Source organism: Patagioenas fasciata, chromosome 17 (genome assembly GCF_037038585.1).
Source record: "Patagioenas fasciata isolate bPatFas1 chromosome 17, bPatFas1.hap1, whole genome shotgun sequence".
NCBI lineage: Eukaryota > Metazoa > Chordata > Aves > Columbiformes > Columbidae > Patagioenas > Patagioenas fasciata.
Genome location: NC_092536.1, coordinates 4,945,767 through 4,998,202, shown reverse-complemented (window position 1 = coordinate 4,998,202; position 52,436 = coordinate 4,945,767). Strand labels below are relative to the sequence as shown.

General features: G+C 41.9%; 1 protein-coding gene across 11 annotated transcripts; it reads left to right on the top strand.

The window, feature by feature from the left end:
* Positions 1–1,685: 1,685 nt before the first annotated feature.
* ATXN2 (ataxin 2) lies at positions 1,686–51,948 on the top strand. 11 transcript variants are annotated; one of them, XM_065851722.2, is made up of 25 exons: positions 1,687–1,941; positions 8,760–8,796; positions 10,407–10,466; positions 11,157–11,228; positions 11,425–11,575; positions 18,478–18,602; positions 19,870–19,961; positions 22,665–22,862; positions 23,384–23,562; positions 25,065–25,274; positions 27,241–27,423; positions 28,717–28,905; positions 29,591–29,698; positions 30,569–30,639; positions 31,349–31,656; positions 32,157–32,220; positions 32,335–32,487; positions 33,140–33,200; positions 35,187–35,371; positions 35,978–36,110; positions 40,346–40,399; positions 45,701–45,846; positions 46,708–46,935; positions 50,243–50,411; positions 51,288–51,948. In XM_065851722.2, exons 1-25 carry the CDS (start codon positions 1,820–1,822, stop codon positions 51,314–51,316), a joined length of 3,327 nt encoding a protein of 1,108 aa, XP_065707794.1. In that variant the 5' UTR covers positions 1,687–1,819; the 3' UTR covers positions 51,317–51,948. The 11 variants fall into 11 exon arrangements, with proteins under 11 accessions (XP_065707800.1, XP_065707795.1, XP_065707793.1 ...); XM_065851720.2 differs by having other exon boundaries at positions 33,140–33,206; XM_065851728.2 differs by having other exon boundaries at positions 1,686–1,941; positions 27,241–27,300; positions 33,140–33,206; positions 50,243–51,948.
* Positions 51,949–52,436: the final 488 nt, after the last annotated feature.

The window sequence follows — 52,436 nt, the reverse complement described above, 5'->3', positions numbered from 1 at the left end:
CACTAAAGTGACTGAAAAACGTAGTTTCCTTCAAACTGCTGGCTCTGGTTAGGGCAAGTATTTTTCCATGGAAAATCTCTTTGTGCTGAGCCCATTTCAGCTAGTATATTAACCGCGAGGTTATCTGGGCCTGTAAGGTAAAACAAAACAAGCAGTTTAACAGTCAAAAGTGTAGGGAAAATGCTAATTTAAGCAAGCTGTTAAGTATCCTGTTATCTTTTTACCATTGCATGTTGCCACCCACAACTCTTCCAACCGCATGGGAAAGCTGTTGCTTTACAAGCAAGGTGTATAAATAATGCCTGCCTAAGAGCACCGCTCCTTTTTATTACATTTGAATCCTGGGGGATTTCTAGAACGTTTCTATGAATAGATTAAACACTGAGCATTTTGAGTAACCATGGCTATAAATCAATTTAGCTCTTGGTTTTCAAGTTACATCTGCTCTTACTAATCCTATATGTACATTGATTTTTTTTTCAACAGTAGAGTCCAGCTTTTATGTTTATGTGTCGCTGTGAGTTGGCGAAACCACCGCTCTGGGGAAAGCAGGTACCACGAACACGGCAGAACCAAAGAGTCGCTGCGCCTTTGCTGCAGGAAGCCTGGTGATGGTGGATAGGTAACACTGATGGGAAAACTGGCATCTCGGGCTTCAAATGCTCTGTTTCTACCAGTGTAATGCAAATTTTAATTAGTTTGGTCTGCAGCAATTTATAGGGGAAAAAAAAAAAACGCAGCCCCTGCGTATCCCAGGTTTCTGTTGTTGCGAGCAGGGGCCGTGGTGATGCCCTGGGCCCCATCTTGCCTCGCCGCGGGCTCCCGGAGGAGGAGGAGGGCGATGGGCTGCGCTTCCCGGCGGCGGTTTGGGCTCTGCGGCTGGCAGCAGGGGCCGGGGTTCTCCATTGCGTCTCTCACAGCTGCTCAGCGCCTCGGCCATTTTTTTTTTCCCCCTGAATTTTGACGTCTCTCCGTGTCTGTGTTTTTTTTCAAACGATGCGCTGCCGGGCCCAGCCCGCTCGCCGGGGGCAGCGGGGCCTCTGCGGGGCCGGGCGGGCAGCAGCAGGCCCGGCCTGAGTGGCCCCGTCAGCCTCTGCCCCGATCAGGCCTCAGCCCGCGGGCCGGCCCGCAGCGGAGGCCGCAACCCAGGACCCTGCGCTGCCGGGAGGGGGAACGCTCCCCTCAGGGGCCGCCCGCACCGGGGCTGGCCGCCCGGCTGACACGGGTTCGGGTTTGCGTTTGTCCTTGCAACTACCGCGGGCGACGGGGGAAGGCGAGGGGAGGTTTGAGGAGAGTGGGGGCTCCACCCGCGGGTGCCTCACAGCCCCGCGGGGACCATCCCCTCCCCTCCGCGGGGCCGCGGCTGCGGCGGGAGCTGCCGCCGTCCCGCGCCACCGCCTCACGTGTCCCCCTCCCCTCTCCGCCTCCGCCCCTTCACCTGCCGCAGCACCGCCGCGGCGCCCTCCGACTTCCCGTAAAGAGTCCGCGCCTGCCGCCCGCTCCGCGTCTCCGCCTCGCCGCCCCCCGCTCCCTCGCTACCCCGCAGCCGCCGCGGGGGTACCCGAGAGGCGGCGGGGGAGACTGCCGTGTCCCTCAGCCCCGCCGTTCCCCTCAGCCGCCGGCCCGGTCCGGCCTTCCTCCTCCCCCCCTCCTTCCTCCGTGGATCCTTCCGCGCCGCGCTCGCTCCCTCCGCCCCGCTCGCACTGTTTGGGAGCAACCGGCCGAGCTCAGCGGCGCCCCGGCCCCGCCAGCGCAGCGAGGCCCCGCGGACCGGCCCTCGCCCAGCCCCGGCGCGCAGCCCCGGCCCTCTCCCCTCGTCATGTCCCTCAAGCAAGCGGCGGCGGCGGCGCAGGCCGCTGGCAACAACCGCAAGCCCCCCGGCGGCGGCGGCGGCCCCGGCCTCCCGTCAGCCGCGAGCGGCGGGAGGCAGAACATGGGCAGGTGGGTGCGCGGCGGCGGCTGGGCCGATCCCGGCCTTGGCCTTGGCCCCGCCGTGGGGAGCCGGGCGCGGGCGCCGCTCCCCCTCCCCCTTCGCCCCCCTCCCCCCCCCCCCGCACCGGCCTCCATGGGCGGCGGCGCGGCCGGGAGGGGGAGCGGGGCCTGCTGCATGGCGGGGAGCGCGGCCCGGCCCGGCGCGGGGGGCTCCGCCCGGCGGGGCGGGAGCCGGCATGGCGGCGGGCGGGGCACACGCAGGCCCGCCGAGGGGCCCGCCGGTTCCGCAGTGCCGCCGGGGAGAGGCCGCGAGGCCAGGCCGCGGCCGGTGCCCTTCAGGCGGCCGGGGACGGCGGAGGGCACGGCGGGAACTGGAATTAACCGCGGCGGGCGAAGCCCCCTGCGGCCTGGCGGGGCCTGCGGCGGGGGCGGGGGGCGCCGCTTCCCTCGGGCCAACGTGACCCGCCTGCTGAGGAGGCGGCGGAGTGGGGGGGAGGCGGGGGGTGGCGGGGCCGAGGGGCCGCAACCGGCGGCCGCACGTGCGCGGGGGGCCGGTGGCGGCGGGAACGGAGCGGCCGCGATGGCGGCGGCCGCGGGGCCGGCGGCTTCGTCCCCGGCGGGGGAGGGGGCAGCGTTGTGGAAGTCGGCAGAGGCCGCTTGCGGTGCAGCGCCTTCGGCTCACCGCCGGTTATTTTTTATTTAAAAATACATTTTATAAATATATATATATATATATAAAATTGAAATCGCAATAAAATTCTCGCGGGAAGGGAGGCCGCAGGAGCGCTCAGGCCTCGGCGGTGGAGGGTGGTTTGAAGCACAGCTTCGCCTTTTTTCAGAGATTTTTGGGGCGAGGAGCCGGGGGTTTGCAGCAGGTTCACAACCCCCTCCCGCATCTCCTCCTCCTGCATCTCCCCCTCCCCACGCTCGCTGCGGAGGCCCCACTGTCCCCTGCTGCCTCGGGAAGATTGATTGATCCTGCTCAGAGAGCATTAGCTCTACAAATACATACATATTTGGGGGGCAAAAAAACCCAAAACAAACAACCAAAACACCCCACAACTTTTGTTACCAATTTTTCCAGTGCTGTGGGGGTCATAACCAACAATCAAAGCAGGACGGTAACAGTTTTGAAGGTCATAGTTACAGCAGTTTCAAGTTTTATTTATTTTGTTCTTTAACGTGACTTTTATTCTTGGTCAGTTGTGTGTATTGGCAATAAAACAGAATTTACAGTGGTCCCATTGTTGTACATCACTGGAAATAGAATTTTACTTTGTTACCAGTTTGTGGAACTGGAAATGGAAAAGCTTGCGTAGGGTTGAAAAGGATGAAATAAATAACAACAATAATATATCAGGACTTCATTGCAACGATTTAATAGTTCTTTACGTATGTCTGTATAGGTTGAAAATGACGTTTACTGTGCTTTGCCTAAACAGTTGTCCCTGCCAACACACAGTGGCACTGTAGAGGTTAACGTGAAGGGCAACAAAACCTACAGCTTTATTTTTTAAAATTCAGTATGATGGTGAGTGCTGGACTGTGTAGATTAGGGGATGCAAGCTTAAGTTTCCCGAATTTAAAGATTAAAGCCATTGGATTTCTCCTACCAGCGTTGCCTTTCCAGTTTTGTTGGATAAATTCCACTTCAGAACTCCCTACCTTAGGGAGTTCTAGTGGGGCTGCCAAACAACTGACATGTTCCCCCAGAGGTGTTCGTATCTCTTTTTTGTTAATCAGTTTTTCAAGTTATTTCTGAGTGAAGGGTCAGTAAAATCCCAATCCCTGGGCTGATGGAGCCCCATGGAGCACCTTCAGAGAACTTCTCCCTTGGCTGCCCTAAAGAAAAGTCTTGTCTTTTTGGGAGTACAGATTCAGAGTTGGTCCATGCTGCAAATCCGTTCACACAAATGGAAAGCTGAGTGGCTTTTCTGTTTGAAAAATCAAATTGTTTTTTTAGCAGGCCTACATCTTGTTTTCAGTTTGAAGCATTATGTTATTTAATAGAAACTGGAACATTTCCATTTATGCCAAGGTTTCGTCCTAGCAGCTCATTTCCCTGCACCACTTGCATTCTCTCTTATCTTCCTGAGATACAAAAGAATGTTACTTTTTCATAGCTAAGTTGCTTATAAAAGCTTAGCTTTGGGTGGCAAGCTCATTGATAGTTAACTGTCCTGGCACTAATTTTCTGCTGTGTGTTCATTACTGTAAGACATAATTGGGCTGAGCACCTGGTCCTTGTAGGTCTGATAGTGCGGGTAAGGTCAGCTTTGCTCGCTGTGTTTGTTTCTGTGGTTTCATAATGATGGGTATATGTATTTTGTATTAGGAAAGGTAAAATCTCATGTGAACAAAGGACATTGTAGGATTTGTTTTCATGATATTATTAATTTCTTTTACATAAGAGGAAGCATCACAAATGAAGGTATCTTTAAAGATGCTCAAGAAGAACAAACAAGAAGGATTAATACTTTTTTCTTTTATAAAGGGGCAATAAGTAAAACGCTACATTTGTTTAATAGCAACTGCACGTGCAAAATGGCAGCTGAGAAATGGGGCTGTAGGGGTGATGCCAACAGTATGTTGAACTGCAGCTGCAGAAAACATGGACCTCAGACACAAACCTGCTCTGCTGTGCTGGGCAAAACATTACCTAATATCTGCTTTTTGTGTTTTAGTTCTGTTTTGCCCTTAGCCAAACACAGGAAGGTTAGCTGTCTGTGATTGAAAGCTGCATCTGCCCTAGCATTCCTGCAAGCACTGCATCCTTTTTGGTTATCAATTTTTTCCCATTGTTGTTTTGTTTGAAGGGAAAACACCCCAGACTCAGGTTTTGGATGGTTATGAGTCTAGTTACAATTATGACAGAAGGTCTTTTTCATTTTTATCTGGTAACTTCTTGCCTAACTGGACTTGGGGAGTCCCTTAGGAATACTGTAAGTTACTGTCTTTTATAAATGGCTTTGTCCATCAAGAAATTAAAACTGAAATGATCCCGTGTTGCATAGTTTGCTTTTGAGACTCAACGCTTCTTGCCTATCCTTATTTTCCTATTTCCTTAACGTTTTTTATTAGCCCAACTAAAGGCTTAGGTAAAGGATAGAAGAGAGGTGTCGGTTCTGTTCAGACAGAAGTAGTGGGGAATGCTGAGTGCTGGGATGCTCTGGTGCACTGGAAGTGACCGTTCTGGAGTTTTGGTCACATGCGCCATTCAGAGTTTTTCTAGTTTGTTCTAACATCTTTGTGTTGGATTTAATGCAACTGCGCTAAACTGCTGAGCAACATGAATGGACAACCTGTAGGTCTCTTCCCTTATTGCTGTTAATGCTCCTTAGTGTGATATTATATACTCACTTTTGAGTGAGTTTTAATTTAAAAGCTGATTTGTGGCAACATATATGAAGAAAGTTCTTCCAAAACTAAGCCTATCAACAGGTCGCAGGTGTGCACCGGGTCAGACTTGAGTCAGGTTAGTGACATATTCAGATGCTACAGAAGTTGTCATCTTGTAAGAAGACAGGAGCTGACATTATTGGTGTCAGTATGGGGGAAAAGAAACTGCAGAAAACAATGCTCCTGGACCTCCCATGTAATCTTAACTTGACAGCTTTGATTTATTTGACTTATACAGACAAATACTGCACTTGGTGCTTCTGATTTTTCCTGTAGAAGAATTTACCAGCTCTCTGCAGTTGTAATGAAAGTTCTTTGGAGTATCATGTAAAGTTGTTTTCAGAGCTGTAGTAATGTCAACCAGTGCTCCAGAAACATCTATTCACTCTGCTAAATTCAACAGTCCGTAGTTGCAGTTCTGCTCCAGACATTAATTGCAGGATGGTTGCATTTGTTTCTTAGTCTCAAAGGGAAGATGCTGCTGGAGAGAAAATCCCAGACTTACTTTCACATCCTGGAAAGACTCGTGTCCCTTACATTAGTTTTCACTTAACTGGAAAAATATAAATGTGTGACCTTGTTTTACTTATACAAATGCTCTACTTGGCGTGTAAACATTAGGGTGGGAGGCAAGGGATGCTGAGGAATAGGATAGTAAATGCTCATAAAAAATAGAAAAAAAATTTGCAAGTTACTGCTGAGGAAACATGTTTATTAGGCAGTGTTTGGGATGAAACACTTATGGAGACTTTGACTCAAGGTGTAACTGCCAGGAGTTGGCTACTAAGTTGAATTGCTTGGTCATTACTTTGTCTGGTGCAGCGTTTTTCTGCCTTTGTGACTTTGCTACCCCAAAGGAAAAGGTTTACAAATTGAATTTGCCAAACTGCTGTGCCTTTTCCAGGCTTATCCTTAACCATGTTTCTGCAATACAAAATACATTTTTTTCTTTACCATACTTACTGTAATCAAGGCGTGGTTTTAGGTAGCAATGGTGAATTGCTACTGACCCTTCTAGTTTTCCTCACCCCCATTTTGTAGTGTTACTCTCCTGTTTTAACTGGTGGTAAACTCCTGTCACAGACCATCTCCTTTCTGCTTTCATAAAGGTCCTGTTATTTTTTCCATATGATGCATCAAAGATGTGTCAGAGGTTTGAACCTGAGCCTTCACCTACTGGAGTATAAACCTCAAGTTGGTGGCCCTGGTTTTAGCAGAAGATACACACGGTTTTGATTGAATCATAGCATTGGCACAATTGGTGAATATCTGTCATTTTTCATCTTGGTGAATGTCTTTCCTTTTCTCTAATGGTTTGTATTTAACAGTTATAGCTGAAAAACAAGAGGTCAGGTCTATAAAGATAACTTAGATGAAATAGCACATAGAATTTCTGCAGTTGGCTTAACTCTTGGTCTGAGGTAGAACTTAGGACCTCTTGCCAATGTGGATGCGCACAATCAGATTGTTTCTTAAAGACATGTGGATAGAAACAGTAATTTTGGAAGTGTGGTAAGAGATGGAAAGTCTACAACACTTAGGTTGATGCTTAAAGGGAACACTCCAGACTTTCTGACCAGTCTAGCAACCCAGTTATTTAAATTCTAAGAATACTTGTCACTAAAAATGGGAGCGCTTTCGATTTCAAAGTCACCAAACTCTTTCCCTTTTGCCCATTTCTATAGCTGACGTAGGAAGGTGTATCTTCTTAAGTCTTTGAGACCAACAGAGGGAACAAAAATGGTCAGAATGATCACATTTTGTGAAAGACCATGGTGTTGACACTTCGGATTGTAATAAAAGGAAAAAAAAAGAGAACTGGACTATACCTCCATTTTATTTCACATTGTGTGAAATCACTTTCAGAAAGAAGAGGATCATTTGTCTGAATATTATGCAAAAATTATGTTCCTTGTTCAGCAAGGGCTATAGGCAGCCATGTGACAAATGACACATTTGGTAAATGGTGATGCTTGTCTCCAGAGCAAGCCTGAAGTTCTTTGAAGCTACCTTATGGAAAGTTAAGCCTGATAGGTAATTAAATAAAGGCTATTTGCATTAGGGTTTTTTCAGGACATTAGTACGCTGCAAGTATTCTGAAAATGTCAGCTAGACATCGAAATGTGCAGTTATTGCCAATCGGCAAATGTCATCGGTGTGCGTGATGCGGTGTGAGACTGGTTCTGTGTCAGACTCTTGTTTTCTTAAACAAGTCAGGTGATAGTTTGTTGTTTTTTCATTTTTTCCTCATTGAGGCCTTTCATGGCTCTCTGATGGACTTGCTTATTTCTGCAGAATTTATTGGAGGGCTATGTATGTTCATTGGGAGAAGTTCCTTTGCTTTCATGACTAACTCAGCAGCCCTATTTAGAAGGGCATGTTGTTTTGAGAGCAAGGTTGCGTTCAACCACAGCGTAGTGTTTTCAAAAGCAATTGCATGCAGCTGACATTCAGTCGGATTTAGATTACAATGTTGTTTGGATATTTTGAAACGTAGACACGATTCTTTGGGCCTCTTTTAATTAAATGGTTGCGCATCTGTAAGGTGGGTCTATTTAAAAAATTGATTTTTTTTTTTTTTAGTAGAACAGAAGACTTCATTTTACCTCACATTACAGTGTGCAGTCCTGAAGTTGGTGTAATACAAATCTAAATCACTATGAGAAGTACTTGAAACTAGGACTTCTTGATACAAGGCAATAGCTTTGAAATAAGGCACAGCAGTGCAGGGAGGCTGTTGGGACTGGGATGTCTGAGGCAGAGGGCACAGACTTACAGCTGAGTTTGCAGAGTATTAAGAGCATACAGGTTAATTTAAAAGCTTCTTGAAGTATCCCAAGTGCTACACATGGACAGATTTGCATTAAAAGGAGTTAGTGTTTTTGAGAGGATGGACAGAATGAGTTTCCCTTGGATGGTAGTGAGAAGCCAGCTCTATGGGTCAGGCTTCACGGTCTGGGCTCCTCTGCAGCTTGCGGTGTGGGTTTGTTAGTTGGGTGGCCCTTAATGAGATGGACGGTGCCGATGCGCTGAACCTCTAGTCTTAAAGAAGAGACTCTGCTGAGAGTGGGGTTTGGGTTTGTGTGCCAGTAAGTTTTGGAATTTGCTTTGGTAACAGGATTCTGCTTAAAATATAATATTTTTGGACTTTTATAATGACATAGGCTTAGTATTTTCCTCATTTTATCCTCTTATTGTTGGTAACCCTCTTGCCTAGTAACCAGTATTACTGGCTTGCAGGTCAGTAATTTGGAGAGTGTATGCGATGGGCCCTGTAGTTGTTCAGTTCTGCTCTAGGAGAATGTTGGTTTTCTCTGATTCCATTCTCAACACTAAATTAAGATGGGTTTTTGAATTCTTACTTGTTAAGAAATCAACCAGTTTCATCAGTTTTTCTAATCAAATCCCATGTATGTATTTAATTGCAGAGGTCGCAGCAGTGGCAAAGGACCGCCTCAGCCTACAGTAAGTTCATGTTTTATCCTCATTGTACTGCTTCCTAGATCTCAGGAAACAACTTACGAACAGTGAATCCAAGTACCAGTGTAAGAATAGCAGATACTGGAATATTCTCTCAATTTTTTCCTTTTGATACCTTGATGAATATTTTAAACTGAGATATGCTTTTCTAAAGATGTAGCATCTTGCATTCATGTAAGTCTTCTGGAAGGGGGAGGGGTCACTTAAACTTTTGACTATGCCGATGTAAATAATTGCATTTTCTTGCAGTTATAGTTGTAGATACGGATAACATTTAACTTAAGGCAATGCTTTTGAATTGTTTCTTCTCTGAAGACTTTGACATAGACTTCTCCCTTAAGGAGATGACAGTAAGACAGCGTCTGTGTAAATAAAAATAATACTTTTGTTTAGCTTTACTATAAAATATCTAACCCAGAATTATCAGTAACCTGAATGTATAGCCTTAGTTACTGTCAAGGCTTTGTATTATTAAAGTATAGGTGTTGCTTGACTTGTAGAACATAATTTTATCAAAGCTAAATATGTGGATCTCGATTTAAAGAGTGGATCTTTGAACTGCACTGACCAAATATTTACTAATTGGTTATTGGCCTGGTTTTCCAGGATGACTAATTTTGGGGAATGGGGTAAAAGTAGGGAGGTTTCAAAGGACTACAGTTTACTCACATAAATGTTTATTGAAGATATCAAGACTCTTCAGTAAAAATAAAGAAGCTTTGAGGAGGGATGGTGAAAAAGGTCATATGCAAACACTAGACATCATGCAAGTGTTAGTCTTTATGTGTTGAGCATAAGAGTGTCCTTAAACACAGCTTTTCAGACCAGGAAGGTGGCTAACGTGCAAGATTAAGTGGATGGTGTAGCTGGCAGTTTGAAAGATATGCTGTCAGTTAAAAAGCTCAAAATATGGTGAGGTCTTTGCATGTTTAACCATCTCTTGTTTCACAAGCATGAGGTAGACAGGGAGATAGAAGTTGTTGCACAGACATCCTCACCGTTTCATGTGTACCTATGTGAGTGTGTAATCCAGCAACCCCACTGGTGCTCGGTCAGCTCCACTGGAGGATCTCAGCTTCTGATACCACAGTGGATTACTCTTGACTAATTTTTAGATGGATTTTGTACCTCTTTGGCACTACAATTTGACAACTTTAGCTTCTGTTAATGCGTGTAATCAGGTGTGTTAGATGAAAAGATGTAGTTCAGCAGGCCCTGAAAGCACCTGGTGAAGTACCTGATCCTTTTGATGGTTCTTGAACCAGTGAGGGATGTTAGCAGGGCTTTTTCCGTTAGGAGTCTGCACGCAGGCTTCCCTCAACCAGCAGAATTTCCTTCTTGAGTGACGTTAGGGGCACTTTGTAATGCTTATCTTGTTTGGAAAGGTGTTCAGATCCTTAATGATCAGAGAAAGGCTAAGAGTCCTCTGGAATTCTTATGTGACCTAAGTTCTATGTATATTGACTAAGATTTTGGACCAGTGTTTCTAAGAACTAGTATGTACTGATGAAAGCCTGCATTATTTTTGACGCACTAGCGTTTTGAATTGTTACGAGTGTTTCTCATATATTCATGACTTTTTTTTTGTTTTTCAGATTTCTTTCGATGGCATCTATGCAAACATGAGAATGGTTCACATACTTACGTCAGTTGTTGTAAGTCTTCATATTTGGAAGGAGCCTGAACCATTTCTGTAGTGACACAGAATTGTTAACTAGTCCACTAATTGTAATATTACTGGGTGAATATTAAACTTTAACAGTAGGCATCTTTTGCCAAAATTGAAATGTAAAGAATCACAGGAGTAGCTGTTTTGTATTTTTGGCTTGGAAAGGTTCAGATACCATTTGCAGAGGTATAGCAAATTTCTTTAGGTGCATACTTTGGTCATACTTTGAATTTTCTGTCTTTAGAGAGATTATAGATAAATAAAATGAGCCCATGTGCCTTTCTCCCCACATTTTAAGGCAAGTCTTGACATGCCAAAATTAAATAAGGCAGACTGTCCCCCATCTGCTAGAGTCCAGGCCAAGACTTCATCCTTAGTTGTACCCACACATGTGCACAGAATTTGTTGAAGAGTCTTGTGAATACTAAATATGCTTCTGTGTGTATCTTTAAATCCCTTCAGAATAAATTTTGATACACATCCAGCTGTTTGCATCTGCAGAACACAGTGGCGTATTTGTAAATAGGCAAATGTTGAATGAGTAGATTTGTAAAAAAACTGAGCTGTAGTTTTACACATTTGCACTTAAGTAAGAAATGAATCTTGGAGAAAATGAGTCAAGTGTCATTTGTGAGGCTGTTAGAAAGCTGTTTTTTTCATTTTTCTTGCATTCTAGGGATCCAAATGTGAAGTACAGGTGAAAAATGGTGGTATATATGAAGGAGTTTTTAAAACCTACAGTCCTAAGGTAATATTTTCCATTTATACTCTTCCCTCTTTTAAAAGGTCCTAATACTGAATAATCAATGTTTGCTTAAAATGGGAATATTTATTATGATTCATTTCTGCAGACTATTGTAGATGTCTGTGTTTTGCAAGTATGTGAAGTGATCGAGTAGCTTATTGTGCATTAAGTTAGTGTATTATTTTTATATCTCTAATAGTGTGATCTAGTGCTTGATGCTGCTCATCGGAAAACCGCAGAATCCAGTTTGGGGCCAAAACGTGAAGACATACTGGAGAGTATCTTGTTCAAGTCTTCAGATTTTGTTATGGTGCATTTTAAGGATATGGATACCAATTATGCGAGAAGAGGTATACTTGTTTTTAAAGTTATTTATAGCTTTCTGTGCCGTGTATGCACATTTTCAGGTTGATGCGCAACTGTCACTGGGAGCTAAGTGGTTGTAATGCCCATGCTTTATTCCCATGTAGCCGTGACTTAGAGATGTGTAGGGACAGGTGGACATTTAATGAGACCTATATCTTTTCACCTTGTGTTTGTACATACGTATTCTCCTGCCTGATTTAAAGCTGAAGAGTGAGAGGCTTGTTGCTTTAAGGAATTTGCTTTTCTCAGAAGAAGATGCATAATGTCAGAGCAAATGTAGCATTGAAATGCAGATAAGTTCTAGGTTCTGGATGGGACTTTAAATGTAAATTAAACAAGAGCTGCTTTATATTGGGTCTACTATGGACGTCACTTTAACGTAAAGGCAAACTGGATCCTCCATTACCCAATCCTTACAGATTTTAAGCAAATTGGATGAAGAATATACTACTACTTCTAGGAATAATTACTCAGTGGAAGTTTTCTAGAAGAAAATGAGTGCTTCAGGTTGAGCAGTCGCTCAGTTTGCTTTATTAGGTGGAATGTCTTTGAATCTAAATCTCTTAAGTAGCTGGAGAGGAGAGCTGAAATAAAGCTGTAGAGACTTGGAGCAAGATAAACTGGAAGGCTGCAAAACTCGATAACTTGTAGTGGGTAAATTAATCTGCTTTCCATTTTGTGTCAAAAATGTGTTATCTTGAAAGAACACTTGAAAGTTTAAGTCAGTCTTGGATCACACCTGCAAATTAGAGCAATGAAGGGCTTTCTACTTCTTGGGAAATAAAATAAGAGAGGATTCAAAACAATGGAAGTGTATGAACATGCCTGCAGGAACTACTGGCCTTTTGTTCTGAAAAATAAACCTAAACCTTCGTAGAGTCAGATAAGCCTGTGTGATTCACAGCACAAAACGAGTGTGAACTCCTGTGCTGGGAATGGTCACTGTCTGGTGCCCGGCCAGATAAGTTTGACACTGTTGCACTTACCCAGGAGCAAATATTTTTAACTTGCTTAGCCCTCAATGTTTTTTGCCTTTCACAGGCAAGTTAGCAGGCAATTTGGACATATTTGGTTGGAAAGGCAGCTCTCACTTGTTTAAAAACGTAGCCCAACAAAGACGAGCACTTTGTTGTCATAGGAGAGGCTTACCTGGAGTAGGGTTGTTTGGGGTCTCTGTAGTTTCTCCTACCCCTTAGGAGACTACTGGACTTTTGAGGCAGCCTCGAAGCAAACTTAAATTTTTGCAAAAGATACTGTTTTGGAAATTTTAGTGCCCCCTGATTTCCTGGTTCAGTGTAAGTATCTGGAGTTCTGTGGGTTTTTATTCTGTCATTTGCTTCTCTGCTGAGCTGGCGGAGCACAAATGGTGCTCCTGACTATGGGACTTGATCTTCTGACCTAGACTGGAATAGCAGAGACGTTCCCTGCATTGTCTGACCAGGTTGGGCAGAAGAGACTGGGAGAGTGCTGGAAAAGAACAGCAGGTGGGGAGAAGGGGAATGGGATGGATTTCTCCTTTCAGTTGAGTGCAAAAACAGCTGTGTCTGAAAGAACCATCTGAACAGTCTGCCAGGCACCTTTGGTTGCTATCACGCTTGTGCAGCTTTGGAGCAGTGAGCTGATAATTCATCCTGCGGCTGCATCAGTAGTGCGAGGGCAGGGGAGGTAATGACAGCGTAGGCTTGGGGTGGGTGAAACTGCCCCGTTGGGAAGGAGCAGTCATAGATTTGCTCGTGCCAAGTGTGACGTTGCACCTTTAGACGTACCAGTGGAGAAAGTGCAGTGCCTGCCCAGATTGTAGAAATTGGAAGGGTTGGGAGAAGAAAACAGGTCTGCGTAGATATTTCTAACAACTTACGTTTAAAAAAGAAATCTGTCTGTTCTTCTTTGGCCCTTATTTGCAAGTCTTGTCAGTCTGCACAGACCTTTGTACTCATGTAGATTGCTGTTAGGCTTCAGGAGGAATGGAGTCACCTGAGGGTCTCTCACTGTGGAATTGGGGCTTTCTGCAGTACAGGCAGGCTGATGAATGAAACCTGCATTGGAAAACTCAGGTGAAATTGTATTATATCCATCATCCCCCTTTCAATCTATCCTGTCTGCATTTAAAGAGGCGCAGACACTGTGCATCTGGCACTGGAAATTGGGCGCTAAAAATCCGCTCTGATGTGCAAGTTGAAGTCCTTGGTGTACGTTGGCCGATAACGTCTTTCTGCTTCGCCTTCTGAGGCCAAGGTGAAGTGCTTGGATCTTGTAGTTGCTAAATTACTGAGGCTACATGACTGAAATAAGAGGGAGTGTTCCTTCTGTGTTCCACTGAACCAGCTTCTAGCAGGGGTTTGTTTTCTGTTGTCCTAAACACTCGGCAGTCCTGGTTTGCATATGATTCAAATTTGAGTAAGGCTTCAGAGTTGCCTTCTTTCTTGGCTTCTCTTTAAAGACAAGACAATTCAACATCATAACTACTGTTAAAGTAAAAGGCTTCTACAATGTTTTCATTGGTTTTTTGGGACTTTTACTGTGTTCTGAGAAAAATATCACAAATGTAATGAAAAAAGTCAGAAGAGAATTGGCTATTTAGGTTTTTCCTTGAATTAGCACCAAAAGTGGCATCCTTCCAGAGAAAGTGTTGCAAGGGGAATAGCAGTTGGCATATTATGAACAAAAGAAGGAAATATTGGCTCTGTAAAGCTGGTGGTAACTGGTTTTAATGTTTCAAATCAGTAGTAAGTAGTTAGAAAACAAATGAGAGTTTACCGTTGAACTGTTTAAGATGGAACCTCAGTTTACCTTGGGCTCTGCTAAACTTGATCAAAGCTTGCAGGGTGCAGCACGGACACCTTTGGCGCGTAATGCCAACTGGTTTTGTAGCATTTGAACTGCAGAGTTGCACTTAATTACATGTTTGTGCTTTTTACCATTAGTAGCTGAAAATATTTTTGTGAAAACAAGCATGTTGGTCACTGAAATTAATTAAACCTGGACTCTTCATTACTCTATTCTGGCAATTTTTAAAGTCATTTAATAGCACATACTTGAAGAATTTGCCCAAGCCGAGTTTTTCTCAGAATGTGTATATTTAATTTGCCTTTACTTAAGGTAAATTTCTGTTGCATAGAATTGTCCTTGGGCTTTAGAACAAGAAGTGAGGTCTTTGATATCAAACGTCTTTACTTAGGAGATGTCACATGAAGCAGGTACAGAGGCAGTGGAGGCTAATTGAGTGTTACAGCTCAAGCTCTTTGTTTGACCAGTTTTCATTTGATCTTTAGCTGGGGTTTTACCATGTAGAAAATGAATTGAATAGAAATGTAGCCATGTGAAGGTGTCATGTGAATTGCTCATTCAGCAGCTCACAGATAGGAGGAGACTGAGCTTGTGCACTCAGTATCTTCTCTGTTATTACTCTGCCAGTCGCCACTTGCCACAGCAGTTCACGTTTTAGCTTCTGCTTTGCTAGTAATCATAAAAGAAGTATTTTTATTTTGGAAACAAGTTATTTGTAGAATTTATTTCTTCATTTTTTTACATATGTTCTCAATTTTGTTGGTCATTAATTTTGGTGAAGTCTTGTTTGACTTACCACATCTTTAATCTGGGTGTGCTATGTGCCTGCCTCACTGGTTGTTCTGGGAAAATAGTGATCTGTGCCTTGAGGTGCCGTTCTGCTACATTTGAACTTCACCTGAATGCTCATGAGACCCTGTTTCCTGACTAGGACTCTGCCTTTGCAGCTTGAATTTCTCCGAACTCCAGATTTTCTTCGAGCTGTAGAGAAGCACAGTCCCACTTGTGACTTCCATTCTAAAGTGAGAGACAAATAAAGAGCAATGAAACTTCCTGTACCCCATCACATACTGGGTTCTACTGGGAAGCTTAGCACTGGCTGTGTACGTCTCACTCCGATCTGTAGCATTTGGTAGATACTGATGATTTTGACTTGTTGACTTTATTTTTCCCCCTGGTTCATCTGTATCATAATAATTTTTGACAGCACTCTGCTCGATGTTTCTGTGGCTTTTTAAATAAGAAAATTAGTGGGTTGAGTAGATGAATCTTGCTAAGCTAGTATTTTATTCACAGTATCCAAAATGGCACAATTGTGCATGGAGTTCATCTGATGTAATTTAATAGAAATTAAGGAGCCACCCTTCTGAAATACAGACAATTACCTCCCTCAGGTCCTGTCAGCAGGCCTCCTAACTCATACTAATCTCATCTCACTGGAGAAGAGTACCCTCTACTCCCAGTGAAGTAATGTAGAAGGAAATTTCAGTTTCCTGAGGGATGTAAGCAGCCTCCAGATTGCATTTGGTGTAAAATGTCCAATCTGAGAGGATCAAACACAAAACACAGAATCGATGGTGTTCAGCACAGAAGCAGCTCTGGTCTGACCGGGTTATGGCAGCGTTAGCTGCGGGGTGTTGATAAGGGAAATGTAGGTTTTCCTAACACAAGTGCCTTTTGCTGCCCTGATAAATGTGGGTTTTACTTACTATTAACTGTGGATCAAGGTAGCACTGTGTTACTATGTACTTTCAGATGACACTTCAACGTATCTGGTGTTATAGAATATTTTTAAAGCTGTTTGGGTGAAGGGAAACTGAGAGATGTTTTCTTTCAAGTTGCCATACCTTAGAAATCTGTAGGCTATTTGGAGGGGTTTTTTGTGGAGCAAAAATGGGGAAATACATGGGGCTGGTGGGAACATTGCTGAGGTTTTACTATGGAAATGATCTTTGCAATGGAGGTGTACAATCAGTTTGAATGCTTGTGAGAGGGACTGAAAGAGTTTAGCTTTGCTAGAAATTCAGCCATATAATGTGAAAAAAATCCACCTGTATTTATATCTGATGTCTTCCCATTTTTTCTCTCTCCATATCTGTTGTAGTTCCTTCAGAAACAGGTAACTTTTTGGCAGTCACTCTATGTTTCTGCATCTTGCCTTTCATAATGCTTCTGTTACCATAATATATAACGGAAACTTAATATCTTTGCTCGCACATTTCTGGCACTATAAAACATGCATGCGTAACTTCACAGACCCATTTAGAGTATCTTGCAGTTAGTTGATGACTTCTGTTTCTCACCCTTGATTTTTACCTATTCCGAACTGTTTGAAAATGCAACAACTGAAATTTTGCAGCACCTCATAGGTAGAACCAGTCATACAATGACTCTTGCAGAACAGTTGACGAGTAACCCCAGAACGTGCCCACTAAAGTCATCGCATTTAGTGTTGAGCTAAAATATAATGTCGCTTGGAAACGTTAACGTCCAACTGCGCGAGTGCTGTCGCAGCTTTGGTGGCGCCGTGACATCTCGACTGATGCAGGTTTTTGTGGTTTCACAGGAGCCTTCGTTAGGCATTTTTCCTTCATTTGGCTTCCTTTTCTTATTTTACTGCTTCTTTTGTATTTGAAATGAATGTTTAGCTAATAAACTTCTCTGATTTTTCATACATCTTCTATAACGTTTTGTTTCATATAAGCTTATTAACAATGCTTAATTGCTTACCCTTACTTCCGTTGGTCTTTGTGTATGAATTGAGTGAACATTTCCTGAGATAGCGCTGGATGCTGCCAGCACGGGCCACTTCTGTGATAGATCCCACCAATATATGTGCAGAACTTAACTGTGAAATTGGGTAAAACGGGAAGAATAATAAGCTATATCAGCAGTCTCTCTTTAAAAAATCTTCAGTGATTGTTTAAAAACTGTAACGTCAGTGGCCAGCTTCATATGTTGCAGATTCTTTTAATGATGGTTTTAAAGTTCGTTTTTCTTAGTAAGATTTCAGATCTTGCCAAGAGTTAATTTAAGCCACATTCTTCCATATCTGGCACTGCCTGGTGGTTTGATCTCATTTTTTCTAAAGATCTGAAATGTTTGCTCCTTATTTTATCAGTAGAATGATAATAGGAAATTCTAGGTTGAAGACTTAGTTTTTTAGGCTTATTTGTTTATTTACAAGCTTGTAACAAGCTTATTTTATTTTTTAAAGATCCTTCTGTTTAAGTTGGGCAGCTCTGAGATCCAGTTGCTCACAACTGTAAAAGCTTGGCTTCCTTGATGAATGGCTTTGTACCTTTTTTACAGCACTTTACTATTCTAGTAGTATTCCTTCTTAAGTCGGGCTTGAATGAAACAAGTGAAAATAAAAGCTTATTATAGTTATTTTTTTACATCCATTTTTATAAACAACAGCAGACCCTTGCAAGTTATTTATTTTCATATGTCATTGAGAACAAGAGGTAGAGAGTTTCTGAATCTTGCTGTGTGATTCGGATATGCTGCTGCTTAAAAAGGCTCTTGCAGGAATGGAAACATCTCTGTTGTCGGTGCTCCAAGCTGGTGGGTGACTGAGTTACACTGCATAGGGAGGGATGGCGTGTGTGTGCATGCTGGTGTGCCGAGGAGCTGGGGAAACACAAGAAACTCAGATATTTGAAGGGAAACTTGTATCTTGCCCATTTAGGGCATGGGATTGTGTTGCATTCATGCTTTTTTGATATTTGCATAACATGTTAGTGTGCAGTTGTGTGGGCTGTTTGGAAAAGCACATTATACAAGTCTTGGGTTTTTAGAGGACTTTTTTTTCCACCAAAATGTAGTTTGTGTAAAATATTTTGAAATAACTGAGAGTAATTACTGCTATTCTTTGCTATATCAGAAGTTAGTGTGTACTTTCACAGTTATTCGAAGTGTGAAGTAGGCACCTTTCTAATGTAGTCCTGTTGAATACTGCAACTGCAAGAGCAGGTGAATGATGTTTAATGTGCCTGTGATTCAGCTCGTTTGGTTGTTCCTCACATAAACTAGTGTGTACGTCTTCCTGTACTTAACTAAATTGATTTCACCCCCATCCCTCCCCACTCCCTTGTAGATGCTTTTACCGATTCGGCCATCAGTGCTAAAGTAAATGGTGAACACAAGGAAAAGGATCTTGAACCGTGGGATGGAGGAGAGACCACCGCTGCTGAGGAACTGGAGGCGTTAGAGACAGATGTTGTAAGTAATGCTTTTTGATCATCTGTGACAGGCTGTAGAAAATAAACTATTTCTCTGGGCATGCCTTGCAACCGTTCCTTAATTTTAATCTGGTAATGAACTTTTTGACTAAAATTGCTGGCCTGTGTTGTATGGGTGCATGTTGAGTCTCTGCTAGCAGCTGCCACAGTACTTTTCTACAATTTGAATAAGAATAGCTGGATTTCAAATGCCACTTGTGGCAAATATTGACAAATGGCAGCTGCTGTGGTAGGGGACGTGCTCAACTCAGGGACTGGCTGAAACAGGAGCTTTTATTAAGGGCTCCAAATTCAGCAATACACTGCAGTGATTTATGTTTAATCGCAGCGTTCCCATCTGACTATCATTGCATTTGGAAATTATGGCGAAATTGTACTTAGTTAACTGTCTCTGAGCTAAGATGAGGGGAATTGATGGAAGTCTGACCCATGACTTAATAAGCACTGATACAACCTCAGCAGATTATGAATCGTTTGATGAAGAGTATTGTCTCAAATGACGTTTCCTTATATTTGTACTCAACCATGCCTTCTTTTTAGTAAGATGTTCAGGCTGCAATATGTTAAACAAAGAAGATAATGTTACTGATTAGAGGAGAATTTAGTCATGTTACTGTGGAGCACATTAACTTTGTCTGAGTAGAACAGTTATCCTGTCAATTTTAGTGTACATATTGTACAGCTGAGCTTTATTAGAATACTTAATACTGTCAGTGCTTTAATAAAACATTCAAAACATTTATCGTTGTGCTCAAGTACTGTAATAGCGATTTTACTAAAGTGAGGAAATGGTGCCGATCAACAGGGGCCCTCTGCCCGTGGTGTGTGTCTCTCTGATAATTGCTTTAGTAGAGCATTTGAAAAGCTTCGGCACTTGCCACAGCAAGGGACGCTTCTAATGTCCAGACGTGTCAATTTGCACTTTTTGGAAAAGCCATTCATGTGTGTATTTCTTGCTAACCAGTAATCTTCTAGTACAGAATGGGCATGGTACTTAAAAAAACCCTCATAATAACAACACGGATACACACCACAAACAAAAAACCTGGCCTTTGAAGGTAAAATCTGTGCATCTGTTGAACAAAATCCACTGAAATAAATTGTGACTTCAGTAACGTTGTTATCTGGACAGTGAATTCACAGGCCCAAGAAAAAGGGCAAAAGGTTTAACTTCTGCCATCAGCCCTTAGTTTTCAGGGAATGTGTTTCCAGTGTCATTTTGAAAAACAAGCATCGTTTTCTTCTAGTCTAATGGATGGGATCCCAATGACATGTTTCGTTACAATGAAGAAAATTATGGTGTAGTATCAACTTATGACAGCAGTTTATCTTCTTATACGTAAGTTCCAAAATATTTTGTTATTAGATTTGTATTTAATGTTCTCCTTGGTTTGACGAACTTTATAATCTGAAGATAATTTTTCATACTTTTTCAGGTTGTGGAACCAAATAACTGAAAAAGCAATGAATGAATAGTGCTTAAGAAACCTTGCCAGCGTTCTGTGAATAGTTAGATGTAGTAATCATTGTATATTCCCTTAAATGGACACAGTTCATTCCCATTGCAACATTTTCTGAATTTAGGCATATGTGCAATAATGCTTATTTCTTACAAAATCTTTCATGAATACAGTGGGAAATACCAGATTGTGAAACTGTCTTTACGTAGCTGCTATACCCTACGGTTCATGTTTAACCTGGCAGAACAGTTTGCCCAAATCCTAATTTTATTGAGACAATTGATGTGGTAGATATTGAAATGTTGCTCATAACTAAGGGAGGGTCGCATGCTATGGGTGACTTGTTTAGCAGAATGGTCCAGATCTAAACTAAAGTTCTAGTTACAATATAATAACAACTTGAATGTAGAAGTCATATAAAGCCTGCTCTGGCTACTTTGGCAGTGTGGACCTGTTCCCAATAGTCTGCAGCTATAATGTTAACTGCAACTGCAAAACAAATCACTTGCAGATGTTCACCAGCCATTGTGAAATGTCTTTAATGTTTTCCCACTCTTTTAAGCCCCAAAGCCTAAACTTCTTGTTGAATGTCAAGGAATTGCAGTGAATATTTTGATTTTTTGTATGTAGGATTGGAGCGCTTGTCTACAGGTCTCTTGGTTCAACAGTTTTATTTTCACGATTTTGTTAAAGTAGACCTGTAACATGGTGATAATCAAAGTGTCTTAATCGGCTTACATTTGAATCCTGGGAGGCTGTTCTTTTTTATACTTCGCTGCTTTAAGTACTTTTTGTACTTTTGAACTTTAGTCTTCCTTCTTTCTGCTTTATGGGTATTAATGGAAACAGATTAAAAACATGGAGGTGGCCTTAAATTGCCGGAGACAAATTCCATGTTTTCCTAGTGAAATGACTTTCTTTGCCTATCAGTCTGCTAAACTGGGAAACCTTTCCTGATTCTCCATGTATGTGATGAGCACCAGTGTCGCTAAATTCTTCTTTGTGCAACTGAAAGATTGTACAGGATTTATTGTGTGTTTTCTCTTCCCAGAAGTTAGTGTTAGCAAGTATAGTTTGTCAAACTGCATAAAGGTACAAGTTTGTGTTCTGGCAAATGAACTGCGTTAATTAATGTCAGTCAGCTGCTGGACATGATTCTCATCACCAGGGTTCTGAACACTGTCATCTTGCCCATCCCCTTTCTTTCATCTTTAATGACCCTTTTCCCTGTTAGAAAAGGTAAAATCATGCTTTTGCTTGTTTAGGTTGCCATCAGTGCTACTGCATACATCCCTCCATTTTTTTTAGCACTTTAAATAAATGAGGAGGTATTGGGTGTTCACTGTTCTTGTGCATATGCTTAATACAGGGGGTCCTGTGGCTTCAGGTTTGTATGCATTGTATGCATGCATATCTTATTTGAGCCAGAGCTACCATTGATAAGGCCAATAGATGTCTTGACTGGCCAAAAATATGTGTGTGGGGAAAATCTTGTGATGCAGTAGCTGAGCACTGGCTTGGAATTTGGCAAAGCCGCTTGTTTTCCTAGTTCTGCCACCAACACTTGAGTAACCTCGCATATATTGTTTCATACTTGGCTTGTATCTCCACGCACTTTCTTTGTTCTTCTATTTTATATTATTCAAAATATGTGCAGTAGTGATTGTATAATGCCCAGCATAGCCTGGTCCAAGCTTCAGCTGTGTTCTGTATTTTTATGTAGTTTATTCTAAAGTAAAGTCGGATGAAACAACTTTTGGAACTCAGAACTGGAGACAAAGCGCAAAGTTGTTTTTTAAAACTTGCTACCTAAACAAAAATGAGAACAGGTAAAATGCAAACCCATGGGTGGACAGAAGGAGTGCCAGGTCTGCCATTCATCTCCAGTTACCTCTTTCAGTGTTTCTTTGTTCGTGTATTGTATCCATACTTGGTGGCTTTCCTAAGAGAGCTACGTATGCTTTTTGCAGTATGTGATTACCTAATATACATATATGGAATGAATGGGTTTGCAGTCCTAGGACATGGCAAATACATCCTGGGTTTCTGATACTGTGCTCTAGTGTATTGGATTCATCTTTCTGCAGTTATTTGTCAGGAAGAGCTGAAATTCTGTGGTTGGAATTATTAAGCTTAAGCATGTAACTCTCTAATTTCAGTAATATTGGGGACTCTTGTGTCTGTTGGGAATGTGTAAATAGCTAAAGAAATTCAAATTTGGTCTCTTACCATATCTTCCTATCTAAACAACGGACTAAAACTTTTTATCACTAATGTACTCAACCGTGTTAAAAGTTGGAGCTTCTGCGTAGCTTTAGGGTTGGGGGATCTTGCAAGTCATATGGAAAAGCTCTGCACCCTGACCTCAGCTCTCCAGGCAGGGAAATGACACTGAATTTGCACACAGTATCAAACCAGTCCAGGAATATTGGCATAGTTATAGTGAAAAAGACAGCAAGTCTGCTGGCTTAAAAGCAAGGGTTTTTTTTTTTACTCTGACTTGGTTAGAATTGTAATTTTTGTAGCTCCTTTGTGCTTTTGAATGCATTTCAGAGATTCTTTTCCTTTCCATTGTCTTTTAGGGTGCCATTAGAAAGAGATAATTCAGAAGAGTTTTTAAAACGGGAAGCCAGAGCAACTCAATTAGCAGAGGAAATTGAATCAAGTGCCCAATACAAAGCTCGGGTTGCCTTGGAAAATGATGAAAGAACAGAAGAAGAAAAATATACTGCTGTTCAGAGAAATGCTAATGAACGAGAAGGACATGGTGTGAACACTAGGTACTTGCATACGCTATGAATAGTATTTTCATTTAAATGAAGTACATATTTTGGTACGGGAGCAATTTACTCATTGAAACTGTGCTTTTTCAGCAGGGCTGATGAGGTTAGGAACCCTGTGTAAACAATCACGTGCTGGTTTTGGCGTTCATGCTAACTTGGCCACCTCTGCCTGGCCCTGTATTATCTCTGCAGTGGAACAGACTTCCCCATTCTGATCTGTCCCTGTGGGAAATTCATACCAAATTACAGGAAAGGGCAGTGGTTTCGGTATCTCATGGAGAATTTCAGGCATTAGTACTAAATCGTTCAGCGTCTGGGGGCTCATAGAAAGTGGACTGTGTGGTCAGTATCAAAAACCAATTCATGAGGTGAATGTCAGGTCAGCATCTGATAGTATTTAGAATTTTCCTGTAGCTTGATTTGAGAATGAGAGAAAATATCAGCAGAGCATCTGAGCAGGTACTTTTCATTGTCTTTCAGTTCTGTCTTAACACTGATAGAAATTTGCTGTGTTGCAGAGAAAATAAATACATTCCACCTGGACAAAGGAACAGAGATGTCCTGTCCTGGGGAAGTGGAAGACAGAACTCAACAAGGATGGGCCAGTCTGGATCAGGCCCACCGATTTCAAGGTCTGGATCCCATACTTCAGAATTCAGTTCCAACTCTGGAGCAGATCAAAGAGTAGTTAACGGAGGCAAGTATCTGAAGTCTAAACGTATGTGCTTTATAAAATTGCAGTCAATTGGCTAATTATGTTGAAACTGCATATGGTGTGGTCTTAGGAGGCGCATTTCGTAAGCTAGATTAGCATTCATCATTTAACACAGAGGTGGTGATTTTGATTAGGGTTTAGCTTACTCGTAATGCAGCGCACATTTGCACTGTACGTAGCTTCGCAGAGCAGAAATGTCGTTTATTTTCCTTCTCAAACACCTTTGTCTTAGATGATGGTGCAGTATGTGGTTTTAAAGATTGAAAATTGCTGTTGTGTATTGCAACTGCTGAGCTCTGTGAGGTGCTGACACCCCGTGAGAGGGAGGCCGAGACAGCGTCACTCGTCCCTTCCAGGGCATGGATCAATTCTGTTTCCCTTTAAAAAGAATAAAACAACTCACTGACTTTATGATGACGTGGAAGGAAAAAAAATCATTGCTGGGAAAGTCAGAAAAGTGTTAGGGGAAAAGGAATCAAAAGTCTTCTCTCCAAAGAGCTATTTGAGTATTTTCTGCTATACACAAAGGTAATATTTATAAACAGGCATCACTAGGCAGTGTATAGCAGAAATTGGTGTTTCATAAACCAAACACCATTTTTTTGAGATGGATTTCAGCAGTAGCCTATCTTTGAGGCATTATTTTTATAAGTCGAAAATGCTATTCTATGAGATTGCTGTGAATAAATGAAAAATATATAATGCTCAAGTGCCTCTATCTGGAGAGGAAGTCTGAGAAGCATCTGAAGGTAAGTGAGGCTTCTTTTTCAAATACAGAGTCAGCTCTATAAAGGATGTACAACTGAGTCCTGCCCAAACAATGCTAACCCTGAAATTTGTTTGTACTATTTGTGGTTTCTGTCATCCTGTTACTCTGCTGAATGAACATCAATATACCTAAAATATTCAGAATGGCTTGTCAATTCAGTTTCTTTGTTTTGGAAACAGTGAGCCCTATATCCTAGACTAAAATACTACATTAATACTTCAGCTAACTGATAAGGCATAAATGTCAGGATTCAGACACTGAACACCGCTGTTTTTTGTAAAGATACAGTTCCTAGAATTGCTATTGCTCATCGTTTGGTTTGAAAGTAGCAGTTTGTGTAGTCAGTACTATATGTGAACCGCTGTTTGAGAACCTCTGGTAGCTTGAAGGACCTTATCAAGAGTGATGCGTACTGTAGAACATATTTATGACAGGCTAACAGATCAAACTTTACTGTCTATTCCTTAGTAGTATTTGTAGATCCTAATTAACCCTTTGGGGAGTTTGAGAGATTCAGATGTGAAATTTGACCCGAAGCGGGGGAAATAACCTCGCAGAGACTTATTGGTGGCCGAACTAAACTAATCCATCCCCAAAGGGTTAAACGTGAAAAAATCATTTTGTCATATTTTACTTTTTTTTTTTTCTGTTGACCTTTTTCCCCATAATTTTTCTTTAGTTTTTATACTTTCCTTCATATCATTTGTTCTGTCAGGTGTTCCCTGGCCATCGCCTTGCCCATCTCCTTCCTCTCGCCCACCTTCTCGCTACCAGTCAGGTCCCAACTCTCTTCCACCTCGGGCAGCCACCCCTACGCGGCCGCCCTCCAGGCCCCCCTCGCGGCCCTCCAGGCCCCCGTCTCACCCCTCTGCTCATGGTTCTCCAGCTCCTGTCTCTACTATGCCTAAACGCATGTCTTCAGAAGGTACAATACCACGATTTGTTCATGTTTTTGTTTGTCTTTGTTTAACTCCTTTGTGAGTTTTTAATTACAAAATTGTTTTTTTTCCTCTTCATTACTTAACCTATAATTTGTGTTTAACTTTAGTTTATCAGACTATTTCTATTAACCTTTTTTTTTATTTGAAGAACTTTACAAAAACAAAATAAAGCTGTGAAATTTCCCACGTTGGTTTGAAATAAACTCAGCTTTGTAAACGCTGCTCAGTGTCTTAACCAACAGCAACATGCAGGACCTGATAACTTTAGAAGACATTTTTAGGCATATAAACTTATATAAAATATCGATTACTTAATACAGTTCTTCCATGAAAAGCCATCTCATATTTAATGAAATAATTTAATTTTTATAAAAAACCAAAAATAATAATAGTAGTAATAAAAATGCTGTATTCAGAGAAGTGCACTGTGGAATGGGACAGGATGGGCTGTTTCTGAGGCAAATCCGTAGAAAGCTTGAGATCTGTTTGCATGGAGGCAGAACAGTCAGTTCCCCGCAGTCAGAAATACGCAGAGGAAGGCAAACCCGTGAGGCTTCGGTAACTGTACGCACAAGTATCTGAACTGAATTTACTTGTCCTCTGAGGGTGCAGCAAGGAACACATTTTTATTGTATTTAAGTGCACTTAACAACTAGCCTGCACAGCACGGTCTGTCAAGCCTGGAAAAATGCAAACTGGTTCTCCTAAACTCACTGCAAATTTGCAGCCTCTGCCATAGCTGGAGCCGCGGGAGACAGAACAGTCGTCCCGCTAATTGACCCAGTAACGCTGTTCTGCAGCTTGCCTGATGAATGCTCAAAATGGTCCGTAACCAGAAGGTGGATGGTGTTGGGCATGTCTGTATGCACTTGCATACTTTGAGCACTTGCGACTGATTTGTCAGGCATGCAGTGAACTGCTGCTTACTGCAACCTTTAATTTCTGGTACTAGAAAAGGATTGCTGGAAAGTGTATTCTTTAAAATACTTGCCTGTATATAATTTGGCTTCAAGTGTACTTTAGATTCATGGTTAAAATAGAGGCTGACATTTAAAGATTTGTGTAACCAGAAGAGGTACTTGATATTTTAGAACCTGATCTGAAACCAGAAAGCCATTATCTGAACTTTTCTCTATTATTGACCTACATTAAAAATGAACTGTAATCATCCAGGTTGCCTTCTGTTCATACGCAGTTTTTCTGTTTGAAGTATCAACGTTTGAGTCTGATCTTGGAAAGAAAACGTTTGTTAGGATGTAGAAACTGTATTGCTGCTTAGTCTCGAGCATAATTATTCTGTGGCAGTAGTATAAGCTGTCCAGAGTTACTGCATTCACTTATGACTTTAGCTTGTGGTGTTAAACATGCATGACTTGAACCATGGGATAACAATAACTTGTTTAGTTGCAGTTTTGCTGACTTGTAAATGAATTGTGAGCTGCTGCAGGCAATTCAGCCTCGGTGCAGAATGCTCCGCTGGAATTCCCCAAGAGCATTGGTCAGCCAGTGGCGACTGCTCTGTGAATAAATGTTTGGTGTCATTGACCACCTGACAAAAGCCATGGAATTTTTTTCTTTTCTGGAAAATATTTGATATCCTGGGACTGGGTTTATCCAGAGGGAACCGGGCCACTCACCTCTTCGGCTGGCTTCGAGTAAGCAATATTGGGTACTTGGATTCAGATATTTCAAATCCAGGACTCGCATACCTGATTCTATTCTGATAAAGTTTCTAAATATCAGTGAACGTGAGCTGTCGTAGCAAGGCAATGGGTGTTGCAAGTCTGGCTGGACCAATGGCTTGGCCTTTTTAGCCTCGATGTCAGTGTAAATTGCTTGACTGTATTACTGCGTTATAGAGAATTATGAGATCAGATCCAGTTTTAAGAACAGATAGTACGTTTGGGGACGTGAAGTACTTATTGTTTGGGGTTGTCTTTTTTTTCTCAGGGCCTCCACGGATGTCTCCTAAGGCACAACGGCACCCTCGAGGTCACAGAGTCTCTACTGGTAGGGGTACAATTTCAAGTGGCTTAGAATTTGTATCTCATAATGCACCAGGGGAAGCGTCTACTGCTGCAGTGGCACGAGGCAGCTCTTCAGGTGGGACGTGGTCATCAGTTGTCAGTGGGGGTAGGTAAAGCTTGGCTTATTGTAGATGGCTTGCCAGGGGCACTTTAGAGTGTGAATGCTAAGCAGAATACTGCATTTCTAGACAATTTAGGCTCTGAACGAACACTGGTTTGCTAATTTAGCTCGCTTAGGTGTAGTGGGGGAAGGATGTAGTAAAGTAGTTGGCGAGTCAGTCCTTCAAGCACAATATTATTCTCTTAACTGCAGAGAGGTTAAGTCAGATGGCGTGTGAGGAAGGAAAAATGGGGGAAGTAGCTGCTGAAAAAGAAATAATTTTCAGGAAAATCATAGAAAAGAATAGACGTTATATGTGTTCTATTTTATCACTGAATTTGGTTAATGGTAGTGTAATGGGATTTTGGTTTACAAATGAAGGAGGTGTTTATATAGAAGGTTGGTGTTTAAAGAGAAGATGAAATGATATTCAAGTTAAGTTGGATATATTTTTCCTTTAAAAATGATGCAGGTTTTAAGTAGTCATTTTGTCTTTGGATAAGCACTGTAGTAGGAGATATAGTCAGTGTCTCTTCTTTTTTGAATCTGTTAGCGTATTTTTGTTAATATTTGATTTCAAATTCAAAGCTCAGTCTTGTGACACAGGCCCTAGTCTTGAGCTTTTATAGTTGGGACCGTGTGTTAGTGAGTTGTCAGCAGCTGGGCGCTGTCCTTAATCGAAGGACAAGTGAGCAACAGTTTAAAGTCTGCTCTGTCTGCTCACTTGAAGTTAATATATGACGTAAAGCAACTAATTAGCTGCAGTGGGAGGAGCAGGAAGTGCAACTTATCATGTAAAGAATACACAGCCTTCCCTGCTGCTTTAACACAGGGGCAAAAAATAGACATCAAAGAATCTTCTTTCAATAGGATATGTTGTTTTTTTTTCAGCTGGCAAACCTCCAAAAGAGGACGCTGTAAAATGGATGTGTTTTTTCAGCCCTTTTAAAAATGTTTTCCATCTGTTTGTATGGAGACGTGACCGCCTTTTCTGTTCTGCCTGAAACTGTGTTAATGTGAGCGGTTGTACTGCCGGGGGGCTGGGGAGCGTATTGCAGTTTCACGGTGGGACTACAGGGCAGTGATATATAGCAGGGGAAAATTGCACCACGTGTCTGAAATGCTGCTTTGTAAAGAGCTAGGAAATGTACCTGAAAGGTAAACAGGTTTTCAATTACCATATAATGTTCCACTAAGTGTTTTAGAGCATGCTTTTATTCATTTTAAAAATAAGAAAATTGCTACAGGTGAGGAAACTTACGCTATAACTGTTTTTCTTGTTTTCCCGTTTGTTTCTAGTGCCGAGATTGTCCCCCAAGACCCACCGGCCGAGGTCCCCGAGGCAGAGCAGCGCTCCCGCGGGCCCGGCGCTGCCGTCTCCTCAGCCCGGTGCCATCCCCACGGAATCCGTGGCCATGCCTGTTCCAGCCGCCTCTCCCACCCCTGCCAGCCCTGCGTCCAACAGAGCCGTCACCCCTTCCAGTGAAGGTGAGGTACCCTCGCCGGGTTCCGCTGATCCCTGACAACGAATGTACCTATAGAACAGCAAAGCTGCTTTCCAAACGATGGGAAGGCTTCTGATGCATTTGATTTTACTGCACAGCAAGTTCTCATGATGCTTTAAACTAAGGCTGGAGAGAGGCTTTTTGATAAGTCTCAACGTGTCATTTCTTCTGCCCTTTAAGGAATATGGGCTTATAGGTGTTTGACTTGATTTTTTCCAGAGTGAGTGCCTGGCTGTTCTCTGATTTAAAGCAGCGTAGGCCTCTTGTTTCAAAGGATATTTTGGGTATAGTGAAAGGAAGTAAAAGCCCCAACACATTCAAGAGCACAGTCAAATGTCTAAGAACTCTCAAATCTTTGTAGCATTCTCTATGAAGAGCTCAGGCTATTGCAGATAATTTGCTCTCAGTTTATAGTTTTTTTCAGCCTAGTTAAGGTTCTGTGTATGATGAGAGGGATGTATTTGGCTGGGATGTTTTCATTTGGCTTAAAGACAGAAGACGGGCGATAACCCTGCAGGTCCTAACTAGGTAGCAGAAAATGTATAACTTAAGATTTTTATTCTGTAAGCTGAACGTGGTTAAATCTCCATTCTGTTTCTATCTTGTCATCTCTCTTTGGTCAGTTTGAGCTGTGTATAAGAGAATAACTCTGGCAATTTATTTTCTAGCTAAAGATACTAGGCTTCAGGACCAGAGGCAAAACTCTGCAACTGGAAACAAGGAGAATATAAAGCCAAGTGAGACTTCTCCTAGTTTTCCTAAACCTGAAAACAAAGGTTTGTATCAGAACCTTTTGTATATACTTGAGTAACGTAGGAATTCCAAGCACTAAACCTGTTATATCGGCCACTTCAATTAGTGTCTTAGGAAGACGTGGAGGCAACCTGGCTTGGGTGTTCTACAGCAAAAAAATGGTCATGCAGTTGTGAAGTGGCAGGTCTACAATTTTAAATGTTGTGCTGGACTCATTTCAACAACACAAAGTGTAGAGATTCTCATGTGGATGGTGTGATTTCTATTCACTTTTTTTCTGATCACAAGGGTGGTTTTTAGCTCTCTTTGCTCTGAGTGTTACTCACAATACTTCTGAGCATCATGGGCAGCATAGTTTTTTGTAACTGTACTTATTGTTATCCCTTAAATTTGATTTTCTCTGCAGCATTGCTTTTTCATTCAGTTCTCAAAAAGAAATAGTTTTCATATTGTTGAACTTGGAATCATAGAGTCATTTAGGTTGGAAAAGACCTTTAAGATTATCAAGTCCAGCCACAAACCTAACCTTGATCAGTGTTTCACTTTAATTACTAAGCCTTGAAACGCTGACGTGTTATGTTTTGAGGGTTTTTTGTGTGTGCTGCTTTGTGTTCAGCCGAGTGCTGCAGTCCCTGCACCTCAGGGTTTCTGTCTTGGTGCGATGCGTTAGAACTACAGATACGTCAGTTATGTAACGCTGTGGTTTCACAGAGTATTCTTGTGCACTTACACATGTAGTTCATGGAATTACAGCAAATTACAGAGGGAATGATATCACTGTATTTCATTTTTAGGTATGTTAGCATTGCCTTTTAGTAAACTGAGAAATGTAAGGGTTGTATGTAAAACTTGTATGAGAAATGCTTGGACAATGTTGGTCTTCTGTTTGGCAGGTGTATCTCCAATTGTTTCAGAGCATAGAAAACAGATTGATGATTTAAAGAAATTTAAGAATGACTTTAGGGTAAGTTTCTCTGTGTGTTAACTTGATGGTATCGTAGTTCTCATGTGTATCCAGATGATTATAGTGAATTGGATACACTGCATGCGTTAACAGGAAAAGAGGTTCTTGCTGTTTGTGCTTAATTTATGAAAATATCTATAAGAACTAATGCTAGATATTGTAAAATCAATTCTGATTCTTGCTAGTACAATTGCCTTATACATGTAAATGTGCATATTGACTGTACACTGAAAATAGCACTTGAAACCTGTTGGATCGTTAGGTACAAATAATAATCGCATTTACACTCCGTATGGAAGAGTTGTTTCAAAATTAGATGAAGGGCTTTGCTGAGGAAAATGGAAGGTGCGTTCATATTACTTATTTTGTGGTTGTAATGGTGTATTAAATCAGGTTAGCTTTTCAAGTGTTACTATTAAATTACACAGGGAGATGAGTGCAGCAGGTTGTCTTAAGCTTTCATGTCACTTCCTAATCAACATACAGGTCAGTTGAGTGGCTGAATAGCTTCTTTCACAGTGTAGGCTTAGAACATTGTCAATGTTCATAGATTTCTTTTCTAGTAGAAATGGGAATGTATGTTTTAAAAGGTCGTTTCCAGATGATTAAGGCCCAAGGGACTGTATTTTACTCTGTGCATGTGATAGCGTTAGATTGTCTCTCTCTCTGTATCTCAATTTACTGAATATATTCCTTGGGTCTTTTTCAGTTACAGTCAAGTTCTTCTTCAGATGCAGTGGATCAACTGCTAAACAAAACCCGAGAAGGTGAAAAATCAAGAGATGTAGTTAAAGAAAAGACAGAATCAACCCCTAAAGAATCTATCATAGAAACTGGCAGTAATACTAACTCTAATGGTGGCAGTAGCAAACCTAATAGTCCAAGTATTTCTCCTTCAATAAGTAGTAGTTCTGAGCAAAAACGAGGGCCTGAGGTAACTTCGCAAGGTGTACAGACATCTGGACCTGGAAGTAAACAAGATAAAGAGGATAAAGAGGAGAAGAAGGATACTTCTGAGTGAGTAATTACGCTTTTTAGAATAAGCACATCTGTTATTAGCATATAGCCATTTGTAGAAAAAGCTATTATGAGTCTGTAATATCCTGTTGTTTATATGGATAAGACCAATATAAGTTCTCTCTGTTACACAGAGAAAACAAGAGGTGAAGTGACTACTGAAAACCATCTCACGAGTCACTGACAGAGCTGCATTTCGAGCTCTGGTCCTTTTGATGCTTAATCTGTATCTAAATGCTTATTTGAGTGTTTTCCTGGCTCACGTCAGCTGTAGCATCAACAGCAGGAAAACTTTTATGGACACGTATAGTAAGAGTACTGTCAGTAAGAGTGGCTTTTTGCATGCCATGTATTGTTTGAGTTCTCAAAAGTCTGAATCACAGATGGAAATGAGGTATTTCACCTCTTTAAAATTTTAATTGCTGGGATGTTTGTAGATATATAGAATGATATGCTTGTAAAAGAATAACACAACACAATTTTTTGTTCTTTATGTTTAGGCAAGTTAGAAAATCAACACTTAATCCTAATGCAAAAGAGTTCAACCCTCGGTCTTTTGCTCAAGTAAGTTATTTGAATCTATTTAACGTTGCCTTTGAGTAGATCTTTTTAAGCAAACTTTTATTTGGAGGATAATCAAGCTAATCTTGCATATGCATTGCTGAACTCTGTTTGTAGCCAAAACCTTCTACTACACCAACCTCCCCTCGTCCGCAAGCTCAGCCCAGCCCCTCCATGGTGGGTCATCAGCAGCCAACCCCCGTGTACACTCAGCCTGTTTGTTTTGCACCAAATATGATGTACCCGGTTCCAGTGAGTCCAGGCGTGCAGGTAAAGTGCAGCAGATGCTGTGGATTCATTAACACTTTTCGGGTAGTTGTCAGCAAGTTGGGGAGACCTAGGAGATACAAGTTGAAACAGTGAAATGATACAGCTTGTATTACTGTTGTAAATATGGGCACAATTACGTTGTTAAGTTGTACCTGTGTAAATACTGACTTTTCCCAGTGGTCCCTCAACCTGGATGTTCTAATAGTCTCAAACACTTGTGAATTCCGGCAGCTCTTACAATTATTGTTAATCTCTGTGGAGTTCCTCCCCTCTCCTCCAAGTATAGTTGTACTCTCTTAAGGTTAAAGCAACTTTTTCTTCATCCTTAGTTTCCAGCTGTGTCCCACCAGTTTCTGGTCGTTGCAGGGGTTATTAGGATTTCAGATCTGTTACAAACCTGTCTTATTTAGTACATTGCGTGGAGCAGCAGTAGTATCATTACTTGACTGGCTGTTGTAAACCATATGGTCTTAGTTGTTTGTACGTGCAGACTTGATCACAGTGATCCAAGAAAATACCATAGGTTAGGCAGAGTTCACTAAACCACGTAACATAGCAGAGTAAAACACATCAAAGCTGAGTGGGGCCCCACTCAGACACATACTCACTTTTTAAAGGAATATTATAGCTTCAACTCTTCCTTCTGTTTCAGCCTCTGTATCCTATTCCCATGACGCCCATGCCAGTGAACCAAGCCAAGACATATAGAGCAGGTAAAGGTGAGAATAATACTGCCTGTTTGGTTTTTAGTCTGCATGCAGCATGAACACATTACAAATGTTTGTGTATGTTCTAATCCCTGTTTGTTTGTTTTCTATTGATATTTTAAATGCTATTTTTAAGAAAGAGAAGTGGAAATACTAACACATTTCTAGGTTAATTAATTCAGACAAAACATGATAAGTTTGAGTAATGGGGAGTTGCTTGGTTTGGAATCTGATTTGACAAGCAGGAAATCGTCTCTGTTACTTGGAATGTTAGAGTAAGCTGATCATCTCCTGTATTTTGTAAATGTTACAGGTTTGTTTAAAGGGAACTTTCTGAACTGGTTTTCTAGACTGCTTTACAGCAGATCCCTGAGTGGTGTTTAAATAGAGTTTTGTTTTCAATCGACAGGCAAAATTGCTATTTCTTCAGAAAGAGTATGCTATGCTACTCTTCTGGAAAGAACTAACTGCTGTTTCCAGTTTGTTCTTCTGCATTCCTTCTGCAGCAGTAACTGAACAGCTGGACTAACAATAGTGTGTTTTTAACAAGTGACACCTGGGGCTGTGGAGGCCCGAACATGTGAGGCGAGATGCTCTCTCTTGTGTGTAGTGCAGCGAAGGAGCAGAAAAATGATGGTTTTGTTTTTATAGTCATGTTTCAGATAATGCTCTAATTCTACACAGTGCATGCTTTCTTGCAGTTCTGTACAGTGGCTCATGATGGTAGGTTCCAGTGCTGCAGCTCCAGTCACTGGAGGAGGAAATTGTTTAAATGAACAAGTAGCCTTTATGAATGTAGGGAAGACAAAAACCTGCAATGTATTTCTCTTTTAAAACACTCTAACTTTACTGTGGCCTGACCCGTGAATTCTTTTGGTTGGTAACACTGATTGTTTTAATCAGAAATACATTGCTATGTACTCACTTGCTCTGTGAGGCCGCTCTTCTATTCTGAACTCCTTTTTAAAAACTTCATTATTTTCTCCATATCCCTTCTGTGTGCAGCACAGTCCTGAGGGAGCTGCATGGGTTAAATTCAGTGTCTTTACGCTGTTCAAGTTACCTCCTGTATTTATTCTTTTTCTGTTGTTGATTTACAGTGTAAACACAACCATCACTGAGTGAATTTACTGACATCTTCCCCATTTCCCTCCTTTCCTCTGCCCAAGGGCTCTGTCTGCATCGCACCCTGCAGTGAGCTCCCAGGTGCTCAGGTTAGCATAGGCCTTAGTCACAGTCTCACCTCAGCGAGCTGTGCTCACCTTCAGCTCCCATTCTCTCTCGCTCAGTACGCTGAAGTAGTTAATTCTGGGTGCCTTGCTGCTGTGGTTGGGTTGGTCCTCTTATCAGGATAGCTCAGGTAGTCCCACACTACAGCGCTCTGCTCTCTTAATCTTTATTATTCCTACTGCTCTTCTTATAGGTTGACTTGTCCCCTTCAGTGTTGACCAAGACCTAAAAGTCGCTTCTGCTATCCTGAGGGGTAGCACAGAGCTTAAAATGTGTGAATAGCTCAAATTGCGGCTGGTGGAGACCTTTATTCTGCTCTCCTCAGCCATAAGCACAAGAGATTTTAGCAGACTCAGCTTTCCAGCTGATGGGAGCATTGCTGAGTAGTTCCCATAGAGGGTGAATTAAGCCTTTTGAAGCAGACAGGATCAAATTTGATTACTGTAGGTATCCTGATAAAACCTTTCTTTCCTGTTACTGATTCTTGTCAGTCTTTCTCTCCCTACACCTCCTTTCTTTCCAAAAAAAAGTGGGCCTGGGTTTGTGCCTGTATACACGGCTCAAAAGCAGTGATGAAAATCAAACGTTTCTTGGAGAACTCCTTTTCATGCTGTTGCTTTTTGATAGCGCTCTAATACGTGGTTGAAGGTGAGGGGTGAGGATATTCCACTTGGTCACAGTGACGTTGTAATGTCAGACTTCTCAGGAAGATCATCATTCGTTGTCCCCTGTTTCTAATGTTTCTAACTCTTTGCTTTGTAGTACCAAATATGCCACAGCAACGGCAAGACCAACATCACCAGAGCACCATGATGCACCCTGCCTCGGCAGCAGGCCCTCCAATTGTAGCTACGCCACCTGCTTATTCAACACAATATGTTGCGTATAGTCCCCAGCAGTTTCCTAATCAGCCTCTTGTGCAGCATGTGCCACACTACCAATCTCAGGTAAGAGTTCTCCTAGTCTACGTGATACGTCAAAATAGAAATAACTAAGTGTCTCAGTCCTAAATACCCAGTTGTCTCCAGTCCCTAAGAGATCACTCTGAGCAGTTTCTGTGTTGTGGTGGTGCTGTAATGTGGTTCAAAGCCTGTAAGAAATTCTAAGGTCAGTGTAGAAGTTGGCATTTATTATTGATACTACCTTTATAGCTCTTTGGAGAATTCCTTTCAGGTCATGGCCAGGACATCTCCTACTTCTGTGTTCTAAAATTAAGCTATTTGGTGTACTCCTCTTACTTCAAAGGCTTTTTAATAAACATATGTAATTGTATAAATATGTAATTACATACATAAGCTTACTACATTATTAGAGTGGCAAAAATTAGCTATGCCAATGATTTTTGTCAGTTTCTAGCCCACTGCAGAAAGTATCCTTAAATTTTTAGAAACAATCGGGATAATTGTGATAATATGAAATCTTTAGTCTGCTCTGCATTTAGTGAAGCCAAGCTGTTACAGTATCTAAGTACATAATTACTGTTTAGATGACACTCGTTTCTTTGTAATAGTTCTCCAATTAACTGTCTCTTTTCTTCTTTCTATTGCACGCAGCATCCTCATGTTTATAGCCCTGTAATACAGGGCAACGCTAGAATGATGGCACCACCAACACACGCACAGCCTGGTTTAGTATCTTCTTCTGCAACACAGTATGGTGCGCATGAACAGACGCATGCTATGTATGGTAGGAAACGTTTTGTGTTATATGTAACTTTTTAAGTTCTGATGTTGTGCAGGGTTGTATTTAATCTCAAGCTTCAGACGTGGGTATCGTTCAGATTACACCCGTAGATGTGGTTTTATGTTTCATAAAATGATGAGCAGAGCATTGAAAACTGAGCCACCTGGTTAAAATGAAAACTCAAGTGTGCTGATTTCAGTAGGATGCCAGTGACCAAGATGAAATTTCAACCTGGGAGCTGCTAAAGAATATCTGCTGAAAGAAGTTTGTTCAAGTTCTCTTGATGCTCTTGACACAACATCCCTTGATTGTTTCTTGATTATAACTAGGACTTGTTTTATCGGAAGGCTATGACCTCAAGTTTCAAAACTTGTCTTTAGTTCTGACAACTTAGTGAAATGCTGTCTTTATGATACTACTAGCATTATTAACAGGATGAACACTGCTGTTTGAGCAAGATAAAATGTGTTGCTTACCTTTCTTTTTGGTAAGTCAAGAACAAGTATATGAAACAGCTTATGTATTGCTCTGACTTTGACTATTAGTCTCCAGCATTAGCAGATGGGCATATTCCAGTTGCAGTGAAGTGCTGAAAATGTGAGTTACCTTGTTGCAAAGTGAAATGTGAAAGAACTTCTGAAGCATTATAAATGTATGATAAATCAATGCCCAATTCAGAGAAAAAACCTCACTGCAAAGTGTGCTATGGAAAGAGGTAGAATCAAGGTTGTGAGAAGTCTTGGAAATTGTCATAAAATGTCAAAACAGCAGATGGTCTCTTGAAAACGTGGCATTTCAATACTTGTTATAGCATCTGAGGAAGACTTTTATTGGGTCACGTATATTATTGACTTAGATTCTAATAAAAGATTTTCTGTACCTTTAGACATCTTTGTATGTTTTCCGGTGCTTAGTTTTACACTGCTACCTAATGGAAGTCCATGATGTGTCATGAAAACGTACAAGGCTAAGGATCTGAAGTTCAGTGTGAAATTAATTCTGATTTTTAAAAGTCTGTGTCTTACCCACCAGAAAAACTCCTGTCAGAACTCTGCAGTGGTATGGTAACATAGCTGAGAAACAAATAGAAACCTTTTTTGACCCTTGGAGGAAGAACATTTGAGCTCATTTGTGCTGAAGCTGAAGCTAACTTGTAGAGATTAAGTCTTTCTCTCACAGGTCCTTGCTAATTGTATTACTTTGATCTTTTCAACTCTTGTGCTTGAGGTGTCCATGTAAACAGATCTTCTGTTTGCTGTTCCATTAGATTAAATAGAATTCCGATAAAGCGAATGATCAAAGGCTTTCAGACCTTTATTGGGGAAAACTCTCCTCTCAAATCTTAATTAAAATAAAACTAAACATGAGATAATGTGAGATTTGATTCAAAGTCGTTGCATGTGACTTCCTGGCAATTTCCCGTTGTGGACCATCCTTATCTTTTGTAACCAGTGGGTTCTACAGCACTGAAGTACCAGGCCCTTCCCTTGGCTGGCTTTGATCAGATGGCTGGATAGTTTGCTCACCGATATTCTAACTTAAAACTGTTAGATCTCATTTTGTGTTGGTTTGCAGCTTGTCTGTTTTAGATCTGTGACTGCCTACCAGTACAAACAACTAAGTTGGGTCAAACTTGAGAATTCTTTGGTATTTCCTGCCATTAATTAAATATTACTTTTTCAAGAGCACCTAATTTAACAGAAATTGAATGTCCTTCTGTGTTCTTTCAAGTAACTACTTGGTGACTTCTAAATATTCTCCCACCTTCCCAGTAAATGAACAAGTGCTTGAAATTCTTGTTACTGAGACCTCTCAGCCCAGCCGGATCGTGAACTCCATATGAGACACTTGTGAATTTTTGAGTAAGTTTTTGCCATGTGCAAGTGTGTTTATTGCCTAGTGAACATGAATTGGCCTCAATGTACCCTTAATTTACAAATCTTGCAGTTAGCCGCACACAAAACGACCTCTGATGTAGTGCAGCACACTCTCAATTCCAATTTTTGCAAGTCTTCCACGTGCTGAGTACTTGAAGACCTTGCCTAGATGGATTGTGTTTCCTCCAAATGTGTTCATCAGTAACATATTCACTTCAACTTCTGTTTATCAAGCTGTGAACGCTTGGAGAAAATGTAGAAATGCCCAAGGTGATAAGTATAAGCTGCTTCTGGAGTACATTGCTAACGAACAACGTGCTGGAACCATTCGCATCTGATTGAGTGACTGTAAGAAAGTATCCATAACTTACGTTCTGTGTTTTGGGAACCTTAAGTTTACTCACAGTATCTTTGAACTAAAATACCAATGCACTTTGATTCTGGTCCTGTCTTAAAAAACTCATTTGAACAGAGTAAGAGCTTCCTGAGAAACACCAACTGCTGCCTTTGATTTCTGGAGCACCTGCTCAAACAAGTTCTCAGATTTCCTTTTGGCTCTTTAAGATTGCTATCTGATTTAAAAATATATATATTATTATCTATTTAAAAATTTATTTTTTTCCCAGTTGATATCACAATTCAGAGGGTTATGCTGCCCTTTTATCCTTCAAGGTACTACTGCTTTCTTTGAAATAATTCTTGCAAAATTCACTCAATGTTTTTCCTGTGTATGTGGTAGAGAGAAGATGTCTGCAAGGAGAACCACACTGAGATGTGGGGGTTGGGGGGCTCTGCTCATGAAGTATTCTTAACATGTAAAATGTTTTCTGGTGAGACCTGAAACTCCAGTAATGGTTTGGGACAAGTTGAAAGCCTATGGCCAGTAGTAGCTGCCTGCTAACGAAGAGAAATGCCTGTTAATCCGTTAAGTGAACCAGTTTGGGGTTTATTTTCCTTCCTACCTCATGAAGAGATAGCCAAATCCAGAATACATACAGTGACCTACGCTTGTTGATAAGCACTCTTCCATTGTAAAGAAAATTATTTCTATCTGATGCTGTTTAATGGGATATTTCTGCACTTCTGCGATGTCCTTGCCGGTGGTTCCAGTGTCCTGCTGCTGTCTTGCACCCACTGTTGCCAAGAGCTGGAGAGAAGCTGAGCAGCTGAGCTGCATGGTCACCAGCAGACCCAGCTAAACCTGCCGGAGGAGCGTTTAAATCATTGGGTTTTCCCCCTCAAAACACAATTGAGAAAGGACAGTGTTCAAGCAACTATCTTTCAGTCAACTGCCAGACAATAAATGTCTGTTAAACGCTTCAGCTCTGGAGACCTCAGCTACTTAGATGTCCTTATGGAGGGAAGTTTGAAACGCAGGCGCCTTTCAGTGCCGCACACACATACCTGAACGCGGAGCTGTCATTCCTGGCCCGTGGGTTTCAGAACACGGTGCCTGCCTGGGGAGCGTCGGCTCTGGGTGATGTCCCTGGCACCGATACCCTGGGCTGGTCACGTTTGGCCACGTTAGCAGTTCCACTGCTCAGTCTGTGGCACACACAGAACTGAACTTGTGCCATTAACCAACCGTATTTTCTGCTAAGTAGAGGGTGGATATATTCATTCCTGTGATGATGAACTTGTGTTAATCTTACCATGCAGCTGAACTGCCTGTGTTTCCAGGTAACTGGAGTCCTCAGAAAAACTTTACTTTTGTGTTTAAAACCAACCTTGTGTAAAACCAGAACTTGGTTTTATACAGCTGCATTTCCTGGTTTTTTTGTGCTCTCATTTCTGTCCCCATTCTCCCTTCCCTTTTCCCCTTCTGCATATGTTTTACTGGTCTGGTGTTGTCTCTAACTTTATCTGGTTTCTGTCTCAGCAGTAGAGTAAATTCTATTACCCTGATAGTACAATGGTGGATATAATATAAACTTCAGAGGATTCTCCAGGGACTAAGAGTGAACCAGTCACCAAAGGTGTCTTGGAACTGTTAAGAATGGCAGTGATATAGCTGAAAAAACAAGGGGCCAATTTCTGTTTTAATGTAATTATGTTTTAACCTTCTCATTACAGTGGACTGTAATAGACCATTAAGTGACATAAAGCTTATTTCTGTGTTGCTTAAGAACTGAATACCTCAGTGTCACAGTGTAGAAGGAAGGCTTACCTGAGACTTGTATTGTTTCATTTCCACTCATTTGTGAAACTAAATATCCAGCTCTAATAGCACCTAAGTAAATAAAAATATCTGCATGGTTCTACAATCTTTAAAAAAGAAAAAAAATGATGCTGACCTTTCCAGAAGACGGGAAGTATGCACATGGCAAGAGGCTAATTTACCTTTCTATTTCCCAAATTCAGCATGTCCCAAAATACCATACAGCAAGGAGACAGGCCCTTCTTTCTACTTTGCCAGTGAGTTGGGTTTTTTGTACTAATTTTGATTGTACAGAAAAAGCACTTACTAAAGAACAGATGTTAAAGGAATGGGACGTGTTGAGGGAACAAGTTTCCTTGCACCAAACCAGTATGGGGAAAACACAGGAAGGTTCCTTCCCATGGACAGGGGCATGAAGCTGTTGAACAGATTTATATGACCACAGGAAGCTGATCTGTCAGTCTTTCAAAATGTATTTTGTATGCTGAATAATTTAGTTTTAGCACCCAGTCTTTTAATCTGCAGCCAGAATTGAGTGCTGCATGTGGATAACCTCTGCCTAAAACCTGGGTCAGCGGCCTCACTCCCTTTCTTTCATGGCCCAAATGGAATTTTAAAACTGGGGAAGTTAATCTGCGTCTGAAAAGGAGAAGTGTCTTGTGCCTCTTGTCTGTAAAAAGCTGTGGCTCAAGTTCTGAGCCCCTGGGAGGAAATAACTTGAGTTGCAGCTGAGATGAAGGAAACTTTTTGCCGAGTTACTTCACTGCCATTATTATAATAAGAGAGCAACCAGATGAGGGCTCCGTGCCGGTGTAGCTGCTTCCTTGGCAGATAACGTTAGGTATCGGTGGTACCCGAGCCGGTGACCTGTGTCAGTGCAGGGATGGGCGAGGGGCTGATGTTCTCCGTGCTCGGTGCACACCAGCTAACGCAGACTCCAGCTGCCTGCCTGTATGGGAAGGGCGGATAAAGAAAGAAATCTGCCTTGTATTTTGGTGTTCTTAGCACTTGGAGGAAACTGGTTTGGGGAGAAATGGGGTGGTTGCAGGATGGACTGTCCTTGTCACCCAAGACATGGGAAAGGACTGAAGTTCCAGGATATTTTCAACCGTTCTCCTGTCCTGTTGTGTCTGCAAGCCCATGCAGCCTATGCCAGGGACTCTTGGTTTGGTTTGGTTTGTTTTTTTTAAGTTAGCTCATGCAAGAGGGATGTGAGAAATACCACTTGTTCTCCAAAAATCTCTTCTGGAACAGACTTCCTGTGTTCCTTGCACCGAAATTGTTCCGCGTGAACTGGTGCTGTGGGATGCCGACCTGTCCTGTTTTCACGCGTCTTGGTTTGGTGCACTGAAATAACTTTAAAAAGCTCGTTCCTTTCGTGGATAATCTTTTAAGTGAAGTCCACTCTACCTGTGTAAAATGACTTCTTGAAATGTTTGTGTTATGAAAGAAACATTTGCTATTTCTTTGCTTCCTACCATTCAGGTCTTTTAAATGTAGTTATCCTCACCATCTTACTGGGTCTGGCAATAGTTTTGATGTTTGTTCACTGGTCAGTTCTTGAAAATAGGCTCTTCAGTGCATCTGGGACGATGACCAACCATGACCACCATTGGCAGCATTAAAATTCCTACCAGGGAAAATAGGAAATTACATTTATCTGGTTTTTGCATATACCCTTGTAGCTGGGAGCTCTGCTTGATTTCTGCTGCTCTCACCTCTTTTGATTTCAGCTTCTTCTGTGGGTTTGGTGGCTGCCTACTGCTTGTTTGCCTCTCAGAAAAACGGGTTGCACTTTTGTAGTCAAATTCAGTAATTCAATCCATCTGATATTTTTGCTCACTTCATTACCGAATCGCTTATCTTCACTGTGTATCCCGGCAAGGTTAGTGCAGTTCAATATTACGTTAGGAAACAACTTGTTGAAAAGACGCTGCAACCAAGCAGGTTGGCCCAGGGAGTGTTTCTTGCGGAGAGGAACGTGAGGCATAAATGGTGAGAAAACCAGTGTATTTCTACTGCGATGGGCGAAGGTTACTTGCAGCAAGGAGATATGTGGAGCTGTTTTGTGCTTTCCTAGACCTGTCTCAGCACGACTAGATGGCCATTTGGAAGATCTCCAAAGTACTGACTGAGGGAAAATCTTGGATAATTTGCAATACTTTTTTCTTCTTCCTCACCTCCTGTTTCATCTCGTGTGCTGTTAGAGATCTGTAGTGAGCTGTTGTGATGAACAGGCACAAATCCTTGACAGAAGGTCCCAGTGAAGGTGCTTTAGTTACGACTGAGCAGCTGAATCTCTCATGGCTGTTTTGCAAGGCTTCTTCCGCAGGTTTCAGTGCTTTGTCAAGAGCTGCCCATTGCACCAGCTAAACGGGGAAAACCTTTCACATTTCTAGAGTTGAAGTTTGCACTCGGGGTTTGAACTACCGATGATCTGTGCACGTGTTTCAGTCTGGCTGCTGCTCATCCTGAACTGTTCTTGGTTTGTATGTGGTGTCTGTACAGGATTTAGATAAGTGTCCATGTAATGTTTTTTTGAAAGACACTTTTAATATTGCTGTTACAACCTAATTTGCAGCAGCGTCTGAACTAGTTCTAACCAAATTTGTAGAGCTTATTGAAGTAATTTGTTACAGACAAAATGGGGGAGAGGAGACGCTAGGCAAATAAAAATTCTTTAGTATAAAAAATGTGGTACTTTAAATGCAGAGCTGTGTATCAAAGATATTAGAAGGTTATGGAAGAGCTGCTGCTATGACAAAAACTTGATCCTCCCCCCACTTCTGTATCTCTATCTATTCTTCAGTTTAACCGGTTTCTGAAGAGAGAAATTCTTCATTGTGAAGTTTTATTGTATAATGTATCTGCTTTAAAACAACTTAGTTTATTATTCTCTCCTATAAAGAAACAAAAGATGAATTACACAAATGGTTTAAGGGAGTACCGCGTTATTTTCGGGGCTCTTAACAAGTAATGTGGCAAGATGCGGGAAGCCTTGAATATCTTACAACTTGGAATTAATTTTCGTATACGTTCTAAAACCTCCTGAATGGGGTTGAAGTTAATTTGCAGTCAGGCGAGCCAGCCCTGCGGCAGCGGGATGGGAGCAGAGCAGGATTTCGGTAGCGCACCCTTCGGCAAACAAGTCAGTCCCTCTCTGCCATTTATTTCTGGTACTTTGACAGAGATAATAACTCCTGGACTTTGTCAGAGTGTTGTATAATAGCGAGGCTGAGAAATTTTCCTGCTGTGGGAAACTGTAAACTTCGTAACTGTAAAAATGATCAACGTTTCCATCGATAATTTTGGTGTAGTCCTTGTAAAATAAAGAACAGTGGTTGAAAGTCAAATAGAAACATGGTTGAGATGCTGCTGCAAAATAATTTTAGCAGTGATACGAAAAGAACCCCACACTTTCTTGCATTTGAAAGCGTAACAGAGCGCGATGGCAGAAGATACTGATAGTTTTGCCAGTCTGCATAGAAAAAATCAAGGTGTTTTCCAAACCCCGCTGAATCAGAAATGCTCATAGCACATTAGTGTGTGTGTCCATTCACAGGCTCATGCATAAGCGTGTTAGGATCAACTCAAACTGCAGGAATGTGGGGTTACAAATGTATTTGAAGTTCGTCTGCATTAATAGCCTGGAACTGTAGTGCACATCACTGCTGGACCGTTTGCTTGGTGCAGATTTAATGGAGCTTTCAAGACAGCAGGACGGGATTAAGTTCAGTGGGGTAGGCACTTATTATATAGAGACCTTCACAGTGGCTTGCACAGGGGAGAAAAATCTCAATTAGGCAAAAAAAACCCTGCCTAGATGTGTTCTAGGGAGTTGGAATATTGTGGAACTAGTATTTGTAAGCTTTCTAGCAAACCAAGCTGGAGGAAAAGGAGGACTTGCACAGGGCAGTAGCGTGTCCGGGATTGCTGTCCCTTTGAGACTTGTTTTTGCTGACTAGCATCGTGCTTTCACGTGCAGCTCCATTTTTATCCATTTTCTCCACCCATCTTGGCTTTCATCCCTTATATGCGCACAAGCAGTTCTGTGTATTCGTGAACTTAGAGCCCAGCACAGCAAAACTCTTCAGAAGCTGCGGTTATTTGGAGAAGTGCGATACCGCGTCTCACAGCCGTGAGTACATGGGGCAGGTGGTTGCAGCATCGCAGTCGCACCCCGAATTTCTCCCTGTGCCCTAATGTTCAGGTTTCTTTATGAGGGCAAGAAAACACCCCCAAAAACCCATCACTTCTAAAGGTACACTGCAGACAGGCACTTCAGCAGCCATCGAGTTCTCATGTCATCACACCCCACTAAAAAAAGCTGTAACCTGATAGAGAATAAGCAACAATTAACTTTTCAGAATGACAGAAAGGTACCAGAACAAGCAAGTTTCAGGAAACAGAGTCGGGAGCAGGTTGATCGTTCACTTAGACTGTTTGTCTTTTAGTGCTGTTGTCAGCAAAACAAGCCCCACTCTTGGCAAACTGTAACAGCAGAGAGAGCCGTGCGCATTGGCGTGGGCTGGAGCGCAGCTGCAAGCTCAACTGTTTGTTGCACACGTTCTAAAACCAACATAGATGCATTTTTTAGGGTCTCACTTTCCAGTTGCATGCTTGGTCTTTAAAGGAGGGTTTGCTGTCATTACGGATTTTCATACTTTGCTTGATTCCCTCAGAATTAAACCCCATGATTTAGCGTGGCCTGTTCTGGAGCAGTTCAGGACTCTTCAAGGAGAGACTTGTTGATATGAGTTTGTTGTTGGAGACTGGTACGGCTGTAGCAACAGATGCGGTTTCACTGGTGTGAAAGTTTTATGTTGGTTTTTTTCCTTTTTTGGAATTTCGTACCTTATTTGCTACTGTTTCAAGGAATTAAGAGTTTCTTGGCAGTGTTGAGAAGCTCAGAGAATGGTGGTGATTCAGAACATTCCCTTGAGGGGGGAGAAGGGGCATCATTTTAATACAAGATACTGTCTTCAGCAAAAATTTGATGCTCACAGAGCCTCAGTTTTCTCCACTGTTACGTATATGCTCTGTGTCCCTATAGCTTTTAAGCATACATGCAGTGTATGTGCTTTACACTGACTGTACTGTGAGCAATTTCCAGAAGAGTAGCATGGTGAGGTTAGCCAGGTATAAGGCCAAAGAATTTTTGGATGGTGGAAATAAAAATGGCTTGTAACACCTTTGAAAAGTATATTTCAGGAAAAACTAAATTGTATGAAAATGATAAATTTGATATTTTTAAACTGGTCTGTTTGACAAAACAAAAGATGGAATACTGTTTTTTTTATGTAGTATCTGTTACATTGTCAAGCTAGGGAAGATGAACTGTCTAATTATGGTTATTTATAGACTTTCCTGCAAAACCAAACTACACAAAAGCAAGGTAAGATACTCAGCTATTTGCAAGATAAATATTTTTTCTTAGAAGGGGGAGGGAATTTATTTACAGTATGTTTGAGATATTGCAAAATCTTCGAGTGCAGATGGTGACTTGACAAGACGCATGTTCCGTACCTGTTGTTAAATGTTCTTCTTTTTCATCCTAGTTTCCACCGGCTCACTTGCTCAGCAGTATGCCCACCCTAATGCTACCCTGCATCCGCATCCTCCGCATCCTCAGCCTTCTGCCACCCCAACTGGCCAGCAGCAAAGCCAACATGCTGGAAGCCACCCTGCTCCCAGCCCCGTGCAGGTAACAGCTCGAGGAAGTGAATGTCTTTACATTGGATTTAACACGCTCTGCTGGAAGGGATTGCATCAGACTGATGCTTGATGTTGATATATTGATTTCTCTGAGAGGAAAAATGGTGAGATGGAGCAGTTACCCAAACGAACTCCATGTGGCAGATCTCATGCAGGAGTTGTCTAGATTCCCCTCTGTTTTTTGGAAGGAAGGAAGTAGAGCTGTATGATGTAATTTTTCTCTGTGTGCAGTGGCTCGGTGGTGGTCTCATGACATAGTTTGTCATATGAGCTAGCAGGGAAACTTGTGGCAGTCCCTATTGCATAGTAAGGACCAATATCAAGAGTCCAGCCATTCATTTCTCCCTCTTCGCAGGGGATGAGGTATAGCTTGTTTCCATGTTACTATTAAGGGAAGATCATGGTTTTATCAGAGCTTTAATATGACTGGAGTTACAACTGAAAATAGCAGATAAATGCTGAGAAGTGTTTGATTGTATTTTGTCAAAGATAAGCAGCTGAAATCAAAATAGGTCTTGCGATAGTGCTGCATGCTTTCATTACCTGCTGGTGGTAACTTTGGGCTGCTAAATTCAGCTGTGAAGTATGTCCAGCCCCATGCTTGCAGGGTCTCCTTATTTTTACCTGTCAGTGTAGGTTCTGTTTTCCAGGCTCCTGCTCACGTAACTGCGAGGAGAAAATGAGCCTGATGGAGTTGAAATTAGTTTCCTCCTGACTGTGGACAGGGTGATCCCTGGATGTCCTATTCACTATCGAGAGCGGTTTTGCAAACCTGTCTCACTCTGGTTTACAGGATAAACGTATCTCACTTAGAGACCATAACCTAAATCATCTTCTGTCTTCTTTGCAGCATCATCAGCACCAGGCTGCTCAGGCACTCCACCTGGCAAACCCACAGCAGCAGTCGGCGATTTACCACGCAGGTCTAGCTCCAACCCCACCTTCCATGACGCCAGGCTCCAATACGCAGTCTCCACAAAATAGTTTTCCTACAGCACAACAAACAGTCTTCACCATTCATCCCTCCCATGTTCAACCTGCATATACCAATCCGCCACACATGGCCCATGTCCCCCAGGTAAACACAGTTTAACAACCTTCAAGACTAAATGTCTGAATGCCACAAAAGTTAGGACAGTCGGGCCTGCTGAAGTGATTTCCATTCTATCACCTCTCAGCAAAGACTACCTGTTGTGTTATTTAGGTTTCTGTCTGTACATTGCCTTTATTTAGAATTTTACAAGATATTCGGAGCTCAGCTTCCAACACTCAGTGCATCTACAGCTGTAGTTTAACGGAGACATCTTAAGGTGGCACTGCTACTGAAAGAAATTGAGCTCTCTTCCCAGTTCCCAGCTCCCACCCTTGCCCTGCCCCACCATTCTGCTCACAGAACTGTTTGACCATGCAGCAAAACAGACTGGGGACATGATTCAGCTGAAATGTGCCTCCCCAGCCCCCAGTTTAGGCTAATTTTCAGTCAAATCAGTTCACTGCATGACCCCAGGAAGAGCTGGCATACAGAAAGGTTGGAGGTGAGAGCTGTGCGGAGGAAGGCTGAACTACTGCTCTTGGTGGCAGTTTTAAGCTCTGCGTTGTAGTCAAATTGATACGATTCCATCCAATAAAAGATTTTACACAGCATTACTAGGGAGTAGCAGTGCACTGCAGTGGGAGATAGGTGAGATTCAGTTCAGATGACTGCAAGACAATCCTTGCTGAAAGAAAAGCGTGCGCGTGTGTGTGTGTGTCTGTGTGTGGTTCTGAACGAACTGCTCATGCAGGACATCCCCCGTCCTTGTTGGGCAACTTAAAGACCAGTCCTTGCTTCAGGATCAGACACCCACTTCTCTTAACTGCTCTCTTGTGGTCAACTCACTGAAAAAAAGAAGGATTTTGGGAAGGGAAGCACATGATTGATAAATCGAGACCTCTGTCTAAAGCAGGGTTACAAAGATTTTCTGATGTTTTCTAAATCTCATGGATTTAGTGTATTTTGTCAAGAAATGGACAATTAATCAGTAGTTTTTCCTGCACAGTTCTTCTGCAGGCTGAGTACTTGGTGTCTGTTTTATACCTTCTCATACAGGTTAACAGTAGTTTGGGATCTCATGACTAACTGTCATTAGGGACGTTAGTCTAATAGCTGTCCAGTCCTTTGCCGAATTCTGATTGAATCTGGTCCCTGGGACAGTCAGTTAAGCCAACAAATTAATAGTTATTTAGGAATCGTTTTACCAATGTTGAGTTTTTAGCTTTTTTTAATCTGTTAGGCTTTCTATTTCTCTGCTTTTGTTCTGTGGGAGGATAAGGAGAGGATGTCCTACTCAACTACTGCTGTGGCATCTTGCCCTGTCCTCCCAGGCTCTGGTTTTTGCCCAAAACAAGATGACTTGCTCCGCTCTGGTGTGACAGCAGTGATGTGGATGCCTGGGTTGTAGAGCTTCTCCAGGTGCCTTCCACAGCCCTTCAGAGGGTCTCGAAGCTCCTGGGTTAGCAGCACGTTGAAACGTGAAACACATTTGTTTCAAGGCCAGCTTAAGGATAAAACGCCCTGAATTGTGCTGTATGCATCATGGCCAGGCCCACGCCTGCGCTATAGGATGTGACCGTTGCCTTCCTTTCTGTGTGCCAAGCGCTTAATAAGCAAAACCTCGTTAAAGTAAGTCAGATGGAACTTTCAGTCAGAAGTGACTGCTCGGTCAGGGTTTTTTAGCAATCGCAGGCAGAGTTTGCCTTACCCAGGACTCCTGGCTTGCGCAGTCTCTTCTGCTGTCATTTTTTAGTATGAAAACTGAAGTCTATCATCCATGATACTTACACCAGACTAACTGACTTTGCAAAATTAAGTAGTCCCTCAGAAATCTCTAATGAAGGAATAACTACAGTTCTGTAAGAAATTTTAAATGGATGTTAACTAATCACCAGACTTAATAGTTTCTTAGCAGCCTCATTTCCAACTTCCGAACACAATTTTGAAATACCATGTAGAAGGGATTTCAGTTAGGCTGACACCAGGGGATCAGTTGAATTTCCCTTTAGGTTATCAGATGAATCTTGAGTGGTTAGATATCTCACTTGAGAAACAGTACTTGAAAATTCATTACAGAGTACTGTCAGCTGCCAATTTGCAAAGCGTTTTGAGCCCCAGCAGAAAATTTTTATCCCATGTGTGTGTTGAATACAGCTGCTGTATGAATAGCTGCTTTATGATGATGGCTGCTATAATAGCATGTTTGTCAAAGTAAAAATGGTGCTGATCCTGAAAGGTATTTCTGTTTCGCAGCCTTATCTTCTAAGCCTTTTTTAGAGCAAGAGTGAGATCTGAATTGCAGTTCCTGCCTTTAAAGGCTTCTTGAGTGCTACTAATACAGTGCAAGTCTGAGGAATGTCTGTGATGAGTCAAGTAACCCTTTTGTCTTTAAGAAATAAAATTGTAGCCACTACCTGCTATCTGTCTTTACTGGCATGTGAAACTTGGGAGGCTCCAGTTCCTGCACCGTAGTCCTCTGCTAATGGGATATGGCAGAAGGACAAAACAAACCTTAGATACAAATGCTTTTTTTTCTTTTTTCGTTCCCAAGAGAAACCCCCAAGAGCTCCAAGAGTTCCTTAATCTTTTGTGTTTTGAAGAAACTAGCGTTTACTAGCTTTTTAAACCAAAAAATTGATGACCTCTGGAGTCACAAGCTGCTCTGAGCTCAAGAAGCCAAGTGACAAGTGGCTGAACTCATTTGCCAGAAGGCGATCAGCCATTCTAAAGATTAATCTCCTTTTTTCTGCTGAGACCTAAGATTACACAAGGACCTTTACTGTGATGATCTTAACTGGAAACAGAACAAAGCTGAATTAACAGTACAAAGGGATGAAATCACTCGGAGTGGCTGCTCGGGTGAACAGTGGTGTGGGCGCAGGTCCCTGGGGAGGGCGGTTTGGGGGCAGGAGTTGTGCGAGGAGCAGCTGGGGAAGCGGTGCCAGATCCCAGCGTGAAATTCCTATCTGTACCCAGTGCATTCTCCGCATAGGAAATGCTTTGATCCAGGTTACTGACAGTAATGTTTTGAAGATGTGTTGCTGAGGTGTTTGATTTCTTTTTTCATATCCCACTGTTAAATGCTGGCAGTTTCTCTCAGCGCTCACTGTCCAAATGGCTAAAATTGAGAATGTGACTCAGAGCCAGCAGTAAAGATTTGAACCCTTTTTGTTTTTTCTTTTTTAATTATTTTTATGTTAAGATTTCTGACTTAATCCCTACAGCTAATCTAGTTAAAACGGAGTACATCTCCAGATTTACTGGTACAGCTGGAGAAAGAAACTTCTGCCAGTCATGTGGCCGGGAGTGATGCCTCCTTGTGACCATGATACTAAAGAGCTCTTTGTTTCAGGCTCATGTACAGTCAGGAATGGTTCCTTCTCACCCAACTGCCCATGCTCCAATGATGCTAATGACGACACAACCACCTGGTGGTCCCCAAGCCGCCATCGCTCAAAGTGCACTACAGCCCATTCCCGTCTCGACAACAACACATTTCCCCTATATGACGCACCCTTCAGGTGAGGAGTGTGTGCCCGCGAGACCTGCACCGTAACTGAGCCAGGTCGGAGTGGTCAGAACTGTTGTGAAGCAGATTTGGGGGAAAAGAAAACATAAAAATAAACCAAAAAAAACCAAAAACCAGACCTTAAGATGTCCTTGTGGAGTGGCAGGCTGCTGAGGGCAGACTCTTCTGCGTTTTGTGAGCCTAAACGTACGAGATTTAGCTAATTTAGCCAAAAATCCGCTTCTCTCTAGCGGAAGTAGAGAAGCGGATAAGGGCGCGGACGCCGGCGCTGTGGGACTGTTCTGTTCAGTTTTGCCATGGGGGATGGACTGTCTGTGTAGCCTGTTTTTAGTGATCTGGGGGTTTATTGAATTTAAAGTGATCGGTCGTGAATATAGGAGTGAAAATGTTGTGTGGGAGTAAGGCTGTTAGACTCCTAATGACTGAAGTGACGACTGAAATCTAATCTTTAATTCAGAATAATATTCTGCAGCTTTAATTTTGGGAAAAGTAGGTGCTGTAATGACTTCTTTCCGCTTTAAATTTAACCTTTACCTACGTTTATTGTAACTTGTTTCCAAACAGCCTCTAAACTTTTGTAGTGAACTAGATAACCTGGTTTTGTTTCTTGGGGAATGTGTGAGCAGGACGAGGCTGCTTTCTGAGGGGTTAGGTAGGGGAAAAACCACCCAAAGGACATCTTGATATGTGCAGGGTTTTGTCTTGTTCATTTAAAATTTAAAAAAAAAAAAAAAAAAAGAAGGAAAAAGAAAAACAATTAAAAATAAAATGTAAAGTTGAGCTCAGTAGTTGTCCTGTGACCACTTGACTAGCAAACTGTTGTGTGGCTTGCCAATTTATTATTTACATTTGAACTTTTTTTTTACAGTACAAGCCCACCACCAACAGCAGTTGTAAGGCTCATCTGGAATAACTGAAAGGCTGGATACCTTTTGTAGGCCAAATACCCTCCTTCTACTGCTTCTGCCAACTGGAAGCACAGAAAACTAGAATTTCATTTTATTTTGTTTTTAAAAAAAAAAAATACAAAACAAAAGAATTTGATTTCTTGTAACATCCACTAGGAATGCTAACAGTTCATCTTGCAGTGGGAGAGATTCGGACTGAGTAGAGGCATTTAGGAACTTGTGGGCTATTCCATAATTCCATGCACTGTATCTGAGTCCTGCAAGTGCCCCAACTCTGCTTGCTGAAAACTGGAAGTTATTTATTTTTTATTGACCCTTCAAAGTTCTGAACTCATCAGCTAGCAAAAGAAGTAACAAGAGTGATTCTTGCTGCTATTATCACTAAAAATCAAGACTCGGAGATCCCTTTTACTTCTAACTAAACTTGAAAACAGGTTCAGTAAGAAAAAAATTCTAATCGTCAAACTGATGAATTATTATTTATAAATCACGTTTGATGAGAGAATCACTATCGTGAGACAGTGATGTAACTTTTAAGTTAAGAAAACTTTTACTTTGTAGATAATATAAAATAAAAACTTAAAAAAAAAAATAAAAAATAAAAAAAGTTTTAAAAACTGACCCACTCGGTGTTTGTGTCTTGTTTTACCACTTTAAACGTGCTCTCTCCGGCTTTCGATCCCGTTGAAGCAAAGGTTTTATGGAGCGCCGGGTAAGCTGTGCGTGTGTTTGTGGTGTGATGAACCGAATCCATCGCGTGTGGCTCGCAAAATACACCAAAGGTTTCACATCTGGGGTTCGGTGCAAGGTTGTGAAGAATTTCTGGGGTTCGGGTCTGTTCCCAACACCTCAGCCTCGCGCAGCGCCGTCGCGGAGGTGTCAGAATGGGGCCCTGAGGAGCGAGACGGTCAAACCGCACGAGCCGAGGTGCTGCTGGAGAGCCGAGAATGTGGGGTTGGAAGGGACCATGAGGATCGTCTGGTCCAACCGCGGCAGAAAAGGAAAGGAAGAAGTTGGGGTAAGCGTTCCTTGAAGAAAGATGGGGGGGAAAGACATGAGAAAGCAACTGTCACCTGCCGCGCTAACACACAGAGTAGTTAAACTGCTTG

Excerpts from the sequence above, each read along its gene's own strand:
- ATXN2 (XM_065851719.2), top strand. The coding sequence starts at position 1,820 with ATGTCCCTCAAGCAAGCGGCGGCGGCGGCGCAGGCCGCTGGCAACAAC. Across the intron at positions 33,207-35,186 it reads GACATATAGAGCAGGTAAAG|TACCAAATATGCCACAGCAA; the intron begins GTGAGAATAATA and ends TTTGCTTTGTAG. Across the intron at positions 45,847-46,707 it reads CTGCTCCCAGCCCCGTGCAG|CATCATCAGCACCAGGCTGC; the intron begins GTAACAGCTCGA and ends TCTTCTTTGCAG.